At 33.6% G+C, this 59,283-nt stretch overlaps 12 protein-coding genes across 28 annotated transcripts; 5 read left to right on the plus strand and 7 right to left on the minus strand.

Annotated features, from left to right (window-relative positions):
- Nucleotides 1-5,634: 5,634 nt before the first annotated feature.
- On the minus strand, nucleotides 5,635-13,005 carry LOC115714018 (7-dehydrocholesterol reductase-like). Of its 3 annotated transcripts, none has more exons than XM_061114769.1 (6): nucleotides 12,879-13,005; nucleotides 11,939-12,064; nucleotides 11,771-11,835; nucleotides 11,470-11,551; nucleotides 5,987-6,018; nucleotides 5,635-5,894 (listed from the first exon to the last, which is right to left on the minus strand). In XM_061114769.1, the coding sequence occupies exons 1-6, from the start codon at nucleotides 12,942-12,944 to the stop codon at nucleotides 5,828-5,830; spliced, it is 438 nt and encodes a 145-aa protein (XP_060970752.1). In that variant the 5' UTR covers nucleotides 12,945-13,005; the 3' UTR covers nucleotides 5,635-5,827. The 3 variants fall into 3 exon arrangements, with proteins under 3 accessions (XP_060970752.1, XP_060970750.1, XP_060970751.1); XM_061114767.1 differs by having other exon boundaries at nucleotides 5,987-6,069; XM_061114768.1 differs by lacking the exon at nucleotides 12,879-13,005 and adding an exon at nucleotides 12,467-12,602 and having other exon boundaries at nucleotides 5,987-6,069.
- On the minus strand, nucleotides 12,625-20,566 carry LOC115714017 (pentatricopeptide repeat-containing protein At2g03380, mitochondrial). 9 transcript variants are annotated; one of them, XR_009687551.1, is made up of 5 exons: nucleotides 20,428-20,566; nucleotides 17,111-17,184; nucleotides 14,280-16,750; nucleotides 13,457-13,566; nucleotides 12,625-13,005 (listed from the first exon to the last, which is right to left on the minus strand). XR_009687551.1 is itself a non-coding variant. In XM_061114766.1 (3 exons), the coding sequence occupies exon 3, from the start codon at nucleotides 16,715-16,717 to the stop codon at nucleotides 14,594-14,596; it is 2,124 nt and encodes a 707-aa protein (XP_060970749.1). In that variant the 5' UTR covers nucleotides 16,718-16,735; nucleotides 17,111-17,184; nucleotides 20,428-20,566; the 3' UTR covers nucleotides 14,265-14,593. The 9 variants fall into 9 exon arrangements, 4 of the variants coding, with proteins under 4 accessions (XP_060970749.1, XP_030498386.1, XP_060970747.1 ...); XR_009687554.1 differs by having other exon boundaries at nucleotides 13,453-13,566; XR_009687550.1 differs by lacking the exon at nucleotides 13,457-13,566.
- LOC115714016 (putative pentatricopeptide repeat-containing protein At1g69350, mitochondrial) lies at nucleotides 17,111-20,566 on the minus strand. Of its 2 annotated transcripts, XR_004011017.2 has the most exons (3): nucleotides 20,428-20,566; nucleotides 17,538-20,208; nucleotides 17,111-17,184 (listed from the first exon to the last, which is right to left on the minus strand). XR_004011017.2 is itself a non-coding variant. In XM_030642525.2 (2 exons), the coding sequence occupies exon 2, from the start codon at nucleotides 20,140-20,142 to the stop codon at nucleotides 17,791-17,793; it is 2,352 nt and encodes a 783-aa protein (XP_030498385.1). In that variant the 5' UTR covers nucleotides 20,143-20,208; nucleotides 20,428-20,566; the 3' UTR covers nucleotides 17,111-17,790. The 2 variants fall into 2 exon arrangements, 1 of the variants encoding a protein (XP_030498385.1); XM_030642525.2 differs by having other exon boundaries at nucleotides 17,111-20,208.
- Nucleotides 20,567-24,821: 4,255 nt separating this feature from the next.
- Nucleotides 24,822-26,761, plus strand: LOC115714341 (large ribosomal subunit protein eL32z). The gene is made up of 4 exons (XM_030643009.2): nucleotides 24,822-25,033; nucleotides 25,818-25,912; nucleotides 26,168-26,349; nucleotides 26,442-26,761. Exons 2-4 carry the CDS (start codon nucleotides 25,823-25,825, stop codon nucleotides 26,569-26,571), a joined length of 402 nt encoding a protein of 133 aa, XP_030498869.1. The 5' UTR covers nucleotides 24,822-25,033; nucleotides 25,818-25,822; the 3' UTR covers nucleotides 26,572-26,761.
- A 1,647-nt stretch (nucleotides 26,762-28,408) lies between these two features.
- On the plus strand, nucleotides 28,409-30,501 carry LOC115712934 (small ribosomal subunit protein eS1). Its single transcript, XM_030641364.2, has 7 exons — nucleotides 28,409-28,552; nucleotides 28,677-28,724; nucleotides 28,821-28,926; nucleotides 29,322-29,459; nucleotides 29,554-29,739; nucleotides 29,872-30,072; nucleotides 30,165-30,501. The coding sequence occupies exons 1-7, from the start codon at nucleotides 28,542-28,544 to the stop codon at nucleotides 30,261-30,263; spliced, it is 789 nt and encodes a 262-aa protein (XP_030497224.1). The 5' UTR covers nucleotides 28,409-28,541; the 3' UTR covers nucleotides 30,264-30,501.
- A 1,969-nt stretch (nucleotides 30,502-32,470) lies between these two features.
- LOC115714748 (protein PROLINE CONTENT ALTERNATIVE 22) lies at nucleotides 32,471-33,546 on the plus strand. The gene is made up of 2 exons (XM_030643506.2): nucleotides 32,471-32,899; nucleotides 33,256-33,546. Exons 1-2 carry the CDS (start codon nucleotides 32,604-32,606, stop codon nucleotides 33,308-33,310), a joined length of 351 nt encoding a protein of 116 aa, XP_030499366.2. The 5' UTR covers nucleotides 32,471-32,603; the 3' UTR covers nucleotides 33,311-33,546.
- Nucleotides 33,207-36,021, minus strand: LOC115714747 (transcription initiation factor TFIID subunit 7). 4 transcript variants are annotated; one of them, XM_061114771.1, is made up of 7 exons: nucleotides 35,451-35,635; nucleotides 35,239-35,337; nucleotides 34,533-34,666; nucleotides 34,321-34,440; nucleotides 34,154-34,223; nucleotides 33,856-34,058; nucleotides 33,207-33,514 (listed from the first exon to the last, which is right to left on the minus strand). In XM_061114771.1, exons 1-6 carry the CDS (start codon nucleotides 35,578-35,580, stop codon nucleotides 33,889-33,891), a joined length of 723 nt encoding a protein of 240 aa, XP_060970754.1. In that variant the 5' UTR covers nucleotides 35,581-35,635; the 3' UTR covers nucleotides 33,207-33,514; nucleotides 33,856-33,888. The 4 variants fall into 4 exon arrangements, with proteins under 4 accessions (XP_060970754.1, XP_030499365.1, XP_060970753.1 ...); XM_030643505.2 differs by lacking the exon at nucleotides 35,239-35,337 and having other exon boundaries at nucleotides 35,451-36,021; XM_061114770.1 differs by lacking the exon at nucleotides 33,207-33,514 and having other exon boundaries at nucleotides 33,703-34,056; nucleotides 34,152-34,223; nucleotides 35,451-35,633.
- Nucleotides 36,022-36,728: 707 nt separating this feature from the next.
- Nucleotides 36,729-38,061, plus strand: LOC115714618 (cytosolic sulfotransferase 3-like). Its single transcript, XM_030643363.2, has one exon. It carries the CDS (start codon nucleotides 37,173-37,175, stop codon nucleotides 37,959-37,961), a length of 789 nt encoding a protein of 262 aa, XP_030499223.2. The 5' UTR covers nucleotides 36,729-37,172; the 3' UTR covers nucleotides 37,962-38,061.
- A 573-nt stretch (nucleotides 38,062-38,634) lies between these two features.
- LOC115712734 (uncharacterized) lies at nucleotides 38,635-42,002 on the plus strand. Of its 2 annotated transcripts, none has more exons than XM_030641080.2 (8): nucleotides 38,635-38,813; nucleotides 39,786-40,084; nucleotides 40,299-40,384; nucleotides 40,539-40,685; nucleotides 40,782-40,884; nucleotides 41,149-41,261; nucleotides 41,338-41,450; nucleotides 41,658-42,002. In XM_030641080.2, the coding sequence occupies exons 2-7, from the start codon at nucleotides 39,844-39,846 to the stop codon at nucleotides 41,428-41,430; spliced, it is 783 nt and encodes a 260-aa protein (XP_030496940.1). In that variant the 5' UTR covers nucleotides 38,635-38,813; nucleotides 39,786-39,843; the 3' UTR covers nucleotides 41,431-41,450; nucleotides 41,658-42,002. The 2 variants fall into 2 exon arrangements, with proteins under 2 accessions (XP_030496940.1, XP_030496941.1); XM_030641081.2 differs by having other exon boundaries at nucleotides 38,655-38,813; nucleotides 39,783-40,084.
- Nucleotides 42,003-42,817: 815 nt separating this feature from the next.
- Nucleotides 42,818-45,112, minus strand: LOC115712736 (uncharacterized). Of its 2 annotated transcripts, XM_030641082.2 has the most exons (3): nucleotides 44,521-45,112; nucleotides 43,961-44,079; nucleotides 42,818-43,161 (listed from the first exon to the last, which is right to left on the minus strand). In XM_030641082.2, exons 1-2 carry the CDS (start codon nucleotides 44,924-44,926, stop codon nucleotides 44,009-44,011), a joined length of 477 nt encoding a protein of 158 aa, XP_030496942.2. In that variant the 5' UTR covers nucleotides 44,927-45,112; the 3' UTR covers nucleotides 42,818-43,161; nucleotides 43,961-44,008. The 2 variants fall into 2 exon arrangements, with proteins under 2 accessions (XP_030496942.2, XP_060970755.1); XM_061114772.1 differs by having other exon boundaries at nucleotides 43,065-44,079; nucleotides 44,521-45,087.
- A 2,854-nt stretch (nucleotides 45,113-47,966) lies between these two features.
- LOC115711992 (putative FBD-associated F-box protein At5g56690) lies at nucleotides 47,967-50,074 on the minus strand. The gene is made up of 3 exons (XM_030640193.2): nucleotides 48,692-50,074; nucleotides 48,401-48,589; nucleotides 47,967-48,271 (listed from the first exon to the last, which is right to left on the minus strand). Exons 1-3 carry the CDS (start codon nucleotides 49,868-49,870, stop codon nucleotides 48,140-48,142), a joined length of 1,500 nt encoding a protein of 499 aa, XP_030496053.2. The 5' UTR covers nucleotides 49,871-50,074; the 3' UTR covers nucleotides 47,967-48,139.
- A 767-nt stretch (nucleotides 50,075-50,841) lies between these two features.
- Nucleotides 50,842-53,481, minus strand: LOC115715254 (phosphopantothenate--cysteine ligase 2). Its single transcript, XM_030644095.2, has 8 exons — nucleotides 53,115-53,481; nucleotides 53,006-53,050; nucleotides 52,823-52,911; nucleotides 52,319-52,371; nucleotides 52,129-52,188; nucleotides 51,924-52,025; nucleotides 51,342-51,461; nucleotides 50,842-51,260 (listed from the first exon to the last, which is right to left on the minus strand). The coding sequence occupies exons 1-8, from the start codon at nucleotides 53,408-53,410 to the stop codon at nucleotides 51,012-51,014; spliced, it is 1,014 nt and encodes a 337-aa protein (XP_030499955.2). The 5' UTR covers nucleotides 53,411-53,481; the 3' UTR covers nucleotides 50,842-51,011.
- Nucleotides 53,482-59,283: the final 5,802 nt, after the last annotated feature.

Raw genomic sequence — 59,283 nt, forward strand, 5'->3', positions numbered from 1 at the left:
TCTTTGGAGATGTGTAGGTTGAGATTTTAACAGATAACTAACGAGTGTAAGAGTAAGGAAAAAACTTGTTAAAATTTCCCCTGAAAAGAAGAATATTTTCAATTAGGGGGCCATTTCAACAAATTTTAATCCAAAACCAATCTTCATATTCATTTCTTAGTAGTACAAATTCATTGTGACTAGTTGCAAAAAATATTCCGAGATTGGTCCGGGCCACATTTCACAAAGGGGTACCACTATCAAAAATGTGAGATTTTCACTATTTCGATTAAAATGATTGTTAGTGCAAGAAAACTAATTTTTCTCTCAACGTGTCCAAGAGAAAAGTGATGCACAACGGTCTTGGGTAGGCCCCTGTGAAATTTCATGATCTTTCGAGATGTGTAGGTCGAGATTTTAACAGATAACTAACGAGTGTAAGAGTAAGGAAAAAACTTGTTAAAATTTGCCCTGAAAAGAAGAATATTTTCAATTAGGTGGCCATTTTAACAAATTTTAACCCAAAATAAATCTTCATATTCATTTATTAGTAGTACAAATTGATTGTGACTAGTGGCAAAAAATATTCCGAGATTTGTCCGGGCCACATTTCACAAAGGGGTACCACTATCAGAAATGTGAGATTTTCACTATTACGATTAAAATGATCGTTAGTGCAAGAAAACTAATTTTTCTCTCAACGTGTCCAAGAGAAAAGTGATGCACAACGGTCTTGGCTAGGCCCCCGTGAAATTTCATGATCTTTGGAGATGTGTAGGTTGAGATTTTAATAGATAACTAACGACTGTAAGAGTAAGGAAAAAACTTGTTAAAATTTCTCCTGAAAAAAATAATATTTTCAATTAGGTGGCCATTTCAACAAATTTTAACCCAAAACCAATCTTCATATTCATGTCTTAGTAGTACAAATTCATTGTGACTAGTGGCAAAAAAAAATTCCGAGATTGGTCCGGGCCACATTTCACAAAGGGGTACCACTATCAGAAATGTGAGATTTTCACTATTACGATTAAAATGATCGTTAGTGCAAGAAAACTAATTTTTCTCTCAACGTGTCCAAGAGAAAAGTGATGCACAACGGTCTTGGCTAGGCCCCCGTGAAATTTCATGATCTTTGGAGATGTGTAGGTCGAGATTTTAACAGATAACTAACGAGTGTAAGAGTAAGGAAAAAACTTGTTAAAATTTCTCCTGAAAAGAATAATATTATCAATTAGGGGGCCATTTCAACAAATTTTAACCCAAAACCAATCTTCATATTCATGTCTTAGTAGTACAAATTCTTTGTTACTAGTGGCGAAAAAAATTCCGAGAATCGTCCAGGCCACATTTCACAAAGGGGTACCACTATCAGAAATGTGAGATTTTCACTATTTCGATTAAAATGACCGTTAGTGCAAGAAAACTAATTTTTCTCTCAACGTGTCCAAGAGAAAAGTGATGCACAACGGTCTTGGCTAGGCCCCTGTGAAATTTCATGATCTTTGGAGATGTGTAGGTCGAGATTTTAACAGATAACTAACGAGTGTAAGAGTAAGGAAAAAACTTGTTAAAATTTCCCCTAAAAAGAAGAATATTTTCAATTAGGTGGCCATTTCAACAAATTTTAACCCAAAACCAATCTTCATATTCATTTCTTAGTAGTACAAATTGATTGTGACTAGTGGCAAAAAATATTCCGAGATTGGTCCGGGCCACATTTCAAAAAGGGGTACCACTATCAGAAATGTGAGATTTTCACTATTTCGATTAAAATGATCGTTAGTGCAAGAAAACTAATTTTTCTCTCAACGTGTCCAAGAGAAAAGTGATGCACAACGGTCTTGGCTAGGCCCCCGTGAAATTTCATGATCTTTGGAGATGTGTAGGTTGAGATTTTAACAGATAACTAACGAGTGTAAGAGTAAGGAAAAAACTTGTTAAAATTTCCCCTGAAAAGAAGAATATTTTCAATTAGGGGGCCATTTCAACAAATTTTAACCCAAAACCAATCTTCATATTCATGTCTTAGTAGTACAAATTGATTGTGACTAGTGGCGAAAAAAATTCCGAGATTGGTCCGGGCCACATTTCACAAAGGGGTACCACTATCAGAAATGTGAGATTTTCACTATTTCGATTAAAATTATCGTTAGTGCAAGAAAACTAATTTTTCTCTCAACGTGTCCAAGAGAAAAGTGATGCACAACGGTCTTGGCTAGGCCCTTGTGAAATTTCATGATCTTTGGAGATGTGTAGGTTGAGATTTTAACAGATAACTAACGAGTGTAAGAGTAAGGAAAAAACTTGTTAAAATTTCCCCTGAAAAGAAGAATATTTTCAATTAGGTGGCCATTTCAACAAATTTTAACCCAAAACCAATCTTCATATTCATTTCTTAGTAGTACAAATTGATTGTGACTAGTGGCAAAAAATATTCCGAGATTGGTCCGGGCCACATTTCACAAAGGGGTACCACTATCAGAAATGTGAGATTTTCACTATTTCGATTAAAATGATCGTTAGTGCAAGAAAACTAATTTTTCTCTCAACGTGTCCAAGAGAAAAGTGATGCACAACGGTCTTGGCTAGGCCCCCGTGAAATTTCATGATCTTTGGAGATGTGTAGGTTGAGATTTTAATAGATAACTAACGAGTGTAAGAGTAAGGAAAAAACTTGTTAAAATTTTCCCTAAAAAGAAGAATATTTTCAATTAGGTGGCCATTTCAACAAATTTTAACCCAAAACCAATCTTCATATTCATGTCTTAGTAGTACAAATTCATTGTGACTAGTGGCAAAAAAAAATTCCGAGATTGGTCCGGGCCACATTTCACAAAGGGGTACCACTATCAGAAATGTGAGATTTTCACTATTTCGATTAAAATGACCGTTAGTGCAAGAAAACTAATTTTTCTCTCAACGTGTCCAAGAGAAAAGTGATGCACAACGGTCTTGGCTAGGCCCCCGTGAAATTTCATGATCTTTGGAGATGTGTAGGTCGAGATTTTAACAGATAACTAACGAGTGTAAGAGTAAGGAAAAAACTTGTTAAAATTTCCCCTGAAAAGAAGAATATTTTCAATTAGGGGGCCATTTCAACAAATTTTAACCCAAAACCAATCTTCATATTCATGTCTTAGTAGTACAAATTCTTTGTGACTAGTGGCGAAAAAAATTCCGAGATTGGTCCGGGCCACATTTCACAAAGGGGTACCACTATCAGAAATGTGAGATTTTCACTATTTCGATTAAAATGATCGTTAGTGCAAGAAAACTAATTTTTCTCTCAACGTGTCCAAGAGAAAAGTGATGCACAACGGTCTTGGCTAGGCCCTCGTGAAATTTCATGATCTTTGGAGATGTGTAGGTTGAGATTTTAACAGATAACTAACGAGTGTAAGAGTAAGGAAAAAACTTGTTAAAATTTCCCCTGAAAAGAAGAATATTTTCAATTAGGTGGCCATTTCAACAAATTTTAACCCAAAACCAATCTTCATATTCATTTCTTAGTAGTACAAATTCGTTGTGACTAGTGGCAAAAAATATTCCGAGATTGGTCCGGGCCACATTTCAAAAAGGGGTACCACTATCAGAAATGTGAGATTTTCACTATTTCGATTAAAATGAGCGTTAGTGCAAGAAAACTAATTTTTCTCTCAACGTGTCCAAGAGAAAAGTGATGCACAACGGTCTTGGCTAGGCCCCCGTGAAATTTCATGATCTTTGGAGATGTGTAGGTCGAGATTTTAACAGATAACTAACGAGTGTAAGAGTAAGGAAAAAACTTGTTAAAATTTCCCTTGAAAAGAAGAATATTTTCAATTAGGGGGCCATTTCAACAAATTTTAATCCAAAACCAATCTTCATATTTATGTCTTAGTAGTACAAATTCGTTGTTACTAGTGGCGAAAAAAATTCCGAGATTGGTCCGAGCCACATTTCACAAAGGGGTACCACTATCAGAAATGTGAGATTTTCACTATTTCGATTAAAATTATCGTTAGTGTAAGAAAACTAATTTTTCTCTCAATGTGTCCAAGAGAAAAGTGATGCACAATGGTCTTGGTTAGGCCCTTGTGAAATTTCATGATCTTTTGAGATGTGTAGGTCGAGATTTTAACAGATAACTAACGAGTGTAAGAGTAAGGAAAAAACTTGTTAAAATTTCCCCTTAAAGAAGAAGAATATTTTCAATTAGGTGGCCATTTCATCAAATTTTAACCCAAAACCAATCTTCATATTCATTTATTAGTAGTACAAATTGATTGTGACTAGTGGCAAAAAATATTCCGAGATTGGTCCGGGCCACATTTCACAAAGGGGTACCACTATCAGAAATGTGAGATTTTCACTATTTCGATTAAAATGATCGTTAGTGCAAGAAAACTAATTTTTCTCTCAACGTGTCCAAGAGAAAAGTGATGCACAACGGTCTTGGCTAGGCCCCCGTGAAATTTCAAGATCTTTGGAGATGTGTAGGTTGAGATTTTAACAGATAACTAACGAGTGTAAGAGTAAGGAAAAAACTTGTTAAAATTTTCCCTAAAAAGAAGAATATTTTCAATTAGGTGGCCATTTCAACAAATTTTAACCCAAAACCAATCTTCATATTCATTTCTTATTAGTACAAATTCATTGTGACTAGTGGCAAAAAATATTTCGAGATTGGTCCGGGCCACATTTCACAAAGGGGTACCACTATCAGAAATATGAGATTTTCACTATTTCGATTAAAATGATCGTTAGTGCAAGAAAATTAATTTTTCTCTCAATGTGTCCAAGAGAAAAGTGATGCACAACGGTCTTGGTTAGGCCCTTGTGAAATTTCATGATCTTTTGAGATGTGTAGGTCGAGATTTTAACAGATAACTAACGAGTGTAAGAGTAAGGAAAAAACTTGTTACAATTTCCCCTTAAAGAAGAAGAATATTTTCAATTAGGTGACCATTTCATTAAATTTTAACCCAAAACCAATCTTCATATTCATTTATTAGTAGTACAAATTGATTGTGACTAGTGGCAAAAAATATTCCGAGATTGGTCCGGGCCACATTTCACAAAGGGGTACCACTATCAGAAATGTGAGATTTTCACTATTTCGATTAAAATGATCGTAAGTGCAAGAAAACTAATTTTTCTCTCAACGTGTCCAAGAGAAAAGTGATGCACAACGGTCTTGGCTAGGCCCTCGTGAAATTTCATGATCTTTGGAGATGTGTAGGTTGAGATTTTAACAGATAACTAACGAGTGTAAGAGTAAGGAAAAAACTTGTTAAAATTTCCCCTGAAAAGAAGAATATTTTCAATTAGGGGGCCATTTCAACAAATTTTTACCCAAAACCATTCTTCATATTCATTTCTTAGTAGTACAAATTAATTGTGACTAGTGGCAAAAAATATTCCGAGATTGGTCCGGGCCACATTTCACAAAGGGGTACCACTATCAGAAATGTGAGATTTTCACTATTTCGATTAAAACGATCGTTAGTGCAAGAAAACTAATTTTTCTCTCAACGTGTCCAAGAGAAAAGTGATGCACAACGGTCTTGGCTAGGCCCCCGTGAAATTTCATGATCTTTGGAGATGTGTAGATCGAGATTTCTTGATCTTTGGAGATGTGTAGGTCGAGAAACAATCCTTGAACAAGAGGGAAAATGAGAAGAGTTTTTGGTCATTAAAAATGAGAGCAATACAACAACAGCAGCATCATCCATAAATTTGACCATTACAAAAATAATAACAACAACATGATAACAGCCTAACATCATTTCATTTAGAAAGGATGAATATACATGATGATGATGATGCTATTCTCATCTCAACATGGAACAAAACAAACATTTTCTCAGTAAATTCCAGGGATCACTCTGTAAGGAACCTTCTCACAGTACACTTTCCAATAATTTTCATACCTGAAATTACAACAACAACCCAACCCATCTCAACATTTAATTCAAATACCAAATTTTGGAGACAAACAAATGATGAAATTGTGTTTGCTTACTTGGATCGGCACCGATCATCGTCCCTTTTTGCCTGGTCAAGGAGAAGGATTGTAAGAAACACCACATAAAAGTAGGGTAATGCCTGCAGATGACATAACCCAACCTCTTCACTCACCTCAAAAAGGAAAATTACTTATGTTAAAGAATTGGGTTCGGCCCAAGGAAGTGGCCCATTAACTTTGGACTTGGGAACTTTGGGAAAAGAAGCTCTCCAACAGACCCAAAGGGAAGACCACGGGCACAACATAGAAATGGAAGTTGCAACTGAAGAAACCAAAGACGGAACAATGGTTCCGCTCGATGGCTCGCCGGGAAGAGAGAGAGCGTGGACAGAGAAAGCGCGTGAAGCCCAGCTGGTTGAGGGAGTTTGTTAGGCTTGAGCAACGCTGAGCAACTCGACCCAAATTTCTATTTTCTGTTGTAATTTTCATTCTGTTATTTGAAAGAAGCTTCGGTTGAGCTATATAAACTCTAAATGTAATTGATGGCATTTTTTATGCAAAGAAATACAAAGCTGAGAGGCAAATTGGAGTTGGGCACTGACTCGAAGAGTGCGTACTGTATTATTGGTGCTTTCATTGATTTTACTCACAATGAAGAATGAGGAAATTGCTGGGTTACTTCAAGCAATGGAGCTCAATTTCAAACAGCATTCTGATGCTCAATTTCAGAAGTTTTCTGCCTTACTGGAGCAGCATGTAGCTAAGACTGAAGAGAGGTTCACCCAGTTGCCGCAAGCCAGTTCAGAGAACTCCGAGGGTCACGATGGGACTGCGAGGGAGTCTGGCCAGTCGAACACTAGGAGGACAGGGATGATAAGGGATCATCAGGAGGTAAATTCCCTACGCAAGACCTTACGGGTCAAGGTACCTGTGTTTGATGGAGAAAACATTGAGGATTGGATCTACAAAATCAATAAGTTCTTCGATCTGCACAAGGTGGATGATGAAATGCGCTTAGCGATGGTCGCGTTTCACTTGGAGGGGTCACCTTCAACATGGTTTCAATGGATGGAGAAGGGAGGGGCACTTACTGATTGGTCTTCTTTTATCCGAGCACTGCAACAACGCTTCGGGACATCGATATACGATGATCCTTTAGGAAGGTTGTCGAAACTGACTCAAGCAGGCCGAGTTGCTGATTATAGGGCAGAATTTGAAACTCTTATGCCGCGAATCACGGGAGTCTCAGAGGCGATGTTCCTTAACTTTTTTGTTTGGGGGTTGAAAATGGAGATACGGCGTGAACTCCTTCTGGCTAAGCCCATCGATTTGAATGATGCCATGGCAAAGGCTCAATTATTCGAAGAGAGGAATGACGATTTGGGAGGCCGACGGAAGGTGGATCTGCAACGTTCACCTTGGTACAGTAAGCCCACGGCACCAAGTACAACAACGACTACCAGCTCCATAGTTCCGTTTAAACTGCTCAAAAATTACCCACCACGTCATCGGTTTCGAGCATTTCCCCATTACCAATCAAAAAACTATCACCAAAAATTGAAAGAAAAAAGGGACAAGGGTCTCTGTTTTACTTGCGATGAGAAGTTTAGTTTTGGTCACAAGTGTAAAAATAGAATGCTCATCTTGTGTGCTTCCGAAGATGAGGAACAACTTTCTACAGGGGATACCATTTGTAATGACTTGGAGGATAATGCAGAGGAGGAGGTTAGCTTAAACTCATTGTCAAACCCCTTGAACCCGCGGATATTCAGAATCTCGGCCAACCATGGGACGGAAACCTTGGAGGTTCTAATTGATACCGGCAGCAACAATAATTTTATCCAGGAGTCACTAGCAACTCAACTAAGGTTGCCGTGGGAGGAGACGAAGCGTTTCAAAGTGTATATGGGCAGTGGCCATTTTCTTCTTTGTTCTAAACTGTGCCGAGGAGTAGAGCTACTGTTGCAGGGACACCGTTTTGTGGTCGATTTGTATGTACTACCGATTTGTGGATTGGATGTCGTGCTCGGGATGCAATGGTTGCAAACTTTAGGTCCTTGTATTCATGACCATAAAGCCCTCACTATGGAATTTTCATGGGACGGTAAAGTCGTAAAACTCGCAGGCTCTAAGGATTTCGAGGCTCATCAACTGTCCTACTCTCAGCTACATACTATGATTTTAGATTGAGATGTTCGTGGATCGTTTTCGAATCCGCATGCCCGTGACAGAGCTGGAAAAGGATACCGATGCACTAGTGGAAGTTCAACGAAGTTTGCCCAGTGAAGGGTCTGCCTTACTCACTGAGTTCCAAGATGTTTTCTCTGCCCCGAAACATCTCCCACCTCGCCGCACCATGGACCATCGCATTTTCCTACAACCAGGAACCTCTCCGATTAATGTAAGGCCATACAGATATCCTTACTTCCAAAAAGACATCATCGAGCAGTTGATTCACGAGATGAAGGAATGCGGGTTCATCCGACCAAGCACAAGTCCTTACTCATCGCCAGTTTTGTTGGTCAAGAAAAAAGACGGGACGTGGAGATTTTGTGTAGATTATCGAGCGCTCAACGGCATTACCATAAAAGACAGATTTCCAATTCCTACCATCGACGAATTGTTAGACGAACTGGGCAGCGCTAAGGTTTTTTCTAAGCTGGACCTTCGTGCTGGGTATCATCAGATTAGAATGGATCCGAGGGACATCCACAAGACTGCTTTTCGCACACACGATGGCCATTACGAGTTTGTCGTCATGCCATTTGGTTTAACCAACGCTCCCTCCACATTCCAGGCGGCTATGAACCAGGTATTCAGACCCTTTTTGCGGCGTTTTGTTACAGTTTTTTTCGACGACATTTTGGTCTATAGTCGTTCGAATGAGGAGCATCGGCACCATCTGAAATCTGTATTACAATTATTGCGGGATAACAGTTTTTATGCCAAACTCAGCAAATGCCGCTTTTCCAAGACACAACGGTCAGTACCTCGGCACATTGTCTCCCCGCAGGTGTTCTGGCATCCGGCAAAAACAGAATGGTACAATGGCCGCTCCGAAGACGCTCAAACAACTCCGAGGATTTCGGGTTTGACGGTTACTACCGACGATTTGTAGCCCTTGCATGCAACTATTGCCGCACCGTTAACTTCACTCCTCCGAAAGGATAGTTTCCATCGGAATCACGAGGCACTAAGCATTTCAACAAACAAAGTTGGCAATGACGACAACACCAGTCCTCCATCTACCCGATTTTTCTAAACCTTTTGTGATTGAAACTGATGCTTCTAATGTGGGTATTGGTGGTGTGTTAATGCAGGAAGGCCATCCACTAGCTTTTTTTAGCAAAAAACTGGGACCTAAATTTGCTACAGCTTCTACCTACGGTAAGGAGATGAGGGCAATAGTCGGCTCACCAAATGGCGACAATATTTGTCATAGGCACTTTATTATTCGGATCGATCACCGAAGCCTTAAAGAACTCGCTCACTCAAGTTATTCGTATCCGAACGAAAGAAAATTCTCGCACAAGTTAATGGGATATCGTTTTCAATTGAATATATAAGTCGGGCAAACATAACGCAAGAATGGATGCGCTCTCAAGACTACCTAATACCAATCGAATCTATTCATTGTTATTAGTACGGGTCTTTCGACTTTCTCGGATGAATTGAAGCAAGAAAACATGACATGCCCGGACTGCGACAACTACACGCCCAATTACAAGAAGGCAACGATACTTCGCCGTACGCGAGACGGACTTAATATTACCGCCACCGCCTTCTAATCAAAAGAAGCATTCTAATTTAAAATCCCGATTCTTGTCGGCTGAATTCCATTCTTCGCGTATTGGAGGTCATGCAGGAGTCGAGAGGACATTTTTAAGGTTGGGAGCAAATTTTTTTGGCTTGGCATGCGTAAAGAAGTAAAGGAGTTTGTTCGAAACTGCCCAACTTGTCAGACAGTGAAGTACTCGACCAAGGCACCATACGGGTTACTACAACCATTAGCTATTCCGGAGAGAGTTTGGGAAGACTTATCCATGGATTTTATTGTCGGTTTACTCAAGTCAAACGGAGCCACTAATATTTTGGTTGTTGTGGATCGATTTACTAAGTATGCTCATTTTGGAGCACTTCCAAACCATTATTCAGCCACTAAAGTTGCCGAGTTGTTTACACATATGGTGATTAAACTACATGGATTACCAAGAACGATTGTGTCCGATCGGGATCCGATATTTACAAGCGCCTTTTGGCAGAAATTGTTCGAATTAATGGGTACTTCACTCAACATGAGCTCGGCATATCACCCTCAATCGGACGGACGAGTGAGGTTACCAATCGCTACTTGGAACAATACCTACGGCATTTTCGGCAGACAACCCAAAACAGTGGACAAACTTCTTATCGTGGGCTGAGTATCATTACAATACTAGTCATCATTCGGCTATTGGGATGACACCGTTCCAAGCAGTTTATGGGAGAACACCGCCAACCATTCCATCGTATACAAGAGGGGCCACAACCATACAAGCAGTGGAAGATGATCTACTTACGCGGGATGATATTCTGCACCATTTGCAGCTTCATTTGCAATGTGCCGTACATAGAATGCAAAGAAAGTGATAAAAAACGAAGAGACATTGAGTTTAAAGTTGGTGATTTGGTGTTAGTCAAGCTACGTATCGTATCGTACCACGCATGGCGAAGAGACCGAATGCCAACCGTGCGTACGATTTTTTCGGACCTTTTGCGATGTGCTTAAGAGTCGGAAAGGTTGCCTATCGATTGGAGCTACCCCCGGGCAGTCGCATTCACCCCACATTTCACGTCTCTTTACTGAAACCATATCATGGAAACGACTCCGTCACTTGCTACCCCTTGCCCGAGCTTACTGTAGCCAACAAACCGGTGATGTTACCGAATGCTATACTGGCAACGCGAATCACTGCAGGTCCAACGGGTCCACTCAAACAAGTTCTAGTACAATGGACTTTGAGTTCTCTTGAGGATGCTACCTGGGAAAATTTTTCCTCATTTTGCAAGACATACGGGCTGAACAACCTTGAGGACAAGGTTATTTTTGAGGAAGGGGGTGTTGTTAAAGAATTGGGTTCGGCCCAAGGAAGTGGCCCATTAACTTTGGACTTGGGAACTTTGGGAAAAGAAGCTCTCCAACAGACCCAAAGGGAAGACCACGGGCACAACATAGAAATGGAAGTTGCAACTGAAGAAACCAGCACGGGAACAATGGTTCCAGCCGATGGCTCTGCTGGAAGAGAGAGAGAGCGTGGACAGAGAAAGCGCGTGAAGCCCAGCTGGTTGAGGGAGTTTGTTAGGCTTGAGCAACGCTGAGCAACTCGACCCAAATTTCTATTTTCTGTTGTAATTTTCATTCTGTTATTTGAAAGAAGCTTCGGTTGAGCTATATAAACTCTAAATGTAATTGATGGCATTTTTTATGCAAAGAAATACAAAGCTGAGAGGCAAATTGGAGTTGGGCACTGACTCGAAGAGTGCGTACTGTATTAACTTACGTGGTCAAAAAGAGCTGGAACAGTCCAGAAAAATGCAGCTGATATTTCTGGAACGTAGTGGAAATGTCGAGCTAATCCCCACCTGCATGAACCATAAAACTTTGTTCTATTAGAATTTTAACATTTCACAAATTAAGACAACGAGAAGAAGAAGAAGAAGAAGAAGAAAGCACGCTCCTCTATCAGAAAACCAAATCGTCCACATCGTTAGAATGCTCATTTATAACAAAAGCATTCTCAACCAAAAAAATAAACATAATACACTTACGTTGTATTTACATGAAAAAGCCTGAAAACTTACCATCCTGAAGTAAAAAGAATGTTGCTTTTTGTTTCCCCGGTTGTGGTGGTGTAAGAGGCAGTTATCTGTGAAATAGAAAGGGAAGAACAATGCAGGAGTTGGCAGCAGATACACAAAAAATTGTATGTACAACAAGAACCGAAAGACAAGTTTCAAAGAGCCATATACCTTTGATGGAGCTTTACCCCAAACCAAAGCTTTGCCATTTGTTCTGCGAAACTCTTGCCTTTGCCTATCACAGTCGTAGTTAATGTATATGCAAAGAATGCCTGCTACTAGGATATAGAGTGCCAGCTGTGACAAAGCCAAGTAGAGAATTAAAATTAATAACTAATTTAACAGGAACATGGGAAAATGAGACTAATTGGTTGCAAAAAAAAACTCAAATCCATGCTCAGCTCATAGGCTTGGCAGCTTATAAGCGTTCAACTTTTGCATTTGGCTGGTATAATAGAGTTTCAGCTTCTAAATCAAATTGCCAACATAAAGCTTTATAAGCTGCTAATAATATTATTGGTATAATCAAGAGGAAGTTAGCTCAAATGGTTGCTCCTATAAGATCTGAAGTTCGAGTCCCTCCTAAGTATTTACATAGCAATTGCTATATCTTGCTAGCCTAGGAACATAGAAAAGTATCTACATATTAGCAATTACATTTTATTGACCAAATAAACTTAAGAGAAGAAAACTTTATACCTGAGTTCCAAGGTGTACGGGATGATTGACCAGGTACATGTCAGGTGAAGTATATACAGAAGGCACCCATACAAGGCATCCCCAGCAAATATAAAAACAAGTTGTCAAAGCGAATAAGCACAAAGATCCAAATGAGAGAAAGTACGAACAAAACAATAGAAAGGGAAAGAAACAATAGATAAATTCAGCATTTATTTAATAATTATTCTTTTTCTCTCCTAATCTGAGTTAAAACTTAAGTTGTAGAAATAATTTATCTGCTCAAATTAATGCCAACAATTTGGTATGCCATGTCAGCCAATCCAAGTAATTTGGATCATATACAGCAATAGATGAAAAAGGTTAAAGGGAAAGTAACTATGATCTTTAATAGAAGAAAGAGACTATAATGATAATAACTTCATAGTAGAACCTCGATCATGTGCAATATCCATTGTGCTCCAGTATCCAGCTTCCCACCAAAAAAACTTAGTAACATACACCAGCATCAATATAGTATTAACAAGCATCGAATCAGCAACTTTACCATTCACTTCATACTGGAAAAAAAGAAAAAAGAAATAAGTTAAATACTAGCAAAAGAAACGTACAGTGTGTCCATATAGCAATCTGATTGTGAAAGTTTTAAACAGGAAGGTCGAGTCTGATTTAGAGGTAAGAAATAACCACCAGACCAACTGCACAGGCACTCAGTAAAGTACGATTAAATGTTCTTTTTGACCAAATAAATTATACAGAGAAACAATCCTTGAACAAGAGGAAAAATGATCGGCCACTGGAAATGGATTGTAGAGATTTTGTTGCAAAGCAATAAAATTTTAGCAGTATAAGATCACAATATCAGATGACTACTCGCTCCCACATATTTCAAATTGTAAGCCAACAAACTTTTGGCCCTAAAACATACTGGTACATCAACCAACACTAGACATAAACAATGTGATGAATAATTACTGACATAAATAGGCACCATTCATAGACGCTACCTACTTTATGCAATAGGTTACAACTAAAACTGCCCAAGACATCATTCCGAATCTGGAATTTGTAAAAACTTTAATGTCAAAGTTTTTACCAATGCGATGATAGAGTTCCATACCCTGCAGAAAGGCAATTAAATTTAAAAGGATATTAACAAGGAGTAAAAGTCAAAGAAAGGTGTCAGGTAGTTATGGTTCGGGAAGTTTTCAATAATGACAACAATTACATATAGTTGGTAATCCAGCAGAGCTTAAGATGCTACAAGGCTCATATTCTCCAGCAAATTGAAATAGTAAAAATGAAAATAAAAAAACTTAACAACCACCACCACCACCACAATTCCACTCAAAGTCATTTTGACAGTTGGTGCCAAGACTAGTGCTAATTTTATTCTTGATTTTAAATTAAAGAAGAGACAAATGAATAAATCAAGCAATGAACTATTGCTATTTATAATTAGTATTTAGACAGTTCAATATGCTTACAAAGAATGTCACACTCCAAAAAACCTATCCTATTGAGTAAACTTAGATGAAGTTATATCGGAACATGGCATCAACATTCCTGAATATGCATGCACCTTCTTAATCTTTACCCATCACAGTTTTCTCCTAATTTACTACATCCCAACTTTAGTTAATAGAAAAACAGAAATCACTGAAGAATCACACTTGCCCAATAGAAATCAATTATGATATTCCCAGATAAGCCAGAATCAGATGAAGACGGTGCCATGTGGCCCTTAAAACAGAAAGAAAGAGTCTCAAAAAAAGTATCCATAATATCATACTTGTGATAAGGGAAAAACATTATAATAGTTCAGATTCCTTACTTTTATGTATAATAAAACGCAAAACACCAAGCTTCCGAAAGGGCAGAATATAACAGTACATATTTGGAGTCTTTTCACAAAATCATATCATCTCATCTCATATGCCAATATTTTCTACGCATATGAACGGTCTTTGAGGGTGTCTACTCTACAGGTCTTCACAGTGATTCTGTCCACTCTACCCAACACTATTTATAGTACATTGTCTTTCTCAATTCATCAATCCAACTCTGAGTGATTGAAGTCTTATCTCATGCCTCGCCGAAATGCCCTTGTGTCGTGTGAGGATCTCATCCCGAAAAGAGACCACATAACTAAGCAAAACATGCCACTCTTGCAACCGAAATATCATTATTCATCTCCACCATGCTACTCGCAGGACACTTACTGAATCCTCTCTCCTTCAACATCTCTCTCACCTGATTAACCTCACTCCACCTTCCAACCGAGGCATAAAGGTTAGACATGAGCACATAATAACAAGCCTTCTGAGGGTTGAGCTCCAGCATTTTCCTGATAACGATTTCTCCAAGATCTAACCTCGAATAGAATTCACATCCATGAAGAAAAGCTCCCAACAAACTCACATCTGGTTGAACGGGTAAATTTTTAATGAACTCCATGGCCTCCTCAAGTTTTCCATCACGAGCCAACATATCGACCATACATGTGTAATGCTTCATGGAAGGCACAAACTTATAGTGTTGACACATTAGATTGAAATACCTCCAACCCTCCTGAACCTTTCCTGAATGACTACATGCTGATAGAATAGTTGTGAAGGTTTCTTCATCGGGTTGAATATCGTTCTTCAACATTTCATCGAAGAGTGTAAAACATTCATTGTTGTCGCCTTGTATCCCATAACCATCAACCATTGTGCTCCAAGTTATACTATTCTTCTCTTCCATTCCATCGAAAACTATACGTGCAGATTCAGTGTCCCCAGATTTGGCGTAAAAGTTCAGCAGTGCAGTCCCCACAACCACATTGTTTGTCATTAAGCCCCTCTTTATAGAGTAAGCGTGGAGCGATGAACCAACTCGAAGATAACCAAGGAAAGCACAAGCTGAAAGGACACTGACTAGTGTGATAGCATCGGGCACAAATGACTCTGATCTCATTCGATGGAACATTTGAAGAGCTTTGTATGCATACCGATTTTGTGAGTATCCAGAAATGATTGAATTCCATGCTATCACATTCTTGTCCAAAACCATTTCAAAGACATAACGGGCATCACCGAGCATATGGCATTTTGCATACATGTCCACCAGAGCATTTCTAACTATCGAGTCTTCCAAACCAAGTTTAACCCCAAGACCATGAATTGCCATCCCCAAACTCAAATTACTCAACTGTGCACATGATGAAAGCAAACTGGCTGTGGTGATTGAATTTGGTTGAAAACCAACCCATTTACTGTTAGTAAATAAATTCAAAGCCTTGTCCGGATGACCAGTCTGACAGTAGCCGACAATCATTGCCGTCCATGACACAAGGTCAACTGTTGATAGCTCATCAAACACACAACGAGCATCTCCAATGCTGTCACACTTGACGTACATGTCTAGAAGAGCTGTACCTAAGACATAATTAAGTTCAAAGCCGCTTTTACTAACATATCCATGAAACCATTTTCCTTGATGCAAAGATCCTATTTTCGTACAGGCTTTGATTAAGCTCCCTAATGTGACCTCATTGCATTCAACAAAACCCTCTCTCATCCTATTAAACAAAGCCAAACCTTCTTTGGCACAGTCATTCTGCACATACCCGACAATCATTGTAGTCCAAGAGACCACATTTCGATCAAGAATTCCATCGAAAACAGCTCGAGAATTCTCAATCCATCCACATCGCGCATACATATCAACCAATCCCGTCAACACAAAGCTATCAGGATTTCCCGCCTTCTCAATTAGGCAATGCACCTTCCTCCCTTCTTCAACATTACGCAACTCACTGCATGCCTTCAACACGATCGAGAAAACAATATTATCATTCTCTTTCACGCGCGGTCTCATGTGATTATGAAACCTTAAAACCTCAAAATAAAACTCATTCAAGAAATACCACCTAAGCATCGCTTTCCATGAATAAAAATCCGGGTTAGGCATTTGATTGAAGAGTTGTCGTGCATATCGAATATACCCAAAGGAACCATACAAACTAACCAATTTATTGTTGCATATAATATCTTCGGTTAAGCCATTTAATATGAGCAAAGCATGAATTTTCTTGAGGGAGTCAATGTTTCTGCAGATACCCAGAAGAGAAAAATAGGGATTGGAGAAGATGGACTGTACCGAAGCTATGGTTTGAGAAAACTGAGGCAGTTCTGAATATGTTGAATTAGTGAGAGTCCTCCTTTGGAATACACCTCCATTGTTGAGGTTGAATATGTTCAAGCATAAAGCAAAGCCAAGCTTCTTCATACTCTTATTTCTTCTCTCCTTTTTCAAAATTTGCTGCAACAATTAGTAAATATATATAAAATTAAAAAAAATAAATACAACAAACAGTCTCCACACATCAATGTTAAATACTAGCTTAGCTTCTTATTCTCTTAAATCTCAACAAGACTAGAATAACCAAATATTTTGATCAAACAAAGAAAACAATGCTGGCCAACTTGGTTGAGAGTGACTTTTGTTTCTTTAGCTTTAATGATACACTGACAATTATGCAAAGAACAAATAAAAGACTATAATGGTTCTGAATATGAGGTTTAAAGAATGATCCTTAAATTAAGATAAGGACTGATATTAGAACAATTGATACATGAAAAAGAAGAAGAAAATTAATAGCTAGAGAAACAAAAAACTTACAACAATCTTTATTCTTCATGTAATGATTTAACATCTTTAAATACTTTGACATCTTCAGAATGAGAAGAATAATCCTAGTAGAGAAAACAATCAAATGATTATTAGTATCATCTTATATTTGAATACATGAGATCAGGACCTATCTAGTTTAATTAAGGAAACACAACTCATAAAGTATCAATAGTACTGTATTATTATTGAGGATTTTCTTATGTAATAAAATAACCATTTCATTCAAGGATGTGATATATGTTTCCATGTTTTTTTCTCTCTTTTTTTTCAACCATGCCATTTTTTAACAACAAAAACAAAATTCTACCCTATTTTGATTCCAAACCAGATATACACATTACAAACAGCAACAATGCATTACTAAGTTATTAACAATTTAACAGAGAGAGAGAGACTGAAAACAAAAAAAAAATACATGGATAAGTGGGCTGCTAGAGGAGGAAGGAGGGGTTAGATCTGATCCGGACTCTATATAGGAGAAAGAAAGAAAAAATCTCAGGGGTTGCAATCTTCAGGCGGTGGCAGTCAAGGTAGAGAAAAGCTTCAGAGCGTGAAGGTTTCGAGTATGTGAATGGTTTATTGCTGGAATGTATTAGGCAGCTTTAAAAACTTCATAGCTATATTGTCCTAAGAGAATATGTAAATGTAAGATGATGTGCCATTGTATTCTATGCTACAAAATCTTGTCCCTGTGCCAGACACTTGAAGTTGTCTAAAAAACTACAGATTTCCTTGATGTCTGGATGAGGAACATCTCCAGCTCCAAATCGATAAGTTCTGTTTTCAAGCTCAATTGTACTGTATCCCGGAATCTTCTTCAGGCCAATATGTTTCATCCTTGATCTCACCTTCCCAAATTCATCCCAGTTTCCTTCTTCAGCATATATGTTAGATAACAAAGTATAGTATCCAGGATCATCACTACTTATGTCCGAAATGTCTTTTTGAATATTATTAAGCATATCCATTCTTTGGTGAATTCGACAACCATTAAGCAAGGAACTCCAGATGCTAGCTTCCACAAACACTGGCATGGACTTGATAACACCATATGCTCCATAAAGATCACCAGCTCGACTCATAAGATCGACCATACAAGCAAAATGCTCAGTGTTTGGCTCAATACCGAAATTTTTCATCATCTTGAAATATAGTTTTCCTTGTTCGACAGAGCCTGCATGACTGCAAGCTGATAAAACATTCATAAATGTAACATCATTCGGTTTAATTCCCGATTCCATCATCTGATCAAAGAGTGTTATGGCCTCATTGATCTCACCATGCATGCCATACCCGGCAATCATGACGCTCCATGACACAATACTCCTTTCGGAGATGCTATCAAAAACTCTGCGAGCAGTTTTGAGGTCCCCGCACTTAGCATACATGTCAGTTAGAGCAGTACCAATATACGTATCTTGGTTCATACCACATGTTATGAGCTTGTGGTGAAGCCATTTCCCCTTTTCTAAGTAACCTGATTCGGAGCAAGCTTGGATTACTAACAAGAAAGTCACTTCATTCATTTGAAGACGGTCAAAGTACATTTGATCAAAAAGACTGATTGCTTCATATGAGTAACCGTTCTGGGAAAATCCACAGATCATACAATTCCATGCCACTACACTTTTCTGCTTAAGTTTATCAAATACCTTGTATGATGAATCCATAATACCACATTTGCAGTACATGTCAATTAACGAATTCTGGACAAACTCGTCAAAATAGCTTCTTTTTAAGATATGACTATGTATCTGATGTCCAAGATGTAATTGGCCCACATTTCCACAAGCTGAGAGGGAACTTGCAAGGCTATACGAGTCTGGCATTAGTCCTTCTGTTATCATCTGTTTAAAAACTAATAATGCCTCCTCCAAAAGACCCTTGCGAGCAAGAATCGAAATAAGTGTATTCCACTGCACAATATTCTTCTCCCCAGTTGTAAGAAGAATCTTCTCACAGTCACTTAGTCTCCTGCAATCAGCATATAACTCTAGTAATGTTGGCTTTAGAATATCAAAGTCTACAGCTTTTCTAATAGCAAAGCAATGGATTGATTTCCCTTCTTTGAGCAGACCTAAATTGGCACAAGAACGTAGAACACTCATCATGGTTACTGAATTCGGCTCAACTATCATCAACTGCATTTTCACGAAAATATCAATAGCTTTGTAGAAGCAACCAGATTGATTATAGCAGGAAAGCATTGCAGTCCAAGAAGAAGTAGTTGGATGAGTAACATTTCGGAAAAGAATCTCTGCACCATGTAAATCTCCACATTTGCCATACATGGTAATTAGAGAACTATCCAAGGACCCATCAGTTTTCATGTTCCTTCTCACAATGTAACCATGGACCGATTTGACTAGCCTTGAAGACCGCAAATCACCACAAGCATCAACCACACTAAGCATTGTGACCGAATCCGGGTTAACACCTTCAAACACCATCCAACAAAACAAGTCCAAGGCTTCATTTGCCATTCCGTTCTCCACGCAAGATTCAATCATGGCACTCCACGCAACTAAATCTCTCACCGACATTGCATCAAACACCTTCCGAGCATTATCTAAGCACCCAAAGTCCCCATACATAAGGAGCAACGAAGTCTGAACAATACCATCATTATCAAATCCACATTTGATTGCTCTCCCATGGAGCTTACCACCACAGTCCACATCACCAAAACTGGAAAAGGCTCTTAAAACTGAGGGGAATATAAATCTATTGACATGGATTCTAAGGTACAACATTTTATGGTACAAAGCAATGGCTTCTTTAAATAAGTGGTTCCATACATAGCATTTAATAAGCACACCCCACATGAAAAAATCTGGGTTGGGGAAGGTTTGAAAGACTTGTTTGGAGGATTGAAGGGAACCCATTTGAGCATAGGACTGAATTAGCTTGGTTGAAGCTTGTGGGTCTTTGTGTAGACCAGAAACAAAGAGGTGGGCATGAAGTTGGACAAGTGTTCTTATGGTGGTGCAGGACCTGAATAAGGGCATGTAAAGACTCATAGCTATCTTCTTCAACTAAATCAGTGGCAGTGGGAAGGGCATGAATGAATTAAATGTAATTGATGCCTGTAAATCCCATTATCATAATAATTTCATCAATGTAAATAAATATGTTCAGTCATTTTGCTTTGTGCACTTAATTATCAAACAAAAAGAGGTAGCTTTAAATTGAAACAAATCAAGATAAAAATATGAAAATGGTCATGGTTTCAGTTCAATTGAATTCAATTCAATTCAAGTGAGATATTCACATATATAGAGAGAGTGTTGGAGTTGGAGACTTACTTGTGAATTGTGAGCACAAACAGTAAGAGACCATTAGACCACCGGAGAAGTAATTTGAAGAGAAGAGAAGGAGTGAATTTAGGGTGCACAGAGACCCGTTTTGTTCGGGTCGGGTCGGGTCAGGTGGGGTGGGGAGCCGGAGATGCTTTGTGAGATTCTTTCAATCTTTGGTATTAAAAAGGAGAGAGAGTAGAGATTCTTAGGTTTGAAATTGAATTGATGTTTCTTGGTTACTCGCTAATACCGTTTTCGATTGTTTCTAAAAAATAGTTTTTTCGATTGTTTCTTCATATTTATAAATATTAAAAATAAATAAAAAAATAAGTGTTTTTTAATTAAATACAGTAGAACCTCTATCCAAAAATACACTTACGACTAAGTAAATTATATTAGGTTATAACTAAATAGAGTTACACTAGAAAAAAAATTAAAAAACAAAAAAATATCAATGTAATAATAATAATAATACATAATCATTAATACTATATCATAATAGAAATATTTTAGAGTAAATACAATTTCATATATGTATTATATAATTTAAAATAAAATTATTAATTTTACATAAATAAATTTACAAAATACATGCATACATTTTATTAAGATGTAATTATTCTTATATAGAGGTATATTTTCTTAATACGGGACTTAAAAAAACTTAGAAAATGTATGACTAATTACAATTTAGAAGTTATTCTTATTTATAACTGACCCAAATAGGGACTTGATTTTTTTATAACAAATTAGAATTATTCTTGAATAGAGTATTCTTAAATAGAGGTTCTACTGTAAATAATAAAAATTGATTGTTTAAAGAGTAATAAAAGGAGAAACTCACGGCGAAAATGAATTGGATGGTCTCTTTTATTTTCTTCTTTTTTTTTTTTGAGAAAAAGTCTGTTATTATAAATCACAAAGAGTCGTTTACAACAACAGAGAAGATGGTAGAAGGAATCTCCCCTAACCACATACAATCATTAATGCTTGTTTGGCCAAACCATGAGCGGATTGGTTAGCGTCTCTCTTAACATGAGAAATACAAACATTAGAGAAAGAGGATAAATGAAAAGTTACATCAGAAACCAAATCAAAGAAACCCGAATTATGTGAAATACATCCATTCAAAGCATTAACAAGCATTAGGCAATCAGTTTCCACATAGTCAACAGGAATTTGATATTGCTTAGCCCACGAGAGACCAACAAACATTGCTTTTGCCTCCATTTCCTGTGACTTAAAATTACCCACTGCTGGTTTAGACATTGCTCCCACAACTTGGCCAGCCGAATTTCGAACAATCACACCAATTCCAATCTTACTCCTCGAAGAATCCAAAGCTGCATCCACATTTAACTTGTATTTGTTCTCTGGAGGAGGCTGCCATTTAGCAGTTGGAATTGGACTGGTGCGAAGACCACCTACTGGTGTGGAAGTAGCTGGTTTTGCAGCATAATTAGCACTCTGAAATTGCTCTAAATATGCAGCTGATTGTGTCACCATTTGGATAGATGTCTTAACCTTTTTACCATGGATGTAACTGTTTCGGTTAGACCAGATAAACCACATCAGGCAGAGTATACATTCCAGGTCTTGTTTGCTATAGATTGTGGACAAATGCATAAGATAATCACCATTGCTCATGTGATCTGCATTCGAGAAATCAATAATAAAACCAGAAAGTGTCCAAACATCTTTAGCATGACAGCAAGAAAATAGAGCATGCCCTATGGATTCCCATGCCCTTGAACACAGAGAACAAGTTGCAGAAGTTAAGATTTTTTTATGATAGAGAGATTTTGCAACTGGTATGGAAGATTGGATGACTTTCCAACCAAAAATCTTAACTTTAGATGGCAGATTTAAACCCCAAAAAGACTTTCACCATGTCTCCTGCGTGTGTGAACAGGAAGATATATCATCTTCTTCTAATGAACTTGCAAAGTTGTAACCAGTGCTAACTGAATAATCTCCTGAAACATCATAGTGCCAAATCCATCTATCATTAGTTGGAAGGAAGGACAATGGAATTGTAAGAATATGTTCCACATCAGGTGGAGAAAAATGAGTGTTCAATAACTCCAAGTTCCATTCCCTATTAGATGTAATGTAATCTGCAACAACATTTGAATGATCACCAGTGTAGCAATAAGGCTTAAAACTCTTGTGACCTGGTATCCATGAGTCATCAACACAGCTAATACTACTACCAGTACCCACTTTCAGCCTTAAACCTTTAGCGAGCAATTCCCTACCCCATACAATACCCTGCCAAGTGATAGAACTCAGACCCCCACCCGTAGCTGTCATAAAATCAGAGCGAGAAAAATAACGACCTTTCAAAACACGGCTGAGTAAACTATCAGGATTTTGGAAAATCCGCCAAGCTTGCTTTGCCAATAAAGCTTGGTTGAAGTGTACAAAAGATCTAAACCCCATACCACCACTACCCTTTGATTTACAAAGAAACCTCCACTTTTTTCAATGAATTTTCTTGTTGTCAGAAGTAGAGCCCCACCAAAATCTCGCCATCATAGCTTCAATTTCCTTGCAAAATTTAGCAGATAAACGGAAGCAACTCATTACGTAAGTTGGAATAGATTGCACAACAGCTTTTAACAACACTTCCTTGCCACCTATAGAAAAGATCTTGTCATTCCAAGCATGCATAAGTTTCCATATCTTTTCTTTGACGTTACTAAACAATTGAGATTTGTCACGCTCGCTGTATGCAGGTAGGCCTAAATAAGATTCGTGACATTCACATATTGGCATACCCAAGATCTGTTGGAATGAGTTTTGAACAGACTCCGGTGTATTAGGTGAGAAAGACATTACGGATTTGTCTGCATTTAATTGTTGCCCAGAAGCTCGATGATAAATGTCAAGTGCTCTTTTAATAGCTCCACAAGATCTATCGTTTGCTTGACAAAACAATAAACTGTCATCCGCAAATAACAGATGTGAGATGGTTGGAGAATGACGAGAAATAGCCAGCCCTTTCAATCGACCAATTTGTTCTTCATATTTAAGTAGTCTAGAAAGCCCTTCAGAACAAATTAAAAATAGGTATGGAGAGAGTGGATCACCTTGTCGTAGACCACGCTGAGGAGTAACTGAACCCGTAACCTCACCATTGATAATGAAAGAGAAAGAATTGGTATGCAAACAAGACATGATTAGTGAGATCCATCTAATGTTAAAACCCATCTTGCTCATAACCGCAGCGATGAAAGACCATTCAACCCTAACAAAAGCTTTGCTCATATCAAGCTTAAGGGCTGCATAACCATTAGAACCTCTCTTTCTATGCTTTAAATTATGAATCAATTCAAAAGCAACAAGAATGTTATCTGTAATCAATCTGTTGGAAAGGAATGCACTTTGAGTTTCCGAGATAACTGAGGGAAGAACCTCTTTGAAACGGGTTGCCAACATCTTAGAGATGATCTTATAAATGACGTTACAAAGACTGATCGGTCGAAAATCCTTCATCTCTTTTGGCTTTTTTATCTTTGGAATTAAAGTGATCAAAGTTTTGTTGAAAGCTTCTGGACTCCCACCATGATTTAGAACATTGAGAACAACCTTTGTCACAAGATCACCAACTATATGCCAATAATTTTGGTAAAACATAGCTGATAAACCATCCACCCCAGGACTCTTATCCGATCCCATGGACTTTAATGCAGCATAAACTTCAGAACCAGTAAATTCCAGCAGCAAAGAGTCATTTTGTTGAGGAGAGATTGTTGTTGGAATGGTGGACAACACATGAGAAAGTGCCCAATGATCCTCATCAGCTGCTGTAAAAAGCTTAGAAAAATAATCAGCAACCAAATGAGCTATACCATCCTTAGAAGTTATCACAGAACCATCAGCATCTCGCAACTCTTTAATTTTGTTGTTTGAACGTCTAGCTGAAGCTTTTGAATGAAAAAATTTTGTATTTCGATCACCCGATTGTAACCATTCAACTCGAGAACGTTGATGCCAATATTGTTCCTCATTGGCCAATAATTCTTCAAGTATACATTCAGCAGATTGCACGGCTTGTACATGGGCAGCAGTAGCAGCCGGCTCCAGATCAGTAACTGAAGCAACAGAGTTCAAACGAGAGACTTCTTTCTGAGCTTTGGAAATCTTTTTTTTCATATTGCCATATTTCTTAATATGCCAGTCTTGTAGTTGTTTCGAACACCTCTCCACACACTCCCGAAAACCAGCAGCCGGATCTAAGTGATCTGCAGAAGACCAGCAACGAGAATTAAAATCATATTTATAGTCAATATAAATTAATTAAAATTAACTAATATAATCACAATCCATTAAGTATTCTCAAAACTTCTTGTTGTATCCTTTAATCTAGATGGTCTTATAATTGGCAGTAGTGTTTTGAAAAACATATAGCATGAACTCCTTCATGTCCAATGGGCTTTTTAGAAACGAGCCCACAGGGTCATGGGTTTCTGAGAAATAGTGGGCCCATATGTAAAGCCCAAGCCCAAGAAGTGATACGAGTATATATAGAGTGGTTAGGAACCCTTGTTGTTCTTCGTCGCCTGCTCAATTCTCTCAGTAGGGTTTACCAAAACTACAACCCTCACAGGTTCGATACCCTAATCTCTCTCCATTTTTCATCTTACATGGTTTGTAGTTAGGGTTATGCTTCTTCATTTCCAGTTTTTCAATGAAAACTATACAATTTTATTTCTTTTTATTAACTACATACAATTAGGGTTTTTCATCAGATTTATTGGTATATATATGTATGTTTGCTTAGTCTTCTTTGATTCTCTAACCCTACCTCACTCTTATTCCTGCCGCCGCTCCCATTTTTTCTCTTTCTCACTCGCACACTCGCAGATCTCTCTCTCTCGTGGTCCCTTGTAACCTCTGTATGCTCAGTTGTTTATCACTTTTGATGTTTACAGTTTAATAACATCATTTTCTATTATTATTTACTTTTGTGCTTGTGATTTGTAAAGATATTTGTGTTCTGGGATTTTTTGCTTTGTCACAAAGTTTAAGGCTTGTATATATTTATATCAAAATGATTTGAGAAAAAGAGCAAATATCTATGATTTTCGTCAGATTTGAAAGGTTTGATTATAATGGAAGCTGAGTTAATTAATTAATTTAGTTAATTAATTTGTTCAGAATAGAAATGTTTTTGGTTATGTTAAAAATTTTAAGCATGGTTGTTGCATGTCAACATTCTTTGTTTGGGTTTCAGTCCCTTTTTTTGCTATCATGTAATATATTGAAATTGATTTTGTGCATTTAACAATTTTCATGTCATTTTGTGCACCCCTTTCCTATAATGTTTAATTATTATTTATATGTTTTGTTGATTAGGAAATATGAAGTTTAATTTTATGTCTATGTTTCAGATACAATGGCGGTTCCCCTACTCACCAAGAAGATTGTGAAGAAGCGCGTCAAGCAGTTCAAGAAGCCCCAATGGGACAGGAAGATATCCGTCAAGGTTTGTAGTTCACCAATTATTCCTCATTTGTAGGTTTTATTATGACTTAATCAGTATGCAAGTATTTGTAGGTACACGTGTTTATCTTCTCATCTATTTTGTAAAGACAATGTTGATAGCTTTGTTTATTTTAACATTTTCCTGTTCTGGTTTTCCCTTTTGATTTTAGTTAATGTGTGTTCGTTCATTGTAATATGTTTTCCCGAGTTTTTGATGTGTATTTACTTATGTGTTTGTGGTGTTAATGTTGCACAGACCAACTGGAGAAGGCCAAAGGGTATTGATTCACGTGTGAGGAGGAAGTTCAAGGGTGTTACTTTGATGCCAAACATTGGTTACGGCACAGACAAGAAGACCCGACACTACCTTCCCAATGGATTCAAGAAATTCGTTGTGCACAACACCAAGGAGCTTGAACTTCTGATGATGCACAACAGGTACACATTTGCCTTTCACTTTAACTGATATTGTCGTGTGGTTGATCTCTATGAAAAGTTTTACTAACCCTTTATCATTTACATTCTTTCAGGACATACTGTGCTGAGATTGCTCACAATATCTCAACCCGTAAGCGTAAGGAGATTGTGGAGCGAGCTGCCCAGTTGGACATTGTTGTTACCAACAAGTTGGCTAGGTTGCGCAGCCAGGAGGATGAATGAGCATTTATTATGCTTTTATTTTTGTTTATTTACTTTGTGAGATTTACTCTTAGGCACTTTTGGTTGAAAGGTACTTTGTTTTTAATTTTGCAGTTTCTTTTGGATGATTAAATGTTCTCTAGAATCTCAGACTCTTGTATTGCTTGCTCAAATACCTTAAAAGTAATATTTTCTTTTTTGCCATTTTCAATATGATTTTTGAAGCAAGGATTGTTTTGATGATAAACGCCCAATTTGATAGAGGGTTCTGAAATTTTAAAATACTTTTCAGCTAAAATTCACCAAGTAAAATTCTTACATCAAACACCCGACCCAAGAGTCTTTTTAACCATAAATTACCTTTTTTCAAGTCTGTTATCTTAGTACACTGTAATTTTCGTTTAGTGTTGTTTGTTTTGTGTCGTGTTCTCAGATTTGAGATGTTTTTTTGTAGCAAATAACTATACGTTTAAAGCACATTGCATCATCAACTAATATAAACTAAAGAAAATCAACACTAATAATTCATCTCTAGTAATGATATTAATCATTATATATATATTCTATGTTGTGTCTGGTGTGATTGTCTTAATTTCCAAGTTCTAACTTGTTATTTCCAAGTTCAAGACTTAATATATCATCTTATTTGCAAATAATGACTCGTATTGCTAACAGGAAATAGATGTGTTTAGAGAATTTCTATTATATATAAAAACAAAAAAAATCTACAAAGTATACACGTACAATCAATCGTCTAAGAAGTTGAACATAGTTGCAAAAACGTTACAGAACTCATAAATCTCTTAACAGGCTATTATTGACTAAATAAAATGGTAACAATAAGAATAACCAAATTTCTTTGGGCAATATTTAGATAGTTTCCTTTCAAAAAGATAAAGAGTGACAATTGCATCAACCAAGAGCCCTAAAGACTAGAGCAACCAAAACCGAAGTCAGAAAGACAAGACAAAAATTGAGAATCAAAATAATTTCAGATTATTACATAAGATTAAAAAACACAAAAGAGGACCTCCTTGTTCCTAACCAGCTAATCAATCTGGAAAAGCCTCCAAAACGCACCCCTTGGATACTCATGTAGGAATACCTAAAGCTTCTCCGTTATTAAAGAGCTTCTGAGCTACGTGCCTAGAAAATGGAGCCCATCAATTGGAGAAACAAATAACAGCATCTCCACTAATGATTTATATTTAAGAAATCCTTACTTAGATTATTTATTTAGCAAAATATAAGGATGCTATGTTATTGAAGATAAATTAGTACTATTATAGAAAATTGTGTTGATGCAAACAAAAATAAATAAATAGTGTGACAATATTTATAATTAAAATAAATAATATATTAAATAATAATGTGTGAGATCATAATTATAGCATTCTTGAAAGGTGTTATATTATTACAGTATTTTTAAAAGTAAAAATGTCAAAAATGGTGGGAAAAAAATAAAATATACTATTATATTTTTGGATAAATATTATCAGATTGACAATAAAAAAAATAATCCATAAAAAACAATATTATGACTTTTGGGTATTTACGAAGTAATTTAAAAAAAAAGGATATTCATTGATCAAAAATACTTCTATATTATACATTTTTTTTGAGTGGGTTGCCTAATATACTTTCAATCTCTACTTAAGCCTAGCTTATAATTTACAATAACTTAAAGAGTTTAATGATGACATTATCTATAAAAGTAGGTACATTTTAAAAAATATGAAAATAGAAGTAAAAATTAAAACAAATAAATTAAAATGGGTGCAATGTAATTTTCTAAAAAAAAAATAAAAGGCCAATTTTATATTTTTATAAAAAGAATATGGGCTTTCAGCAAAATGAGCGCAAAAATAGAGGACTAGGCAGGCCCGTGTAAAGCCCAATAAGAAATATATATATTATAAGAAACAGAAGCGAGTTGCGCCTCTCAGACTGAAACCCTAGCTAAGCTCTACTCTCTCCTCTCTTCTGCAACCATGGCCGTCGGGTACCTCTTCTCTATTTCTTTCCTTCGCTATATGCTTCATTCATGTCCTTCTGAGTCATGGATTTCTGTATGTTTATTTCTTTCTTTTCTATTTTCATAACATGCATGTGATCTGATTTTTTAGGAAGAACAAGAGGATTTCCAAGGGTAAGAAGGGAGGCAAGAAGAAGGCGTAAGTCAATTTTCAACTTTTATCTTTTATTCAGATTTGATTTGAGAATCAAAATCTCTATAATTGCATTAACACTTTGTTAATAATATAATACAGAGCCGATCCCTTTGCCAAGAAGGATTGGTATGACATCAAGGCTCCTTCTCTATTCAACCAAAGACAAGTTGGCAAAACCCTTGTCACCAGAACTCAGGGAACCAAGGTTTGTCTCCTCAAAATGCTTTCTTTTATCATTATCATTATTAAGCTTAGGTGCTCATGATGATTTATTGTTTGTTAGTTAAGAGCCTAATAAGGGGTTATTATTCTTTTTTTTTTGAATGTCAAGCTCTATTTGGGGAAATGTGGTTGATAATTTAAACTTATAATGACGATGATTAAGCATTAGGCCTATACTTTTCTCTAGTATTTTTTTTACATCAGTAGCAATTGTTAGTTTAGTTGAACTTATATGTAAGTGTATATTTTGGATTGGAGATGAGCTGTTATGTTGTTATTAATATGCCCAATTGTGTGTGAGGATATACTTCATGCTTTCGTTGTATATTTCATGTATTTATAGGCGCATTGATGTTTAATTTGTTATTGTGTTATCAGATTGCTTCTGAAGGTCTTAAACACAGAGTGTTTGAGGTTTCCTTGGCTGATCTCCAGAAGGATGAGGATCATGCTTACAGGAAAATCCGTTTGAGAGCTGAAGATGTTCAAGGGAAGAATGTTCTAACTAACTTCTGGGTAGGTTTCTTTTTTAATGAATTTCATTCATCTATTTGAAACTTCATTTTGTACAATGTTTTACTTATTTAATTTTTATAATGCGAATTTGCAGGGAATGGACTTCACCACCGATAAGTTGAGGTCACTTGTTCGCAAGTGGCAAACACTTATTGAGGCTCATGTAGATGTCAAGACCACTGACAACTACACCCTCAGGATGTTCTGCATTGCTTTCACAAAGAGACGTGCTAACCAGGTCAAGAGAACCTGCTACGCGCAATCCAGCCAGATTCGTCAGGTTCGATTTGATTTGATTGTCTCTTTCTCTTAAATGCTCCACATTTTCATTTAGTATGCTATGCTTTGATGACATATAGAAACTTGTGTTAACAATCTTTGTTTGCTTATGTTTTAATTTCCTTTTTCATAGATTAGGAGAAAGATGAGAGAAATTATGATCAACCAGGCCACATCCTGTGATCTTAAGGATTTGGTGAACAAGTTTATTCCCGAAATGATTGGTAGAGAGATTGAGAAGGCAACATCAAGCATCTACCCACTCCAGAATGTCTTCATCCGCAAAGTGAAGATCCTTAAAGCTCCCAAATTCGATCTTGGGAAGTTGATGGAGGTATTCATTGGCGTTGGATTCCATTCTTAACCCCTTTTAACTCGTAGGAACCTTAGATTGTTTTTTTGATTTTTGTCGAATTGTTTGTGTAGGTTCACGGTGATTACTCCGAGGATGTTGGAGTGAAGGTTGACAGGCCAGCTGATGAAACAGCGGTCGAGGGTGAGGTGACCGAGGTTGTGGGAGCATAATGAAACTCAAATTTTCTTTTTCTTTTTGTTAAAATCAGTAACATTTAAGGTCTTTTCAATTTTGCGGATTTGTGTTTGACAGAGTAGAATTTGTATGGATGGAATTTTGCTCTAATTAGACTTATGGCAGAAGAACAACAAACAAATACTGCTTAGAAAATTTTATCAGACATGTCATGTATTATCTTTGCTTCTTTTTTTATCATCTTATTTATAGATTCCTTACATGTTTGATTGATTTCTTCGAATTTGTTTTTGTTGACGAATTAATTCTATGTTAAAGTTTAAAATCACCTTTTAATTAATTCTTATGAAGAATAAAAATACAAAACAACTAAATTTGATTCAAATCTCCAAACCTTCTTACGTTAATGCCAAGAAATATAAATAAACTAGTCTCAAAACCTAAGTATAGTATAGTTACTTGCTCATTACCAATAAATAGCGATAGGTCTCTACAATTTTTTTATGAGAATTATTTCAAATATTTTTTTTTTCAAATGAATTGTTTCGACAGTTTTTCTAGTAATTTTTATGTGGGTTACAGATTTTGATTACGATTTAGGTTGCTCTGTTAGTCGTTATATATTTGTTATTTGTTTTTATGAAACAGTAGTCTATATTCATAAGATAAATATGATTAATTTTATGTGTTAATATTCTTGAATTGATTCTTCAAATTATTAAAATATTAATTAGCGTGATTTAATTTGTTAGGATTGTGGAAGACTAATCATACATTTGGAAGAATTTTAGCACATTTTGATAAAAAAATAGTAGAAGTCACATAACTCTATATGAAAAATCTGAACATAATTGAAAATTTTGACGGTCTTAAACGTAGAAGCTCAACATGAAATTCGTAGATTGTGATCCTAACTTTTCAAAACATATTGAATAGTCTAATTCTGAATTGTATGAAGAAGTTATAGTTAAAATATCGACTTGGAGTACGTTTCGACTTGTGAAGTACTTTCCAATAATATTAATAGTAAGTTGCTCCATCTAATATCAAATGGCCTAATATAAAAATTTAATCTTTTTTTTTTTGAATTTTGCTTCAAAATTGTCTAATATGTACTTCCTAACCATTTCTCACCATTACAATTATATTTTCACTAATTTTGTTTTTTCAATTTTGTATATGCACAAGGTCATTTGGGGTTTATAGGGTCGTTTAGGTTTATCAAGACAAACCAATATGTACTTCCCAATCATTTCTTTCCATTGAAATTAAGTTTTCACTAATTTCATCATTTTATTTTTGTGTATGCACAAAGTCATTCTGAGTATATTACGCTGTTTACTATTCTTTTATTCATAAAAAATTATTATTTTTTTTGGTCTTGCTTCAAAGCAGTCTAGTATATACTTTCACACCATATCTCGCCATTGAAATTAAGTATTTACTAATCGTGTTTTTCAATTTTGTGTATCCACAAGGTCATTTCGGTATATGTTGCCTTCTTTTAAGTTATTTTTTTTTAAATAATCTTTTTTCCTTCTGGTTGTACTTCAAAATTTTCCAATAAGTATTTTCCAACTATCTCTCACCATTGAAATTAACTTTTCACTAATCTCCTTTTTCAGTTTTGTGTATGCACGAGGTCATTTGGGCTATATTAGGTCATTTGTTAATTTTTTTTTACTCTTTTATCCTTTTTGTTATGCTTCAAAATACTTAGATAAATACTTCCATGTCATCTCTCCTCATTGAAATTAATTTTAAACCAATCCCATTTTTCAATTTTGTATATACATGCATGAGATCATTTGAGGTACATTAGACAACTTGTTAAGTTTTTCAAAGAAAAATTAAATCTTGTTTCCTTTTAATTTTGCTTCAAGACAATTCAATATGTACTTCTCAATCATCTCTTGCCATTGAAATTAAGTTTTTTCTAATTGAATTTTTTCAGTTTTGTATATGCATGATATCATTTGGAGTACATTAGGCCATTTGTTAATTATTATTTTTTTTTAAAACAAATAGCCTTTTTTGCTTTAAATCTGTCTAATATGTACTTCCCAACCATCTCACGCCTTGGAATTAAGTTTTCTCTAATCATTTTTTCAGTTTTGTGTGTGCACTAGGTCATTTAGGGTATATTAAGCTATTTTCTAATTTGGTTTAAAAAAATTAATATTTTATAAATCCTTAATATTATTATAGATAAATAGTTGGAAGATTGGATATTAGAGTTGCAAAAATCCAATGTGACTTGTTGAAATGACTGTTAGGTTTATACCTAAGTTTCAAACTCCCTCCTTTCTTTCCTTCTAATATCTTAATAATGTCACAAAACAACATAGAAAAAGTGTCTTGACATATTTTATAAAATGGAAGAGAAAAGGATATTAGATGGTTTTGTATCTCCATCTTCATCTCCTCCAACACCTCCTTCTCCACTTCCCATTAGTGTGGGACCCGGAAACCAAAAATACTTCTTCTCACCCTCTCCATCTTTATCGCCACCTTTCTCACCACCGCCTTCTTCAAGTCATGACTCCACCGAGCTTCTTCACCTTTTGCAGGAAGAGAAGAAGTTACCTAGTCTCAGAGCCCGTTCTGCATTCTCGTTGGATCTTGTAGATCCCGACATTTTGGATTCTAAAAGCTCATGCCTTAAAGACTTGTAAGTAACATCTTTTCTATCTCACTAAAGAATTGAAATGACACTAAGAGAGCAAATGTTATGAATGATTTAGTTAAGAGTCTTGTTTTGGAATGTAAATGCCACTTCCTCATTGAGAAGCATTAGTCTTAAGTCTTTACATATGCTTTTGCATCAATAGAGAAGAGAATAATAGTAAGTTTCAATTCAAAGCATGCACCTATCCATCAGTCAAACTAATTTTAAGTCAAACACATAATAAAAAAACATATAGAAGAGAACAATCTTTTTCTAAAGACTGGTAGGCTGATATCAACAATCAACTGCCTTTAACAACTAAATTAAATATGAATATTTTTCTGTGTTGTTGAAAACAGGTTAGAATGGTTTATAGAAAGATGCTGCAACATTTGCTGTAATAAGTCTACTTGACAATGATTCAAGAAGAAGGCTACTATGGAGAAAAAGCTATTCTGCCAATGGATTCTAAAACCACCAATCACTTCTAACTTTACTAACTCAGCAAAAAGAACAAGAGATGAATCTCAAGGCATTTGAAATTAGCAATTCTTTTCTTCTTCTTCTTCTTCTTAATTTTTGTAATTTACACCAAGGAATGAATGATGATATCTTCATCTGAAAATGCAATGTCGAAATTATTCTTAATACTGTTATTTGCATCAATGAATTAACATGTTTCAGATTAGCCAACCCAACAGAATCAAACCATAAAGTTCATGAAACAGCAGATTAACACAATTCTAAAGTCTAGGTAGTATTCATCCATGGCATAGTTTATATTAATAAGAAATAATATTGATGAGTGATTAGCAACTTAAGGCTATCTACCATGAAGTGTCACATTAAGTAAAGTAAATTTTGCTGTTATTAATTCATACATTATGGAAAACATGGAAGATGTGCAAAATCATACAGAAATTTTGTAAATTAGAAACTTTAGCTTAATTTACACATACAAAGTTTGCTTCAACAAACGAGGCTTCTTTGTATCAACCCGAATCGTCGGAATCATCAGAGTCGCTTCTGTCAGGCTCTCCGGCATTTGTACCAGCATCTGGAACATCGTCAGGTTGTGCTACCGGTGAAGGAGCAGATGATTTCTTATTAGCATCACGAGCATATCTCTCTCCGTTTTTCTCTGGTCTAGCCACTTCAACATGTGCTATACTTTGTCAAGGAATAGTTAATCAGAAAGACATGAAAAACGAATAACAATACAAAATCCATAAGATATAACATTAAATAAAAGGATATCAACAGTTTCAGTATGTCCACCGGCCGAGATATTGAGCAAATCATCCTCTACCCGACGCACAAGCTCAGGCTGAAAATGAAGAAAATTGAATCAGCAAAGAGCATGAATAGCATTGAAAAAGTTGCATAATGTAAATTAAGGGGGCAACAAGAGAAGAGATTCATACATTTAGATCCGGCTCCCTTCGGAATCTTCTCTTTCTTGCATCTCTCATAGGAGGTGTGAGACCATGCCTGTACTCCACTGCATCTGGAGCAGGATCATCTGGTTCTCTAACCATAATCATCTGTTCATACAGGCACCTTAAAAAGTTCATACAAAGGCCTTAAAAAGAAAGAAAGAACAAACTGTGTCTGGGACTGAGACTGACTACTGTACCTGACCAACATCTGCTGTCTTGATTAGGACACTATCATCATAAGTTTTGTAGGACTCCACAACACAAGGGAGATCCAATAGAGATGCAGGGAAATTCTCATTTCCAATCACAAATGTGCCAGTCCTACCATCATCTGCACCAAACAATTAAGTTGAAATTGTAAAACTACAAACAATGAGCTCAATCTGCTGTCACATTGCGCCTTCTTCTACGACTGCAAAAGAATCGTGGAGGCTTTCTAGGGTGAGGAGAATTCCTTCATGGAGACTTTAAATCGTTTCTTGTAATTTGTTTCAGTTACTAGAAGTGGTGGATTGTAATGTGTTTTGGTGTAACCTAGAGTCTAACAAAGGCTGCTCATGATCTGGCTAAATGGGGCTCCTCAAGCTCAGTTTCGGGTTTTGTAAGTTTTTGGGAGGTGAATCCCCATGTGTTCACCAACATTTTAGCTTCTTTCCAATAAATTTGAAGAATTTCAGCAAAAAAATGACACCCATTTACTAAAGCTAATCCCTTGATTAAAACAACAACATAAGGTGGACTATGGAGCCATTGTTCTATAATCATGATAATGGGTTTTCACCAAAAAAAAAGTGTTGAATAAAGACCAAATTCAACACATAATTTTATCAAGAAAAGTTAAATATGTTTTACCCTTTTAATTCATTTCAGGGGAATTGAACTCTAAAACACTCACTCACTCACCCAATCTAATACAACTTGAGATAGCCCTAAAGTTGATAAAAGAAGCTAGCTTTATAGCTTTATGTGTTCTTTGAGCAGATAAAAATTGGGGAAAACAATCTGAAACAGTATTACATATTTTATCAACTTGATTAGAAAAAGAAGCAGGAATCTTTTGTTTGATTGTAAAGATGAATACTTTATAGAAAGAAGATTGAGATTATTGTAATTACCGGTAAAAGACAAATCCAGTGATGGTGAGGAGTTGGGGTCAGAAGAAGAGGAGGAAGGATCTTCATTGAGAAGACGTTCAATACGCTCTGCAACAGATGGTGGAACCCTAAGAATGAATTGCTCCTCCATTCAATTCAATTCAAATTCAATTCAATCAATCAAATATATGAAGGAATGAAATTGTTGGGTCTTTTCTGACCTATAAACAATGAACATGTATTATTACCAAAATACCCCTCATTCTTTAGAAGAAAGAAGACAATTTTACCAAAATACCCCTCATTCTTTAGAAGAAAGAAGACAATTTTACCAAGCCAGTACACATTTTTATCATCATCATCATCATCTTCAAGCCCCTGCAAAATGATATTGGCTTGTTTGGTATGTAAGTAGTCAACTTCTTTTAAATAAATTGAATTTGAGTTCTAACTTTCTAGAATGAATAAGCATGAAAGAACTAACTGTACGTATTCAATATCATGTCATAACCTCCAAAATAGAGTTCCTAAAATAATCACCTAATCAAGAACACAATTCTATAACTATTTCAGTACTATCAATTATTAATGGCCCGTGCTTGGGGTGAAAATAGTACTATAATAAATAAATTCTTGAGAAGTTTTGGTGTTGCACCTTCAAAACTTTTTCCCAACAAAAAAAACTATATTTCACACTAAAAATAGCCAATAAATATTGTGAATAAGTATTGTAGCAACAATAAAAAATTTAACCAAGTTCAATCATAAGGCAGATTAGCTTAGACCTAATTCCCAAGAACACATGCACTAGCACTAAAGAAGTGAGAAAACCGAACTAACACACTAGCTAGCTAACTAAGTAATTAAAATCTCTAACGTCTAATTTATCACACGTGTTTAAAATACTTCAAATATGTTTTGACACTGTAAATTAATTAAATTTTTTTTAAAAAAAATTACAATATTATAACTATAACATGTACTATCATAAAAAAAATATTACAATATATACTCTAAAAAATAAAAATTAAGAAAAAGATTGTAATAAGCAATTATAATTATCACTAAAGTTGTTTTTGTTGACTAAAACAATTAACAATGTGGAAGCCATGGATTAGAGACACTAAAAACTTTTTAATTATATTCTTATTTTTTTTATACTTATTATAATAATTGTGATATTTTTCATTTCCTTTTTGCTCGAAAGGAAATGAAAGGAATATCTTTATGATATTTATAATATAATAATAATTTAATTAGTATATAATGGAAGACAGAGATTTGGGACAAGTTAAAATAAGATATCTAAAATGAAAAAGCAGGATGTGTATTAAATAATATATATAATTTGATGATAATCAAGTGAAAATAATAAAGAATTAGTAATTGATTATTAATAATTATTTCTGAAGTGCTCTTTACTTACCAATACCAACACTCAATCATATATTACACCACTGTCGACCACATCCACAAGCCTATATCACCAACTACAATAATTAATTAACTAATTAATTAAATTTAAAGCTATAGCAAATCATGAATTAATATCCATCTCAATCTCTATATATACACATATATACATTCCCTTGAAATTATTTATTTATTTTCCTTCCCAATAATCATATATAATATTGTTATGCTCTTCTCTTAATTTCATCAAGTTTCAAGCTTTTTTTTTTCTTTTTCTTAGCATTATATATACATATTTATATAGTTTAGTTTGCAGGTGAAAACATTAATATGGGATCAGAGGAGAAGAAGGGAATCCAAACCCAATATATTTATGTTGAAAACACTTCAATTTCAACTATAGACAACAAAGAAGAAGAAAAAGAAGAAAAATCATTAGGTAATGTAAGTGTAATGATGTTACATCAAATGAATTTCCATCAAAAATTCAAACCAAAAGATGATGACATAATCTTAGCCTCCATTCCCAAATCAGGCACAACTAAATGCCTCAATTCTCTTGTCTTCTCCATCTTAAATCGAAACAATTTACATGATCATAATAGCTGCCGTTTAATCTCGACACACATTCCCTATGCATCTTTTCCTGATTCCATAAAGCATTATTCCAAGTCTCGAATTGTTTACCTTAGTAGAAACCCTCTTGACGTAATAGTAACTAACAATAAGGAGGGTTTTTCTAGTATGGAAGAGTGCGTGGACATGTTTTGTAAAGGAGAAAGTGTGTTCGGTCCTTTTTGGGATCATGTTTTAGGGTTTTGGAAAGCAAGTTTAGAAAAACGTGATAAAGTGTTGTTTTTAAAGTACGAGGAAATGAAAGAAGATAACATTGGTCAAGCCAAAAGGGTTGCTGAGTTCGTTGGAATTCCTTTCTCGAAAGAGGAAGAGAAAAATGGAATTATTGAACAAGTACTACTTATGAATAAATTGAAAGAAGACGATCATGATCATGAAGTGGGCGATTGGATGAATCATCTTACTCCATCTATGGTAAAGTGTGTTAATAACATAATGAAGGAGAAATTATGTGGTACTGGCCTATCATTTAAAATGTCTTAATTAATTAGAAGAAATTGTTTAAGTTGTTTCATTAATTTTATTGTCTTATTATATTTGTTAATCAAAGTAATATTATTTGAGTTGTGGTGTGTTGTGTGTAGTATTAGTATTATATATGAAGAGATGTCGGCCTTGTCCAATATTTATAAAGCTATCCATCTAAACAAAAAGCACTATTATTTAATAAATCACTCTTTCTTGTATTGCTTCATCTAATTATTTATTAATTAATTGTCTTCTTCTATTAACTAATTCAAAGAAGAAATATATATGACCAAACCAAATACAATTTTTATGAACTTGGCTAGCTAAGGTAGGAGTATTGTTTAATATCCACATTTAAAGATTGGTTAGATATAAATTGCAATTTTACTAAGAAAAAATTACTATAATTTATAAATGCTTTGAATTTTTTAGTTTGTGTAGTTCTAAATTATTTACAGTATTATAAATTGATTATTCTGTCAATCAAATAAAATAATAATATGGGTATTTAAATAATTAACACGTTAATATCTGGCTAACATTTCATGTATAATTAATTTGAAAAAAAAAATAATAATACATGCAGAGGTCATAATTATGCGTGGTTAAATATTTAAAAAAGACAATGAAAGGACCAAATTGCAAATAAGTAGTAAAATTGAGGGAGTAAAGTGAAATTTTATAAATTAATCGGTTTGATTAGAACAGTAGTATCCATAGTAGTCACCTTCATCTCCAATTCAATTTCAATATTGAAACCCTAGAATTTCAATTTCAATTCCAATTCCAATTCAAACCCAAATCACCTCAAACTTCAACAATCATAGTAGTCGTACATACATACATACATACAATGTTAAATCTCAGGTAAAATTCTTCAATTCCCTATATTTGTATTTGTTTCTATATCTCTCTCTCTCATTTGTTTTCGTTTTCATTTTATTTCACTTGTATCTGAGATATCGTTATATTGTATTGAATTGAATCTGAAAGTTTTCATTTTTCCTAAGCGCTGTTCAGAAAAATCTTATTTTTAATTACTTTTGTCCAGATCTTTCAAATCAATTTGATTAGTTTACAACAGTGTTGGAATTTACAGTAGATAATAATAGTACTACTAGTGTTAGAATTTTAATGGAATTGATCATTTCTTTTCTTCTGTGTTTGTTTTAATTATGATGTTTCTTCTTGTTTCGGGGCTAAGGAATGAGAGTCCGACAGGGGCAGCCCTGATAATTAAGTAATAATTTTTTTTAAAAAGAAATTGACTATTTATGATTTTTACTCTCCGAACTTTCACATGTACCAAATCATAACTCTTGTACTTTTTAAAGCGTAAAAAATTCTCCTAAATGAAAGTTTAAGAAGCACGATTTGGTAGATATCAAAGGTCGGAGGGCATGATTTAGTACATAGACAATAGTCGTATTAGTAAAATTGAACGAAATTTAACAGAAATCCTTAAATTCAACAATCTCAGTAGTTTGGAAGAATTTTAACAGCCTGAAAAATTAGAAGGTATGATTTAGTACATGTCAGTTCTGGGGTAAAAATCCTATATAGCCTAAAAAATTAGGCCGGCCAATTTTTGGAGTTGATTCTTAATCTGCTTTTATGACTTGGAATAATCTTTCCTTTAATCCTCAGACTCCTAGTATTGGATATTTGAGCTAATTGTGTGCTTATATAAAATATGGCTACAAAATTCATATATATAGAAGGTTAAAATGTTTGTTTCTTGAATGATGCATATTGGCCAAGTTAATATGTTGAATGAGTAATTCAGCTTGGTTAGTATGAGCACAATGGTGTAAGTAACATTGTCTCTACTTGCAGCAGGTTCCTTTGTTTTTCTTGAGATGGTTCCTACTATATTTCTGATACAAAGTGCTTCGAAATGCAATTAGCTATAAATGATAGTCATAATGAAGAGATTTCAGAACGTGAGCCCATCTTAGGCCAATCTGAGAGCTTGCACAGATCGGTAGGATCATCCTCTTCGTCCTCCTGTGAAATCATAACTGTTGAAGGGGATCATGCTATCGCCGATGAAGATGGGATAAATGTTCGAGTTGAAGAGAACTGTCAACTGGTGAATGCTGATCTACCACAGTGCCGTATATGCCTTGATTCCGGAGGTCTTTCAGTTCCTATTTGTTCGGTATCTGTTTGTATTTTTCTTTTAGTTACTGACATTGTCACCATTTAGAATGAGAATTTTGTGTGTTGTGAATTTTTGTGCAATTCCCAACCCCCAACACCACACTGAACCGAAATAATAACAAACTTAAAACAAACAAAATATTATGTTTGTAAATAAATCTTAAAGGCCATATGCATTATGTCTTTCAGGGGAAGACTTGATTGCTCCTTGTCACTGCAAAGGTACCCAGAAATATGTCCATAGATCATGTCTTGACAATTGGAGGTCCACAAAGGTGAGTAGTAGCAGTTGTTTTATGATTTTCTTGTGACAACTAAGTTTATTATTGTACATGCAGTAGAGTGAATCATTGTGTTTAAACTATTCTAGTGAAATGAAATATCTTTTGATGAAGCTTGACAGTGAAACCTATTTCTTTCTTTCCTCAGGAGGGTTTTGCCTTTGCTCATTGTACCGAATGCAGGGCAATGTTCTTGTTACGTGCAAATGTTCCTGCAGATCGCTGGTGGTTGAGATTAAAATTCCAATTTCTTGTTGCTAGAGATCATGCATTCATTTTCATTATTGTTCAACTGGTATGATCACAGTCGCAGACTATATAATGCGAATTGACCTTTCAAACTTTGCTCATCGCCTGATTCAAGATTGCTTTTGTGCTTGTGTTTCAACAGATTGTGGCATTCTTAGGAGTGCTGGTTTATAACTTTTATGGGGAAGAACTTAGGGAGATGTTTGGTTATGAAGAACACCCATATGGATTTTATACAATGGCCGGTATGCACGCCCTTGACCCTCTTCCTCACTCTCTGTCTGTCTCTCTCTTTCACTTACTTATTTACATGTATTGATATGTATGTGTAACTCAGGTGTTTATGATCTTCGAGAACATATCCCTGCTTATTCACAAAACATATTATTATGAATTCAATGAGATGGATTTGATGCGCCCGTGAAATTTGTAGAACTAATTCATGATTTAGTTTGACACATATGCAGTATATGTAACTGTAATCTACCTTATGTCTTGATTGATGGCAGTTTTAGCAATTGTTTTGGTGGGTTTGCTCTACGGTTTCTTTATAGCCATAATATGTGGACAAAGGATCAGCGAACGCCATTACCATGTTCTTGCTAAACAAGAACTAACAAAGGTTTGTATAACTTCTACTTGCTGAAACTTGACTTGTATAGGACAATTAGTAATATGTAGTGGTAATTTTCTGTCAGGAATATGTGGTAGAAGATCGAGAAGGTAATAAGAATGTTCCCGAACTTGATCCCAGTCATGTGACGGAGCTGAGGATGTTGGGCCTCTTTTAGTTTGGGAGTCCCATTGTCTGGTAAGTTGCCCCAAACGAGACGAATATGGTTTTATGATTCTTTTGAAAACCTCATACACTCTTATCCCATTTATTTGTAGTAAAACTCACCATCAATGGTTTTGTTAATTTAATTTAATGTGATGTTCATCTTCCAATGCCTTGGATTAGTTTGCTTGCTTGACTTGCTTCTTCGTCTGTCTTCTTCATGTGTTTCCATTTCTTCAGGAAGTTTTTAGCTTATCTATTCAGAAATGTTAATCATGTCTTCGTCACCACATTCTCGAGGATCATGTACATGTTCGATACAGAGTTGCAGTTTCGATTTCGAACACATTTTTCTTTGGTTGCTTGCCTCTCCAGTATTCGCTCCCATAATTTTTTATTTTATTTTTAAATTTCCAAGTTGTCAAAATATTTATCACCAAAATGTTGTTTGGAGTAAATAAATTGTTTAGTTTGTGAGTTTGAGTCCAGCATTTGTACAGCTCATTTGTTTGTTTGTTTGTTTGTTTGTATCCCAAAAGGAAGATTGAAACTATAAAAGCAAAGTTTGTGTGGCCATTTCTTATAGTTGTTAATTCAACAAATGCATTAGCATACTCTCCAAAATGATTACTTGCAAGAAAACTGGCACATTCACATTCTCCTAATAGCATGGCAATAAACTCATTTTGCCGGGTTGAAACCACGTCCCGCTACATTTACATCCCTACGGCCCTAATTTTTTTTTTTATTATTATCAATATTAATGTTACGAGTTATGTATTATAAAAACTTAGCATACTTTTTGGCTAGACAATGTGTGTGTCTTTTTTTTTTTTTTTGAAAAAAACTGCTTACAATATTCTTAACATTAAAATAAATAAATAATGATAATAGCATTAGGAGAATTATCTTATATATCATTTTTTTAATTTTTTTTTCAAATTTAAGGTTTGAGATTTTAAAGTGGTTGTAGCACCAGTTGCAATAGAAATTTCTATAGGATTTTTTGTTGCAATTTAGGTTGCAACATTAGTTGCAGTAGGAGTTTCTATGTAAAATTTTGTAAAAATGTTAAAAAAAAAAAATATTTTAAAATGTAAAAATAAAAAAATCTCATAGCATTATTAGTCAAATTTATTTAAGATTATACATTTTCATTTTAGTATAATATAAGAACCATTTCTTACAATTTGATTTTTATAGTTTCAATTTCAACCATTAATTTTATTAAGTAATCGAGTAAACCAAAGTGACCAAATGAAAAGGATGGGTTATCAGTTAGATAAATAAATAATAGTAATGATAATAAAATAAAAATCATAATATAACTCCTTATAGAAGGAGCATCACCTATTTTATTTTAATGTAAAAAGTTGAATAAATGAAATAATACATTCAACTACAAAATTAATTATATATATATAAAAAGAAGCAACCTTAAAATAGGGAAGGAAGAGTTCAAAATAATAATATATAACAAAAAGCATCAAACATTATATCTTATCTTACTATGTTTTTTTAATTAAGAAAATACACATTTCATATCATTATTCATGCTTCTTAATCTGAACCCACCACCAGTTTCCATCTGTACACAACAACAACAGACCTTCCTTCCCTTTCATGGAAAATAACAGCATCTACTCATTCTCATTCTCTCTTTGTTTTTTTTTTTTCTTTTTAAAAAACTTGTTCTTCTACATTAATTTAATTTACAAGTCTCTCTCTGTGTGTCTGGATAAGCCTGCATTTTCAACATATCATCATTAATTAGAATAATGTGTATATATATACTTATTGTTAAGTTATATGATCTTAAGCTATCAATGGCATCACTAGCCTAATATCAGAACAAGAATGATATAGCCCGATGGGTAATACTCCACGTTTGATATGAGGTTTAGATTTGATGGGAATGGAAATGACAAACTTTCAAGTCAAAATGGTAGTAATGTTAATCCCCTCTAACTCAAACTCGCGTAACAAACATCACATTAAGTGTCGTTTGGTTGGAAGAAATGAAAACATAGCTAGAATAAGAATGACATTTAAATACTTTACATAAAACCAACCAAACCCCACCTTAAGAATGATAGAGACTAACAAGAACAATAGAGAATGTACAAGGGCAGTAGCACAAAAATAGAGAAAGCTTTGTATTGTAATCTGATATTGTAGCAAGGAAATTACAGACAAATGATCCATAGACATAGATAACCTCTCAATTCATTGCATAACCTTCCCATTCTCTTTAGTATCCTTTATATAAATATATATATACACTGTTGTATTCCCTCTCAAACTCTACCCTTAATACAAAGACCCATATATCCTTTTATTTGCTATTGTCTCTCTCTCACCCTATTAATCATGGGGTCTAACAAAGAAACACAAACTTTATAACAATGTAAACTTTCCTTTTCAATTTCAAACACAAGCAAGCAGAAGCATGATTATTATTATTAGTATTATTGACTCTAATCTGACACAACACAAAGTTCTATTATATATATATAAACAAGAAAGACATTAAGAAAACTCACCCCAGATGCCAAATTTTCAGAAAGACCACAAAAGTAGGTTGATAATCCTTAATCATTCTCTGGTTTAGAAAGTTTATTGGAATTTTCCTCTACTGACTCTATCTGATGTGTGGATGCACCTGCAACAAACCAAAAAACACAAATACTAATTCATTCACCTTCAATTGCATCAAAATCTAATGTATGGATCAAAATTAGCAAGTATTTTAAGCTCAATTTAAGCCAAATTAGAAAAATTTTGAAATGTGAAGCAACCAGTTTATGTCATCTAACAAGACAACATTTTTCAATTTCTCAACCTAAATCCATATGTATATGTATATATATATATAAATATTTATATGAATAAAATTCTTCTAATCCCAAATCCAAAAAGACAAAAATATTGAAATTGTAACCAAATCCATGAAAAAAAAAATCCATCTTTTTTATCAAATTGTCACCAAATAAAACATACCATTTACGAATCAAACCAAATTTGATGATCAAATCCAATAAAGGAACAATTTTTCATTTTTTACGATTATCATTTTCGTCATAATTAAGATAAGAGTGCAGACCTTGAACGAAATAATCGGAAGAAGGCCAACCCCTAACAGTGGTGGTGGACATAGATTCCTCCTCAGTCAAAGGATTAGCAAGCTTCTCAACCAGCTGGGTCAGCCCATACTTACGGGATCGCGGGGGAGGGACCCAGTACGATGATCCAGGCCTAAAGGGGAGCCAATCGGGAGCGGATCGGCGCACGATAATACGGTGGATGGCGTCTTCGAGCTTGGTGAGAAGGGGATCGGAGGAAGAAGATGAGGCGTCGTTTATGTCGGTGAGATCGTTGTTGGGCTGAGAAGGCAAACTGGATTGGGTTCTGTGAGATAGGAGGATGGAGGAGGACGATGGGTGTGGGGATTTGGGGGTAAAGTGACGTGCTAAGGTTAGGGTTAGGGTTTGGGAGACAGATCTTGCCATTTACAGAAGGATTTTGTTGAAGAAGAAGAAGAAGAAAGAGAGGTTTTTTATTTTGTTTAGTTTTATCTTTTTGGGGGAAATGATAATTATTTATATATAAATAAATATAAATGGATAATGTGATCTATTTGGGACTTTGTCTAGTTTAATCTCAAATATATTAGTTATTTATTTTTCAATTTTTTTTTTTTTATGATAATATTATATATGGGATTGGGGAGGGAGGGAGTAGTAGGTAGGTACAATGTAGCATAGCATAAAGAAGTTTTATTATATCTTTCGCTTCATTTTCCTACTCAAAAATGATATATTTTTTTATAGTAGTATTTATTATAATTATAATTATAATGTTAAGTGTTGAAAATAAGTTTAATTATTTAAATTTTTTTTAAAATTTACATATTATAATTATAACAAATCCTCTTATAAAAAATGATAAAAAATATTACGATATATAATTTCAAGAGTAAGATTGTAATTAACACCCCTTTAATATAATTAGAAACTCTACAAAATTTAATAACATATTTAGAAATCAATAAAAAAAATGTCAAGATTAATTTTTTAAAAAAATTATGTTTTTAAATATTAATTGACATTTTTTATAATATTAAAAATAAAAACAATTAGTATATTGGTAATTAGGCAATATAACTGCTCTTCGCACGGCTAATTTAATTTTTTAAGTATTATAATAAATGGTTACTTAAAAATATAATTTTAATGTATGGTAAAATTATAAATAAATTAACTTAGTATATTGCTTAGTGTAACATTGAGCATTAATGAAAATTTTAAGAGAAATTCAAATACAAGAAAAAAGCTTACGAAAAATAAGTATAACAATGCAATGAACCTCTCAAAAAAATTACAATCAATAAAAGGTAGTTGGGAATGATGTAGCAAATAGAAAGAAAAATTATATATTAAGAAGTCGTTAAAAGAATATTAAATTAGTTGTATATTGATCAATAAGAATAGGCATACCTTTAGGAATTAGGATGTGAGAGTGAATAAAAATCGTTATTAATGATAGATTTTATATAGATTAAGAAAAATCACAATTACATTAATTTTTTTTCTAATTAATTAATCAATTATATATAGTTTTTTTTTCTAAAAAATAATAATTAGTTTATGTTAGATATTTTTATGGAAACTTTTTTAAAATAATAGTAAAATATTAATTTGTAGATTAATAAAATGTTAAAAAAAGAAAAAATTAAGAGGTTAAGAGAAAAATAGTTTTGGGATTTTAAACCGCAACATCACCGCCTCATACTGAGCATAATATTATTGTTCATTATATTTTACATGTTGGTCTTTTTTCTCTTTTATTTTTCTTATTCAACTCAAAATGTTACAGTAGAAAAAAAGTATTATTTAACTTAATTTCTATCAACAAATATCTAATTCTTGTAAGTTTATTATTACGTATATAGTAGAGATTATAACTTTCTATAAATTTGCCATTTTTCACCCTACCATAGAGCTTTTATTATTAATCATTTTTTCATTTATACATTTATATTTGGCAAAGTTCACTTGTGAGTTTATATAAAGCAAATAAAGGGTATAATTTGGATCTCTAGTTTATGTGGGAGAAACTCACATTGTTTATATGCTTTTGTTAATTCTAAAACACTCTAAAGTCAAGAGTTATAGTATAAATAAACTAATACATTTTAATTTGAAAGGTAAACAAATTTAATAACACTACTTAAGATTTTTGAAAAGGATACGATCCGATTTCCCATCTCAAAGGTATATTCTAATTTCAACTTCTTTGCACTAGCGTTTGGTTGGAGGTAATGAAATGGAATGGAATGGAAAGGAAATAATTTTCATTCCATTCCTTTGTTTGGTTGCATTTTAAAGTATTGGAATGGCATTCCAATGGAATGCTCTTTCCACCATTTTGGTGGAATGGCTATTCCATTTTAAAAAGGAAGGAATGACCATTCCAATGTAACAAGAAAAAAAATTTAATTATTTTTTTATCAATTTTTTTTATGCATTTTAAATTTTATTCCATTCCATTCCTATTCTTATTCCCATTGTCATTCCTATTCCTATATTTTCATTCCTCTCAACCAAACGCCTCCTAAATTCTCTTAGTTCTTATTTCACTTTCACTTAATCTTCCAAATTAAACTACTGAACTGTTAACAAATTTAAAATATCATTCGGTTAATTGTCACCATGGACTACTTATGTGCGTCACGTTTATATTAGTGCACCTAATATTATTTTTCAAAATTTATTTTAAAATTAAATAAAATTATAAAAGTAAAAAATCAAATAATTAAAAAAAATATATCATAAATTTTAAAATAATAATATTAGGTGTACCAATATAAACATGTCACATGTATAAAAGTGTATACATAAGTAGTATATATTAGCAATTAACTGTGAAAAATAGAAGACACCTTAAATTTGGTAACAATTCACTAGTTTCAAAATTTTTACACCAAAATTTAAGCTTACAAGATTAAATACAAATGAAATGATAGTTAAGAGAGTTTTTTTATTTATTTTTATTATTATTTTCCAATATGCTTTGCTAGTTTTGCCTCTTTTCATTGGGTTCCAAAATTCTAATCTTTAGATTCAATTTGAGTATTTATTTTGATGGTTGACATGTTTGTCCATTAAGCTGAGTTATTTTCTTATCTTTTGTTGCTATTATGTTGTACTTAATTTAATTAATGTATATGTTATGTTATACACTATCTCTTTCTCTTTCATTAACCTCAAAATTCTTCTTAATTCTTATTTGACTTTCTTAATTTAATTATGCCAAAAAAATACTTTTAAATGCATGTAAGTTTTGGATCCTATCACATGGGCACATTAATAAGAGTAGCAATAATAAGAATTAGGGTAGGAGACTTGAAATATTGAAATTACTAATATTGTTTTATCAAACTTGTACTAAATCTTATAATAATGTAGATTAAAACAAATAAAGATATAATAATGTAGATATTATTGCTATAATAATGTAGGTACCACATTGTAAGGAAGCCTCCAAGAGTTTAAAAGGACTGAGTTTAACTTAATTATTATTATTGATAATAATTTAAACAATAATAAATATAAAGAATTTTGCCTTACTCATAATAAATATACAAATACATTTAACATGATTGATAAAAACAACCCTTTAGTTGGTTCGTTTGTTAATAACTTAATTAAGTTTGTGTATTCTTAAACTTGGCTAACCTTCTCTATATCATTTATGACCACAATGATAGACTCAAATATTCTGTCATATTCATCACTATCACACATGTTGCTTATTTCTTCATATTTCAAAGACAAAGATCCATCTTCATTAAACTGCATTTCAAACATAAAATAAGTTTTAAGAAAACATTGTTATTCGCCATTGTTGTTGTTGGTTAATAGCAAAAACATATAAAAATGTCATCACAATACAAATTCTAAAGGCAATAGGAGTAGTAGTACCTCGATGAAGATTTTAGCACACTCTGTCTTAAGAACTAGTGTTTCTACACAAGGAAAAAGCTTCATCATTGCACCGACAAGACGAGCATAATCTGCTATTGGGAGTTTTCGGTTTGTAATAGTTAAGTGTTTCGCCTCGTAAAAAGGATCAGGAAGCAAATTATAATCCCTAAGTTCTTCAGTAAATCCCTAAACCATCACAAAAGCAAAAAGCAAGCTTGTCTGAATTCATTTGAACGAAACAAAATAGTAACAAAAGCTTAGAAATCAAAAATCAATGTTGTTACCTACATGTATGTAACAATGCAGCTTCAATGCATTGCATTTGCTAAAGATTTCAAGGAAGTTTCTCAGCTCAACGAACCAAAACCATTCGGTTCGCTCAATAGAGCCCGTTGCCAATTCAATTTCAGCCTTAACCAATCCAGAAGAAGAGTATCTAAATGTTGACAACTGAAAAATAATCCCACAATATCTAAAACAACAAAGATTAGGAGTGTTGATCTCAGCTTTCAACAACCCCCAACAACTTTGAATCCTCAAACTCTTGAGATTCGAATGAGAGATCACAAAACTCCCAGTCCCAGTCAATCCACAATCAAGCAATGCCAAATTCTCAAGCAAAGGAATTTGCTTGATGTAATCATCAATGGCATCAGGCTGACCGAAATCCGCTCGCTCAATTTGTAAACTCGTTAGTAATCTACAATTCAAAAACCTAACAACACCAGGAGAATTCAAAGCCCTAATGTACACAAAAGACTCAAGCTTTTCGGCTTTGATCACAACATTCGGGGCCGAAATGCCATAGTATTTGACCTCTAATGTTCTAAGTTTAGGGCAAGAAATATGAAGCTCAGAGAAACCAAAGCAATAATCCAATACTAAATTCTCCAACAAAGGAAAACATGACAACAAATTCTTCAAACTATTATCATCTATACATGAACAACTGAGTATAAGCTTCTTCAAAGAAGAGACTCCCACTAAAGAACCAGCAATTAAAATACCAAAGCTTTTCAGAGACAAAACGTCGAGCAGTTTGGGTTCAAAAAGAAGTAACCACAAAGGAGTTGAATTAAAGAGAACCCAGAATTCATCAGAACAGCTTTGAAGTTCAATTACCTTAAAATCACGCTTAATAGCCATGGATACGAGCTGAACGAAGCGAGAGAAGGATTGGTCGTCGGTGATGTTGGCGCAGAGAGAGAATTTGTGGACGTTGAAACCCCTGTGGTTGCAGCGTTCGAGCCAGAGGGCTAAGCTTCGGTGGGCGTAATCGAAGAAATGTGTGGCTTTGAAAGGTAGTTTAGTTTCGTCGATGGAGAGAATGGGAGAGGAAAGCCAGGCTGAACGCCATGTTTTGGAGGAAGCTGAAGCTCTAATGGCGTCCTTTGGTGGGAGATGAGCTAGGATTTTGTGAATGAGTGGCTCCGGCAAGAAGGAGGACGGTGGTGATGGTGGTTCCATGGTTGGGTAAAGGTTTGAGCTTTGAATTGAGTTCTAGGGTTTAGCTTTTACCAGAAAGAATCAATGTGGCCATTGTAGAAGGAGAGAGAAACGACAATGTTACTGAAGAAACGACAATAATCTTGTCAAACATAACAACATCTTTCTCCAAAACGACATCATTCTTATCTCACATTATCTCTTTAGTGTCATTGTTTATTTTGTAAATTTTGGTATATACCAAATCTTATTTTCTTTATACCACTTGGGGCTAGCTCAAGTGGCCATAGGTGGGTGTGTGAGTGTTGGAGGTCCTGGGTTCGAGTCCCAGGTAAAACATGATGTAATATATAAACGCTTGAATCAAAAAAAAAAACTGGTGAAATATTCTCTTTAAATTATTAAGATTGTTAAATTTAAATTTTTTTGGTCAATTCATTTAACTTTACTAATTTAGTAATTGTTTATGTATTAAATTATGCTCCCATATTTATTAAATCATACCCCTCGAACTTTGACATGTCTCATATTTATCAAATCATACCTCTCGAACTTTAACATGTATCAAATTATGTTCTCTGAACTTTCATCCATATTAGACTTTCTTAAATTAGACGAGAATACTCAAATTCAACAATATCAATAGTTCGAGAGATTTTTAACGATTTTAAAAGTTCAAAAAGCATAGTTTAAAACATGTCAAGAAACAAAAACCCTAATTTGCTTAAAATAATTTATAATAAAAAAAAAGAATTTAAAAAGTTTATTTTTCACACGTATAAAATAAAAACAATAAAAATACACATACAATAAACTGTTTGAATTATGTTTTTAGAACGTTAAAATTTTATAAATTTCTCAAAAATTTACAGAATATCTAAAATAACTATATTGTACACAAAATAACTACCCCTTGCACACTATAGAATGTCCCTACAATTACATATCATTATTTGCTAACAAATAATTTATGAAAATAAATAAATAAGATGGACGTACAACTGTTAATTTAGTCTGTCATTAAGATTAAATTATCTCATACAAGAGGTGAGTTCATACAAAGTCAGTCACATGACAATGTGACAGTATATTATTGCTTGATTATTTCTTCAACAAATTCAAAATAGTAAGTTTTGAGGCTTAGAATTAGAAGATATCATCATCAACATAGATCAGAATTGGTGTTAATATGGGTTGAATGCCTTTGAACAAGAAGTTGAATTAGAGGATGTTCAACATCATCATCAACATCCAAATTCATGTCTCTCCTAACTCTAATATTTTCAGTCCTTGTCACAACAACAACCTCTTCTTTCCGAGTTGACAGCTCATTCGCTACCACCATATCCATCTTGTACTTTTCAAGAGCTGCAGCTGCCTTCTTCAACAGAATCTTTGAATCTGTCTCCAACTGTTTCAACAAAACACAATCACAGACAGAATCTTTTGTTTTTATTCAACAACAGAGAGAGGATGTTAATGTTAGTGTTACCTTGAATGAAATGAGAAAAGCCTTTGGAGCCCAGTGTTGTCTTAACACAGGTAACATCTTTGGCACTTGAGCAAGTTGCATGTTCAATGGCCCAGATGCTGATTCAATCTTATGTTCTGCCTAAGAAATTCAACACTCAACTCAACTAATTCTCTCTATTTATAACAAGGAAAATCTTCAAGAGTAAAAGAATAAATCCCTGGTGATGATGATGGTGACCAAATACAATTGTTAGGCACTAGGATTTAGTATGGTGTGCTAGCATATAATAATAAATAAAAAGGGTCTATGAGTCTTTATTTGGGAGGGTAGTTTTAAGTGAGAAATTACTATAATATATAGGAGAGCAAAGTTAGAAAAGAGATATGCGATGTATTGAGTGAAATCTCTATTTGCATCAAAGGGGCCTAAGGACTCCCATCAGTTTGTAATTGGGTTTTCTCATACTATTTATTTACTGGTTTTGTTTAAGTTTGGAGTACTCGGATTTCATCAGAAATTGTTGTTCACAAAAACAAAATATCATATGAAGTGGACACCACCATCACCATATGGATATGGTTTTAAGAGATTGTTGCTAACCATGGTTTGCCAAGGAACATAGAAGTCAGAAACAGCAGCAGCTAGATAAAACATTGCATTTGGTCCATGTTTGTTGAAAGATATTGCAATCATCCTCAACATCTGACCAATTAATTAATCACAAAGTAAAGTAGACTTATAAGTTCTTCTTCTTCTTCAGAACAGACTAAAAACAAAGAAAGAAGCCATCATGAACGAATCTAACCTGAAGATACTCAAATATGGTTGTGAAAGGAAGCTTCAACAAGAAGCCATTTTTCACAGCCTGCAATTATTATATATATATGTAATCATTCATAACATTGAGTAATATTCACTCTTCTCTTTTGCAGAACTGAAATGTAACAGCCAAGAAAGTAAGAAAATGAATGAATGAATGAAGTAGAGATAAATACAGAATGATGGTCAGCAATGGCCCTTTTTACTGCTTCAGAATATGAGTCCTGTACTGAAGAAACATGAAACCAACTCATTCTCAGTGTCAGAACAGAAGAGAAGACTCTCCTAAAACTAAAATTAAAGAGTTGTTTCGGTAACCTTTTTTGACATTTAGTAGAGTTTTCTTTTTTTTTTTTTATGATCGCGTATGTTATAGCCGTTTAAGATTACCTTTCGAATAGTATACATAAATAGCTACAAATTAGGTGTCTGCCAAAAGATACTACACCTCCCTAAATAATTGTTTCGGTGTATTTTCTATCTGTTGCAGCATTCCAGATAGATTTTAGATTAAAAAACTTTCTTGAATACCGAAACAAAACCACCACTTTTTTTTTATTGAAAGCAATGAATAAAATCATTGAAAAATATAATAACGTTATACAAGCTAGTTATGATCATGTTCATGGCTGTGTACTATAGATATTTCCAAATCTTTATATACAAAAAAAAAAGAGTACCTTTGATGTGTGATTCATCATCAGTTAACTGAAAACACTGTAACAAAGGATCATCTGGAAGAGAACAACAAAAGGGTTGGAAGGTTCCCCTGAAATGAACAAACCAAACCAAATTCAATTGAAGCAATTGAAGAGAAGAGAATGAATTTGAGAATGAGATGGGTATTTATTAGTATTCAGTACCTTCTATAGAGAAAGATAACCGAATATCCAGCCTTAATAAAGTACCTGAAATGAATAATAATGAATAATAATAATGAAAATATAAGAGAATAGAGTTGAATAGAATTACTCAGTGGATGTTGCTCCTCTGTGGCCTGAGCTGAAATTATCAATGTAGCGAACACAACGTTGTTCCAAGGGAACAGTGGTTCCACCTGATGTAACACACACAATCCTTCTTCTTCTTCTTCTTCTTCCTCCATTTATGTTCATCTCATTGAAACACTCTAGCTTTGCATTGATATCATTACCATTGTTCCTTAAAGGAGGAGCTGAATTGAAAAATGATTGGATTTCTCCATCTCCATCTTCTTCCTCAATTATGTTGCCTTTGTCCATTGCAAATTCAGAAACCATGAAATTCATCAAACAGACAGACAGAGAATGAATGAATGAATGAATGAATGATGAGAAAGCCCAATTCCAAATCTAAGCCCAAATAATCAGCCTGGCCCAAATTATACATATTCAAAAATAAAATATTCATCATTAAAAAATTAGTAATTTGGGTTCTGCTAATAATACTTAATTTATAATTCTAAAATTTTTGTAGGTATTTAACAGTTAAGTGTTCAGTAAATTGTCATGTGTCAATCCTTAATCAGTCAAGGTCATTAATTTTTTGTTTTAAAAAAATTTGTTTAAATATATCAATAAGAGAATGACACGTGAATAATGACTTGACATTTAACGGCCAAGTACCTATAAAGTTCTACAAATATAACTAAAGTATTATTACCGGTAAAATTAAACTTAAGTATTTATTTACAATCGGGAGTTATACTTAGGTATTTATGCCACAAATTACTTTTGAAAAAATTATAAAAATATGGTTGTACAGAATTTTAAAATTTAATTTACAAAAAATACGGTCTTTTAATTTATTTTTATGTTGTATTTTTGTTGTTGATTTTTTATTATTTATATATTATTTTTTATGTTATTTTCTTATTATTTTATGTGTTTTTATAGAATAATGCAAAAATATAAATAAAAAACTTTGAACATAAAAATGTAAAATATTTACCAAATATAACAATTTATATAATTTTTACAATAAAATATAATGGCTGAAACTGAAATTAATAGAATTAGCAAACAAAATTAAGAAGCATGAATAAATAAGCTAAAACTTGGGTGTGTGCGTGTCATTATTTAGTAATGAAATGAGTAGTTTATTTATCTTATATATGATATTTTATTTCTACCCATTAATTATGTGGAATTAAACTCTAATAATTTATAAGATAGTCTGGCTTATCTCAAAATTAATTGACTATGAGAAAAGTATATGACTATCTTTTTTTGAACAAAACTAGCTAATACATTTCAAAATCTATAGACAAGAGGCAACCATTGGAGGGACGCCGAATCGGAAAAATAGGGTGCTATCATATAGCTTTGTGAGTTGGAGATAAGCGGACTCGAACCGCTGACATCCGCCACAGGGTAAACCACTGCCTCTCAGGCCCCGGACTGATTCTACCATAGAGGCCAACGACCTCCATCTCAAGAAGTAGAAGTTTTACAACTTAAAATATTCTTAGCTATAAAATATACTATTTTATTCGCAGAACGTGACTGAAATGACACACTGACAATACTAAATTCTATAATCTGACGTATATCCGCAACGCAACCACTAAATCTCATTCCTCGCCCAAATAACTCATAAATCTTATATATATGTTATTATCTTTTCACCACCAACAAAACAAAATATATATATTTTTAATTCTCAACACTCCAATAATTTATTTAGTTTTTCTTCTCTTAACAAATCTTGACAAAACACATTATTAAAATGATAGTTTACCAATAATTTAATAAAAATATATATGATATGTATAGAAAGGGTTGAGTTAATAATAATTTATTTATAACTTTTAATTTATTAATATGTATATAGATGAGAGAGAGAGAGAGAGGTAATTTGTAAATTTGATCTGCCAGGTTGGTTTTGTCTTGGATTAGTTTGCATGTGATGGTGATCTACTATATACATATATATTATATTATATAAATTTATATATATAGTTTTACCAATATTATTAATAAAATTTAATGATCTCACATGCATGAAAACATAATAAAGTATTTCATTCAAAAGAAAAATAATGACCCCTTTCAGAAAAAAATAAAAAAGGAAAAATGCTCCATCCACAATTTAACCTATAATATTCTATAGTTAATTAATTTTGCAATTATTCTCTAATTAGTCTAATATAACTATTAAATTGTTTTGATATTTATCCTACCAACAATTAATCATTTCATGACAAGTCTTTCTTACCATATATATATATGATTGATTAGGCATTTACAATAATGACCATTCATCTTCTTATCTTAATTAATATTCTTCTTCTTCTTACTATTATGATTATGATTATAATTACTCATGTGGTGTTGATTGGTTATGACCTAAATTGATTATATGTCTTAATTAATCATTTTCTTCTTCTTCTTCCACACAATATTGTTTATTATTGTTCTGCATATATTGTATGAACAAAATAATTTGTTCAAATTAATATTACATTTTACCAAGAAAAAATGTTGTGAGAGAAAACACATTAATTAATACAAAAAAAAAAGTATAAATTTTCTTACAATTCTATGAGTTACTTCTTTAAATATACTTATAATCATTTAAATTGCTATTGAAAAAATAATGTATAGTTAATATTTTTAATTATTTCTAATTTTTTATACAATTAAAAAAGATTAATTATTTGGGAAATTGTAGATATAGAAGTGAGAATCCTTGAAACAAATATGCCTTTAATAATTTGTTGATTCAAATTAATAATGTTAAGAAGAAGAAGCTAGTCACCTAGACCTAATCTAAATATCAATATCATTTTCAATAAGTATATATTAATTCTAGGGTTAATACAATTTTAAATTTTATATTTTGTAAAAATTATCGATTAGACTTTTTTTTTTTATAAAATGATAAATTTATATCCTATTTTTTTTTAAAAAAAAATTGTTACCCTAAATTTAATTTTCAATATTTTTTTAATATAACCAACTCGAAAAGTTTTTAACATGAATATACAAAAAAATTACTCAATTTTCTCATAACAAACTTAGATCGAATTATTATTAATTTTTATTTTGACAAAAGAATCAGTTTAAAATACTATTTTGTACAATTTTAAAAAATAAAAACTCAAATTTATTATTTTTTTTTTAGATGAAATATCAACTTCATTAAATAATTTAGCATTCTGAATACAAAAGATGTAAGAGTTCACCAGAAATAGAAATATCAGAAATGCTACGATCAGATTGATACCGAGAATGTCTAGTAACATAATGTGCTACTCGGTTTGCTGATCGTCTAATGAAAAATAAATTAACATTTGGGAGGGTAGATAACAAAAGTTGGCAGTCTTTGATTAAAAAGTCGAAAGTGGACCTCATTGCTTGGTTGATTCGCATAGCTTGTACTAAAACAAGACTGTCCGTCTCAATTTGAACATGTTGTCAATTATTGGTCTTTACCCAACTGAGAGCTTCTTTAATCCTCATGGCTTCAACAACTTTAGCTGCATATCTTCCGCCATGGCAACCAGCCTGTGCTACAACAAGGTGACCAAGATGGTTTCGGACAACAATTTCGAAACCATACTTGTTGTCGCTATCAAAGAGTGTTGCATCTACATTAATCTTGATTGTGTTTTCTGCGGGTCTAGTCCATGACTCAGTGCCATCACCGATGCTTTCCAGACAGATTGATGACAACGAAATTTTATCATGAGCTTTATTCCAGTGATCAAGAGCTACTTGTGCAGAATTGTAAGCACGTCATTAACAGAGGAGTGTTTCTTTTTCCAAACAACCTTGTTCCTAGCCTTCCAGATCGCGCAGCTATACATGGCAATAAGACAAATCATATCAGCTTCAGCTTGCTTAAAGATGGTCTCCAACCAATTGCCGAAAGAACCGCCAGGATCAAAAACTACTGGAGTTGCACATTGGCTCCAGCAATCAAATGCAAACGGACAAGAGATGAGGGCATGGCTGATGGTTTTAGGTTGTAGATTACAAACAGGGCAAGTGACTGAAATATCGACATGCTTGATCACTAGTTGGACACAAGTTGGTAATGTACCTGTAACGACTCTCCACAAAAAAGTTTTTGACTTTTGGGGGAACCTCCAATTGCCATAGTTGCCGCCAGAAGTCTGAGTTTGCAACCATCTCTTTGGTGCGCTTTTGTTGTTGGAGCATGTTATGAGCACTTTTGACCGAGAACTCACCTGTTTTTTTCCCTACCCAAGACCATGTATCAATGGAGACATTTGAGCTTAGTGGGATGCTCAAAATAAAATCAGCATCTCGATTATTGAACATATCTCGTACAAGGTCATTGTTCTAAAAGCGACTATGCACATAAAAAAGGGAGCTAAGATGCTGGTTCATCAAACTAATGTGTATTGTTGAAATATTATTTAATAAAACAGAAATCAATAACTTTCAAAATGCTATATACCCTTAATTGTAATTTTTACTAATTAATTATTAAATTCTCATACTCACATCACCATTTCAATAGTCAACACAAGAAGATAGATACCACCACCCTTCTTACCCGCTTCACCACTATATTATATATTATATATATTATATTAATATGGCTTTAGCTTAATTAGCATCAATTACGGGACAAGTTAATATATTTTCTTAATTTAATTAATTTATTTATTAACCATGCAAAATGTCATTATAAATCCACACATATACATATTAGTTTGTGTAATAAATGCGTATAATTCTGTTTCAAAAAAAAAAATGCGTATAATTTAAATGTGTATGTAATATTACTCAAATAATTTTAAGTAAGAATTGTATTTTTTTTACAATATGGTTGGAATTAATTATATGTTATTATTTTGTGTAAAAATGAAAAAAAAAAAAAGAGAGAAAAGAAATATATGAATTTAGGGAATTTGTTTTCCACAATTTTGTCTACCTCCTCAATCTCCGGACGAGCTATAAGCTTAATTAATTAGTAATACTTGTTAATTCCTAATTCATATCAATCTATATACATAGTTTTTTTTTTTTTATTATTTATATATATATAAATAATTTATTTTTGAAAAGATATATGGAGGAGACTATTAGTGAAAAAAAAAAAGAATACAACATTCCTTTGGCTCACATGTGACTTTTTTTTAAGGTTTAAATTTGAAGTGAAGACATAAAATAGAAGTCAAAGTGAGTTTTGATATGGAAGATCTAGAATTTAAAGTAAGGGGAGTGTAATTTTTCTTTATAAAGCATGAGCAGAAGTAAAGTTAAATGAAGTAAATGAATTTGGTGGGATTTAAACTCTTAACTTCTATCTTATATGTAATCTAACTTAATTATTATACCAAAATTAATATTATGTCTATAAATATTATTTTTTATTACAAATATATGTTAACTAACTAAATTACATATACATTTTTTAAAGGGAGCGACTGCCCCATCTCACTTTTATGTGGGTCCGCCCCTAGGTTAGTTATATCACATACTTTAATACTTATTAGTAGCACAGTACTAAGTTAAAAAAAATAAAAGTAGTGTTAATTACAACTACTTATTATAACTTTTTAGTTAATTTTTACGTATGAAATCACGTGTCGTAATATTTTTTATAGTGATATTCGTTATAATTATAATATTATCCATATAAATTTTAAATAATTTTGAATAATTAACGGTACCGAAAATAAAATTCTTGATATTCTACTTTATTATTCGTGTTCAAAAAAACTTCAAATCTATTTTTGACACCATAAATTATTCAAAATAATTTAAAAATTTACAAGATAATATTATAACTATGACTATATTTTAAGTCACTATTTTTCTTTGGTTATCAAAAAAAAGTAATAACTTCAATATACTGTATCAATAAAATTTTATTACAAATTGTGGTTCAAAAAATTCAATTTAAACTCTCTTAAGGCAATTCAAAGCTAAACTCCCTTCAAAAGATAAACATAATCATAATTATTCAATAAATAGTCTTTAAAAGCTTCAAAATTCAAAAACCAAAAATATTGATACTTTTATTATAAGGTTGAAATAACGGGATTATTTAAAAAATATACGAAAATAATAAAAAATTATAAAAATACAGTTGTATAAAATTTTAAACACTTTTATAATTTTTAAGATTTTATTTATAGAAAAATATAGTCTTTTGATGTTTTCATATTATTTTTATGTTGTAA

The sequence above is a fragment of the Cannabis sativa genome, chromosome 4, assembly GCF_029168945.1.
Source record: "Cannabis sativa cultivar Pink pepper isolate KNU-18-1 chromosome 4, ASM2916894v1, whole genome shotgun sequence".
Classification (NCBI taxonomy): domain Eukaryota; kingdom Viridiplantae; phylum Streptophyta; class Magnoliopsida; order Rosales; family Cannabaceae; genus Cannabis; species Cannabis sativa.

Bases quoted from the DNA above. Each gene is read 5' to 3' on its own strand.
- LOC115714018 (XM_061114767.1), bottom strand. From the start codon at position 12,944: ATGTTACTAAGTTTTTTTGGTGGGAAGCTGGATACTGGAGCACAATGG. The intron at 11,836-11,938 runs GTATATGGCTCT...TCTATTTCACAG, and splicing joins GGGGTAAAGCTCCATCAAAG to ATAACTGCCTCTTACACCAC. The intron at 5,895-5,986 runs GTAAGCAAACAC...TTGTAATTTCAG, and splicing joins GATGATCGGTGCCGATCCAA to GTATGAAAATTATTGGAAAG.
- LOC115714017 (XM_061114766.1), bottom strand. From the start codon at position 16,717: ATGAAGAAGCTTGGCTTTGCTTTATGCTTGAACATATTCAACCTCAAC.
- LOC115714016 (XM_030642525.2), bottom strand. From the start codon at position 20,142: ATGAGTCTTTACATGCCCTTATTCAGGTCCTGCACCACCATAAGAACA.
- LOC115714341 (XM_030643009.2), top strand. From the start codon at position 25,823: ATGGCGGTTCCCCTACTCACCAAGAAGATTGTGAAGAAGCGCGTCAAG. The intron at 25,913-26,167 runs GTTTGTAGTTCA...AATGTTGCACAG, and splicing joins ACAGGAAGATATCCGTCAAG to ACCAACTGGAGAAGGCCAAA. The intron at 26,350-26,441 runs GTACACATTTGC...ACATTCTTTCAG, and splicing joins CTTCTGATGATGCACAACAG to GACATACTGTGCTGAGATTG.
- LOC115712934 (XM_030641364.2), top strand. The intron at 28,725-28,820 runs GTAAGTCAATTT...AATATAATACAG, and splicing joins AAGGGAGGCAAGAAGAAGGC to AGCCGATCCCTTTGCCAAGA. The intron at 29,740-29,871 runs GTTCGATTTGAT...CCTTTTTCATAG, and splicing joins AATCCAGCCAGATTCGTCAG to ATTAGGAGAAAGATGAGAGA.
- LOC115714748 (XM_030643506.2), top strand. From the start codon at position 32,604: ATGGAAGAGAAAAGGATATTAGATGGTTTTGTATCTCCATCTTCATCT. The intron at 32,900-33,255 runs GTAAGTAACATC...TGTTGAAAACAG, and splicing joins AGCTCATGCCTTAAAGACTT to GTTAGAATGGTTTATAGAAA.
- LOC115714747 (XM_061114771.1), bottom strand. From the start codon at position 35,580: ATGGAGGAGCAATTCATTCTTAGGGTTCCACCATCTGTTGCAGAGCGT. The intron at 34,667-35,238 runs GTGAGTGAGTGA...TGTTTGGTGCAG, and splicing joins CTCAAGTTGTATTAGATTGG to ATGATGGTAGGACTGGCACA. The intron at 34,059-34,153 runs ATATCCTTTTAT...AAAGTATAGCAC, and splicing joins TGGACATACTGAAACTGTTG to ATGTTGAAGTGGCTAGACCA.
- LOC115714618 (XM_030643363.2), top strand. From the start codon at position 37,173: ATGGGATCAGAGGAGAAGAAGGGAATCCAAACCCAATATATTTATGTT.
- LOC115712734 (XM_030641080.2), top strand. From the start codon at position 39,844: ATGCAATTAGCTATAAATGATAGTCATAATGAAGAGATTTCAGAACGT. The intron at 40,686-40,781 runs GTATGATCACAG...GTGTTTCAACAG, and splicing joins TTTTCATTATTGTTCAACTG to ATTGTGGCATTCTTAGGAGT. The intron at 41,262-41,337 runs GTTTGTATAACT...ATTTTCTGTCAG, and splicing joins CTAAACAAGAACTAACAAAG to GAATATGTGGTAGAAGATCG.
- LOC115712736 (XM_030641082.2), bottom strand. From the start codon at position 44,926: ATGGCAAGATCTGTCTCCCAAACCCTAACCCTAACCTTAGCACGTCAC. The intron at 44,080-44,520 runs GTCTGCACTCTT...GGTTTGTTGCAG, and splicing joins TTCCGATTATTTCGTTCAAG to GTGCATCCACACATCAGATA.
- LOC115711992 (XM_030640193.2), bottom strand. From the start codon at position 49,870: ATGGAACCACCATCACCACCGTCCTCCTTCTTGCCGGAGCCACTCATT. The intron at 48,590-48,691 runs GTAGGTAACAAC...GTGATGGTTTAG, and splicing joins AGCTGCATTGTTACATACAT to GGATTTACTGAAGAACTTAG. The intron at 48,272-48,400 runs GTACTACTACTC...TTTGAAATGCAG, and splicing joins GTGCTAAAATCTTCATCGAG to TTTAATGAAGATGGATCTTT.
- LOC115715254 (XM_030644095.2), bottom strand. From the start codon at position 53,410: ATGAATTTCATGGTTTCTGAATTTGCAATGGACAAAGGCAACATAATT. The intron at 52,026-52,128 runs GTTAGATTCGTT...TTAATTGGTCAG, and splicing joins CCATATTTGAGTATCTTCAG to ATGTTGAGGATGATTGCAAT. The intron at 51,261-51,341 runs GTAACACTAACA...TTGTTGAAACAG, and splicing joins CTTTTCTCATTTCATTCAAG to TTGGAGACAGATTCAAAGAT.